This window comes from Dipodomys merriami, unplaced genomic scaffold, assembly GCF_024711535.1.
Source record: "Dipodomys merriami isolate MVZ:Mamm:240054 unplaced genomic scaffold, mDipMer1.0.p SCAF_438, whole genome shotgun sequence".
NCBI classification, from domain to species: domain Eukaryota; kingdom Metazoa; phylum Chordata; class Mammalia; order Rodentia; family Heteromyidae; genus Dipodomys; species Dipodomys merriami.
This window is the reverse complement of record NW_027206000.1, coordinates 163,379-235,467: the sequence shown is the minus strand read 5'-3', so window position 1 is coordinate 235,467 and position 72,089 is coordinate 163,379. Positions and strand designations below refer to the sequence as shown.

At 37.0% G+C, this 72,089-nt stretch overlaps 2 pseudogenes; one reads left to right on the top strand and one right to left on the bottom strand.

Annotated features, from left to right (window-relative positions):
* The first annotated feature begins 14,775 nt into the window (after positions 1-14,775).
* On the top strand, positions 14,776-15,461 carry LOC138807860 (elongation factor 1-beta pseudogene; annotated as a pseudogene).
* Positions 15,462-50,475: 35,014 nt separating this feature from the next.
* Positions 50,476-53,546, bottom strand: LOC138807859 (alpha-tocopherol transfer protein-like; annotated as a pseudogene).
* Between the last annotated feature and the right edge of the window lie 18,543 nt (positions 53,547-72,089).

Here is a 72,089-nt window from a genome sequence, read left to right as displayed (position 1 = left end):
ATGTTTTTAAGACACAAAAACAGAGTTGCCGACATCTTTTTGAAGAATAGTTTGCTCTATTCAGAATAGAGTTATTAAAGGAGGATCACATTGAGAGGAAAGAAGAACTACTCTATATCTTTCAGCTAGCTGCCAAAATGCAGTGTAGACTAAGATTATACAGAACAATACACACACATGGGGGGAGGGGGGAGGCGGGGAAGGGAAGTGAAGGGTAAACAAAGGAGGAGGCTGCAATGCTTGGTAAGAAATGTATGCATTATCCTGCCCATGTAATTGTAGCCCCTCTGTACAGTATGTTCTCAAATAAAATAAAATACAATTAAAAAAAAAGTCTGAACTCAGAACAATACACACATTCTACTGCATTCATCCTCCAAAAATTTCTGTCATCCACTCAAACCTCCTCATGCCATTTGAAGGTTTAATAGAGTAGAATAGCTATCTGTGTCTGCCTTATAGGTTCTTAATCTGCAGCAATCATTTGCTAACAAGTCTAAATTCCCACAAGCCTACTTTTCTATTCCTTTAACATACAGCTAATGTCATACATTTGAAAAGCAATAAACCAACTGTCTTTTTGAGAACTACAACACCTTACTTTTTTTCTCCCTGTATCTCACATACATGACATTTTAGAAGTACAACACTCTCAATTGGAGAAAGTGAGGTTCACAAAGTTCATGATTACAAATCAAACACACTAGTCCACAGTAGAATCAGAACTTAAATTTCTGCTGACTTAAACAGAAATGTGGTTTCTGCCACCCTGTTTCTTCAGATTAAATGAGACTTCCATGAGGAGTGCTATTTATTTATTTATTTATTTATTTATTTATTTATTTATGTTTGGTAGTACTAGGGCTTGAACTCAAGGCTTCTACTTGCTAGGTAGGGACTATACCATATAAGCCACATTGTCAACACCTCTTACTTTAGCTATTTTTCAGACTGAGTCTCACGCTTTTGGCCAAGGTCAACCAGAACTATGATCTTTTTTTTTTATGGTTTTTTTTTTATTGTGAAAATACTGTACAGAGGGGTTACAATTACATGGGCAAGATAATGAGTACATTTCCTTTTTATATATTTTATTATGAAAATACTGTACAGAGGAGTTACAATTAAATAGGCAAGATAATGAATACATTTCTTATCAAGCATTGTAGCCTCCTCCTTTGTTTCCCCTTCCCATCCCTTCCCATCCTCCCCTCGACCCCCACCCAATCTTCCCCGCTCCCCCCCTACCACCCACCTACCCTCACACCAAAGTTGTAAAGTTTGTTTTCAACATAATGACTTGTATATCTCATTGTTGGAATGGGTCCACCAGTATCCCTATTTAAACGATTTGTTTTTCCCCTTCCCCTCCACAAATTATACCGACATTAAATACAGGGAAAGAAGGGGTTATACTGTGGGAGAGGGACATACAAAGCAAAAAAGAAATAATCTTATAAATGTGTTAGAAACAATCGCAAGGAAGAAAAAAAAACATTTGAATATATGTTAGGGTTCATTTCCCTAACATCAATTTATCTGAGCTTTTCTGCTTGTCTCAGACATATACTAGGTATTGCAAATAAGGGAAACCATGGGACCTATGTTTCTTTGGGCCTGGCTTACTTCACTTAAGATAATTTTTTCCAAGTCTTTCCATTTTCTAACAAATAGGGCAGTGTCATTCTTTCTGATGGAGGCATAGAATTCCATTGTGTATATATTCCACATTTACTTGATCCATTCATCTACTGAGGGGCATCTGGGTTGGTTCCATATCTTAGTTATAGTAAATAGTGCTGCAATAAACATAGTCGTGCTGGTAGCTTTAGTGTGGTCTTGTTTGTAAACATTTGTGTAAATGCCCAAAAGTGGGATTGCTGGGTCATAGGGGAGTTCTATGTGAAGTCTTTTGAGGAACCTCCATACTACTTTCCAAAGTGGTTGAACAAGTTTACATTCCCACCAACAATGCAGTAAGGTTCCCTTCTTTCCACATCCCCTCCAGCATCTGTTGTTATTAGAGTTCGTGATTTTAGCCATTCTAACTGGAGTGAGGTGGTATCTCAATGTTGTTTTGATTTGCATTTCTTTTATGGCTAGGGAGGTTGAACATTTCTTCATGTGTCTATTGACCATCCTTCTTTCTTCTTCAGAGAAGTTTCTCTTTAAGTCTTTTGTCCACTTATTTATTGGGCAGTTGTTTCTGTGAGGATTTGTTGTTGGGGGATTTAATTTTTTGAGTTCCAAGTAAATTTTAGATATGAGACCCTTGTCCGTTGTATGGCTAGTGAAGATCTTCTCCCAATCCGTGGGTTTTCTATTGATCTTGCTAGCTATGTCCTTTGCCATGCAGAAGCTCTGCAACTTCATGCAATCCCATTTGTCCAACCTTTCTTTGATTTGTTGTGTTTCTGGGTCTCTATTAAGAAAATTTCGGCCTGTGCCAAGAAGACTTCGGGTTCTCCTATTCTATCCTGTAATGTTTTCAGAGTGTCTGCTTTGACTCCTAGGTCTTTGATCCATTTGGAGTTGATTCTGGTGCAGGGTGATGGATAAGGATCTCGCTTTAGTTTTCTACAAGTAGTTAACCAATTTTGCCAGCACCATTTACTAAAGAGGCTGTCTTTCTTCCATTCTATTTTTTTAGCTCCCTTATCAAAGATTAGATGGCTATAGGTCTGTAGGTTGATTTCTGGGTTTTCAATTCTATTCCATTGGTCCTGAGGTCTGTTCTTGTGCCAGTACCAAGCTGTTTTGATTACTATGGCTTTATAGTAGAGTTTGAAATTTGGTGTTGATATTCCTCCAGCACTGTTCTTTCTGTTGAGGATCATTTTTGCTATTTGGGGTCTTTTATTGTTCCATATGAATTTTTGGATTGCCTCTTCTATTTCCTTGAAGAATGAGGTTGGAATTTTGATGGGTATCGCATTGAATTTGTAGATAGGCTTCTGAAGTATTGCCATTTGCACGATGTTGATCTTTCCAATCCAGGAGCATGGGAGTTTTTGCCACTTTCTAAGTTCTGTTTTGATTTCCTTTTTCAAGTTTTTAAAGTTTTCATCATAGAGGTCCTTCACTTCTTTGGTTAAGTTAATTCCTAGGTATTTTATTTTTTGTGGGGCTATTACGAATCGAGTTGCTTTCCTAATTTCAGCCACACTTTTCTCATTGTTGGCATACAGAAAAGCCAGTGATTTTTGAGGGTTAATTTTATACCCTGCTAGTTTGCCAAAGTGATCTTCTTTTTATATAGGTGCAACATAGTTTCAATTATAGAATTAAACCAACACACATGCCTTATTTGTTGAGATGGAACATCATAACATTCTTTTCCATCATGGCCAGCCTACAAGTTGTGCTACTGATGGCTATATTAACACTTGTATAAGTTTAATTTTGGCATATTTGAGGTGTCTTGCTTAATCCCTTGCTTTTCATAAGCTTTTAATTCTTCTTTCTTATATCTAAATCAGCTATTAAGACCAAATGAGGAATAAAATAAAACATATGTACATTTTTATCTTGCCCAGTAATAGATAAACATTTAGAAAGCATAGCAAAACAGCAAACTATGAGGAGGTGCAGATAACTTTTGGAAAATACATTTTACTGTAAATCTGAACATGGTCAAGATGGTAGCAGCAGATCTGGAAGGGTTTCCTCTGCATGGATGGCTTGTGTGTATCAACATGTAGACAGACAGACAGACAGACAGACAGATAGAATGGAAAAAGCCAAAATAAAATGACAGTAATTTTCATTGAACTTACTAAAATTTAAAATAGTATATATTTTCTATAAATTAGGTGAAATAATGTTATATATTTCCTCACAAAAATCTTATAAATTTTCAAGAGGAAGGAACAGCTTATTTGTAAGGACTATTTACTGGGAGTCCAATTAACAATACAAAAATAATGTTATTTTTTCTGTTTTTGTTATTACTAAAAAGCATAAGAAACAATGCAGGAAGCAAAGAACCTAGCTGAGCATAGTGAATCATGCCTGTAATTCCAACTATACTATAGGGGAGGCAGAGATTTAGAGGATAACAGTTCAAGGCTGGGAGGACAATGAATGAGTTCGTGAGTTACCATCACAGTGAATATGTTGGTTCACATTTGCCATTTCAGCTGTGAGAAGATCCACATCAGCTCCTAGCAAAATCTTAAGTCCCTCTTGTAAAAGAAAGAGTTAAAGCAAAAAGGGCTACCGGTGTATCTCACATGGTTGATGGCCTATCTAGCAAGTGAGTTCAAGTGCTAATACTATCAAATAGAGAAAAGGAAGAAATGAAGATTGTCAAAATGTAATTCATGACAAAAGTAGCCTAGCCACATATGCCATATTCGGAAAAACAAAGTATCTGCCAGAACATCTTTTGGTAATTACTCTTGGCCCCTGAGAAAAAGTTGCTCAAATCTACAGTGCAAATTTTAACCACTCGAAGGAAAGGAATGGCAGTAAAAATTAAAGAAAATTTTTAAGTGCTGATTAGAAGCTTAGTGTTTTGAAATTTTTAGCACTTTCACCTGGGATAAAAGCAGCTCATTATGTATATATAGCAAGTAATTAAAACCAGGTAAACAACTATTTGTGAGGTTTTTGGTAGATGTTTCAAAATCACTTCTATGGAATTTCAACAGGGAATTTGTCTTGAAAGGGAAAAACAAATGCTAGGCACTAGTAACTCATACTTGTAATGCCAGGTACTCAGGATAATGAGCATTTGAAGCTAGTTTAAAGATAGCCTAGGCAGAAAAAGCCAAGAGATCACTCCAGTTAGAACAGCAAAAATCAAGGACTCTAACAACAACAGATGCTGGAGGGGATGTGGACAGAAAGGAACCTTACTTCATTGTTGGTGGGAATGTAAACTTGTTCAACCACTTTGGAAAGCAGTATGGAGGTTCCTCAAAAGACTTCACATAGAACTCCCCTATGACCCAGCAATCCCACTTTTGGGCATTTACCCAAATGTTTACAAACAAGACCACACTAAACCTACCAGCACAACTATGTTTATTGCAGCATTATTTACCATAGCTAAGATATGGAACCAACCCAGATGCCCCTCAGTAGATGAATGGATCAAGAAAATGTGGTGTATATACACAATGGAATTCTATGCCTCCATCAGAAAGAATGACATTGCCCCATTTGTTAGGAAATGGAAAGACTTGGAAAAAATTATATTAAGTGAAGTAAGCCAGGCCCAAAGAAACATAGGTCCCATGGTTTCCCTTATTTTTAATATCTAGTATATGTATGAGTCAAGCGGAAAAGGTCAGATAATGTGATGTCAGGAAAATGAACCCTTAGATATGTATTTTAATGTTTTTTCTTTCATGCATGTGTTTCTAATGCATTTATAAGATTATCTCTTTGTTGCTTTGTATGTCCCTCCCCCACAGTATAACCCCTGTTTTCACTATATTTGATGTCAGTATAACTTGTGGAGGAGATGGGGGAAAACCAGTTGTTTAAGGATACAGGTGGACCTGTTGCAACAATGAGAAGTACAAGTTGTCATGTCCAAAATGAGCTTTACAACGTCGGTGCGGGGGAGGGGGGGAAGGGGGGAAGGAGAAGGATTGGGATTAGGGGGGAGGGGGGAGGCTGGGAAGGGATGTGAAGGGTAAACAAAGGAGGAGGCTGCAATGCTTGGTAAGAAATGTACGCATTATCCTGCCCATGTAATTGTAACTCCTCTGTACAGTATGTTCACAAATAAAATTAAATTAAATTAAAAAAAAAAGAAAAAGCCAAGAGACTCCATCTGTAATTAGCTGGCAAAATTCTGGACTGAAGGCATGGATCAAGTGGTAGAGTACAGCTGTACATAAGGTTGCTGAACAAGAAGGTGAAGTTCAAGCTGAGGTACCATCACACACACACACACACACACACACACACACACACACACACACACACACACACACACACACACACACACATGCAAATAATTTATAAAAATGTCTAAAGCTGAGAGCAATGGCTTACTGGAGACTCCCTGATAAAAGTAACAAAGATTACAAAAGATAAAGGATACCTACCACTTCATATGTTCAGATAGATATTCAGTCATTTCTCTTACCATAGAAATATCCACTCATTTCTACATATCTATTACCTTCCCTTATAACTTAAATCTGGTTCTTCCTTTTTGATCTTTCTCCTTCTCTCTGTTACACACACACACACACACACACACACACACACACACACACACACACACACACACCTCTTCCCTCTGAACTTTTGTGTCCTTTTACAGTCTTTATATGTGCTCAGTGTTCCTTTGTACTGTCAATTGTGAAGTCATAATTCTGACCTGTGGCACACTGAAGCATCTTTAGTAGGTCTGGGCAGTAAGTTCTGCATCTTTATTCTTCTCCACTCCCTTTTAAAGCACATGCTTAATCTATAAGAGAAGGAAATAAAAAAGTTTAACCTGAAATCTGCATATGTAAATCTTGAAAGAGGCATTCAACCTCTTTGGTTCTCAAAACAATATTTAACATTGAATTTCACTTCCCAAGTTGGCACATAGTATGTGAAAATAAATTAGGTACTTTCCACAAAGTCACTTTTAAACTATAAAAATATCATCTCTACGTTAGAAGTACATTCTTAATATTAAATAATAACTAAATCCACAGAGAACACCAGATAGCTGGGTACTGCAGTTCTTCCCACTTCTAGTGACTGGCTAGGTCCCCTTACAAGCCCTTTACCATCAAACAAACCATGACATCACTAATACATGTCTATCCAGCCACTGTGAAGAGAACATCCCAAAGCATCACTAGAAATTCATCAATAAATGGCAATCAAACATTAGGCATTATTTTCAGTTATTTTAAACATGGTCCTCGATATTTTGTTTTATTAATTTTTTATTATCTTTAAGTAGCAGAGCAAAAGGGTTTCAACCTCACCTGTCAGTTTACAATACATCTTGATCAATGTCACCCCTTCTGTCATTCTCCCCAATATGTTCCAACTCTTTCTTTCCCCTCATGCTCTTTGACTCCTTTTATTTGAGATGAAAGTACTCTACAAAAAGGTACTGTTTAAAAACTGCTAATATAATCTAAAACAACTCTAGCAATTCGTTTATATGGAGCATTCTATGTTTATACCTATGATGTTGCAATATAAACAGATAGCTATATCAACTCAATGCTAAGATATTAGCCAGCAGTTGGTTTTTAAAAAGTCAGCTCTGGCCGGGTGCCAGTGGCTCACACCTCTAATCCTAGCTACTCAGGAGGCTGAGATCTGAGGATCCTGGTTCTAAGCCAGCCTGGGCAGGAAAGACTGTGAGATTCTTATCTCCAATAAAGCACACAGAAAACTGGAAGTAGTGCTGTGGCTCAAGTGGTAGAGCACTAGACTTGAGGGATGGCTCCCAGGCCCAGAATTCAAGCCCCATGACTGACCAAAAAAAAAAAAGTCAGCTCTGATTTTTGATCACTTTTTTTTAGTACTATTGGTACTCAGGGCCTTGTGATTGTTCTGCTGATTATGGAACACCTTAGTTACACCTCCAGCCCTATATTTTGTTGCTTGCTTTTGGGAGAGAATCTGGCTTCCAGCTTGAGCAGGAACTAGAGCTGTGATCCACCTATTATGCTTGTCATTGTTGTTGGATTCCCTGGCACTGAGCATAGCGTCTTTTTGTGGAGGAGGCTCCCAGACTTTTATTCCCCAGGCCAACCTGGAACTGTGATTCTCCCAGCCTTAGCCTGCCATGTAACTTAAGATGACAGGGACATACCTTTGTACCCAGCTAAGGTTGAGAGGGATCTTCTAAACTTTTCTGTCCATGATGGCCTTGAACCAAGATCCTCTTAATCTCAGCCTTCCATTTAATTAGGAGTACAGTCATGAGCCACAAAGTACCCAGGTGTTTCTGATTATTTTTAATCTACCTGAGTGTACTCAACTCCCTATATGAAATGTCTGAAAATAAAGATATGGTAGTAGTAAAATGCTCCCAAAATAGGAAGAATAGCTGTAGAATTTTACAAAATGCTCAATCCTAAAATCCCTATCATATATATTGTATCAATTATCACACACAATCCTAATGAACTCAGGAAGGTCTTGCTATTTCTGAGGCTAATGATATTTGAGTAGGTCATCCTTAAAGGCTTAATTATTCAATATTTGATTAAAAGATTCCTATTTCACAGTGAAGATCATATAATAAAATATGTAATAGTATTTTGAACATTTTGGAGATTAGAGAGTTAGAACAAAGACTGGTTAAATCTTCACTATCAGTATTATTACTATTTATTATTATTATATTACTATCATCTTTATTATAAGATATATGTTATTGTGAGAGCTTTTCAAAGCATTAGGAATAAATTCTTTCTTCCAGTTTGCTACATTACAGAGACTCTTCCTAGCTTCACTCTAAGCTGGATTCCAAGTAAGAGTTTGGTACCCAAAGAAATTATTTATGAGAATTCCAAAAACATTTATCAAAGCTGTTCAATCTCAAAGAAAGAGAAAGTGTACCACCTGTTTTTTTTCTAAAATAATTGTAGCACCACCTGGAGCATTGATTTGGGAGCATTATTCCTGAAGCTTTCAAGAAAGGTACCTAGCAGATGTATAAGGGGAGACAAGAAGTTGATTCTAAAGGGATTACATGGTTGATCATCTTAAAGGAATTAAGACATTCATATTTACTTTGCCTAAAAATAAATTCTACCCATATCTACACACAGAACACTCAGGATACTTATAATCTTTACTAAAATAAAAATTTAACTAATACAAAAAAAGGAAAAAGGAAATAGTTGCATGGTGAGTAAATATTAGCTCATTTGTTTTTATTTCACTGTATGTAATTAATATGGAATTTGAAGTACTGTTCAAGAATCTAAAAATAGCTACTCAAAGAATTTTTATTATTTTTAAGGCACTGACATTCAAATTGCCTTATTCTCTCTTTCGGGCAGATCCTGCTTACAGAGACAATAAAATATGTTTATGTTAAATTAATCTTACATACTCTAAAATATCCAACATAAGAAATTGATTGCCTATCTATCTTCTATGTTGAAGTCTTGTTTACGAACCTGTTATTGACAGAAAAATGATTATTCCTACAGGAAGAGACAGAATGCATTCATTCACAGTGGGTCCAAACACAAAAATTGTGTACTATATAATTTACCATCCAAGAGAGCATTTTAAACTATACCTAATGAATAACTACAAAAAGTTTTTAACATGTGCTTAACGTAAGAATTCTTGATAAAGAACAATAAAAGAACACTGAAATTTCTTCCCATTTAAAATGATATTATTCATACATTATCCACAATACAGATACTCTAAATATTTCTTTTAATAAATACAATGGGTACTTTCAAAGTCATTTTTTAATATGTAAGTAAGTTAAGCTTTTTATAACCTTTTCCATTTTAAAACCATGTGAGATTTCAGGATTTTAATCTCAAAGACAGAAAGAACGGAAAGCCACTAATGTATTACTCCCTATTGTATAATATTTCCCAATTGTATCTTCTTATGACTATAATTATTCCTTAACTAAAGGAGCTTAATGCTTGGGCCATCTTTGACCTTCCAAAATTCAATTGGCAGAAGCAGCTGTTATCTCCATGTAACATATAAAGAGGAATTTACAGTTTCTTACTCCATTCTGTCTCTATGTAACACTTTCAGAATTTCCTACATTTCACCCTGGCTAAAGCTCAGGATTTCAATGCAGATACTTGGCTTGAATTAATGCTAAAAATATCTGAAATATCTTCAGTTAATACCCAAAATGTCCCCAAAATGCTTCTGTTTTAGATATTTTAGCTACAGACTACAGAGTAGAAACAACCCTGAAAAATAAAACAAAACAACCTTTTTGTATATATATTTTATTGTAAAGATATTGTACCGAGGGGTTACAGTTACATGAGTAAGGTAATGAGTACATTTCCTATCGAGCATTGTTACTTCCTCCTTTGTTTTTCCCCTACCAACCTTTTTGAGTCATGCTTTGTTCCTATGGCTCATGAACAATTAGCTTTGAAATTTTGTCATTCCTGCACATGAAATTGCCCTCTATCTCTTCCCCTTTATTTACTTTCCAATTATGTCTGACCTAAATTATTGCAAAAGTCATCTAAGAATCTGAAATTTCCTTTCTCTTTCAAGTATCCTACCCCCTAGGTCAGTCAGTACATAGCAGGGAAGAAATAAGTGATGAATGAACCAAAATTCTATCCCAGGTGAACAGTCAAGTTTAGGCAGTCAACCTTTAAAACAGACATGAAGGATCTCAAGAGAACGACCATTAAACGTTTGCATATTAAACCCCATTCCCTCCCAGTTATCCACCAAAAACTCAAGATATAGTTTCAGATGGAAATAACTGAAATGGAGTGACTTAAAGGAAGCCATATAGAAAAGTACAAATTCATCTGAAGCCATATTTGTACGCGTAGCTCAGAGCTCTTCAGTCAGTTCCAGACCTGGCCTGTCCATCATCTACTGAGTGGATGACAATCCTTGAACATCTTACTAGCAGCCCAAATTAAACAGGGAAAAATATAAACCTTACAAAATTTCCCTTCAATCATTCTCCAAAGATTGGATTATTTATCTCTTAGAACACAACCTGTAAGTGTTTCTACCTAAAATATATTTGCTTAACTTCATCACTCATGATGGCTCTTATACAAGTCCTCTTGGATTCCCACAAAATATCTAGATTCAAGACATTTTCTCCATCTCTGTCTATGGTCAAAACCCCAGGACTAGCAGGCACCTTTTCTAACCTGAACTTCTTCAACAACCTCATTACTGCTGATTCTACTTTTGTTCCTTTAATCCACTTTGCTCAGTATAGCACCATAAGGGCTTTAAATAATACATTCAATCATATCTCTTGTAGGCTCAAACTCAATCTCCTTGAGATGAGAATGAAATCAAAAGCTCTTAAAACTGTCTCTGAACTCTGTGTCATCTGGCTCCTTGGTGTCATCTCATATTATTTGCTTCAGCTCAACGGGACAGCAAACACTCACAACTAAAACCTGACCCACTGTTCACCTGTAATTCAAATAGAAATGGGTAGCCCATAGTTTTGTTTGGTTGTTTGTGTTTTGTTTGCTTGTTTGTTTTGCCAGTCCTGGATCTTGAACTCTGAGCTTGGGTTCTGTACCTGAGCTTTTGTGCTCAAGGCTAGTGCTCTACCACTTGAACCACAGCTCCAGTTCTGGCTTTTTGTGGTTAATTGGAGATAAGAGTCTCATGGACTTTTCTTACAAACTGTGATCCTCAGGTCTCAAGTCCCTGAGTAGCTAGGATTACAGGTGTGAATTCTCAGTGCCCCTCCCCATTTTTATCTAACAGTTCTAGTCATGGGACCTTCTGAATTGTTGCTGACATGACAACCACAGTAGCCTTTTTAAGGTTGAACTGCTTTTTAATGCTTGTTATTCCTGCTAGCAGCAATTCTTCTCCAGCAAGATTTGAGCTAACAAGCTACTCTTTCTAGATTTATTTTTAAGAAGCTGAATTGTAAGAGTCATCTAATATGCCCAATTAAGTGAGGTTACATCAGTAAATTTTCATAATACTTTTCTCCATCTCCCCCTCCTCCTAATCTTCCTCTTTCTCTTCCTCCTCCTCTTTCCTCTTCCTTCCTCCATCTCCTTCTGCTCCTTCTTTTCCTCTTTCTCTCATCTTTTTTTCCTTCTCCCTCTCCTCCTTTTTTTCTTCCTCTCCTCCTCCTACTTTGTTTTCCCTTTCCATATATATATAGAGAGAGAATATAGAATATATATAATTATTTTTATATTATATATGCCTCTGTAATTTGGCTTAACCACTATTAACAGCACTAGCAGCAAGTTAAGCATATGGTAGAGTATATATATATATTTTATATATACTCATATATATATATACACACATAATTAGGAAGGAAAAGAGGCAGAGAGAGAAGGGAGAGAGAGTGAGACAGAGAGAGAGAGAGAGAGAGAGAGAGAGAAGAGAGAGAGAGAGAGAGAGAGAGAGAGAGAGAGCCCATTTAAGGCAATCTTATTCTATGTGCCTATGAGGCCTGACATTCTATAGTCTCAGTGCATTTGCCCTCTTTGAACCAACACAACTACCTGCACACCACAGTATTATGCTGTTCAGTCATCCAGATCTACTCATTATGGGACATTAATTAATCACCTACTCATTTATATACAAACAAATTAGCAAAAGAATGGAATGTTCAGGGGAGGGTTACAATGGTGTAACTCTTCTGACAAACCAACAACAGTTTAACAAAATGAGTATCAGGATGCTGCACTTGTTTTTGTCTTCCTGCTGGAGCGCTTGATGATGTATTACAAGATCCCCACCTACTTCTTGGGGAGACAGGGGTGTGGGTTCTAATGTTGGCAGTCTTAAACAACAAACCCATTTCCAGAAGCATTGTGAAAAATAAATTCGAATTCTGGGGAAACTTTGTTGCTATTATTTCTTTGTGTTTTGTTCATTTTATTTCCAGATTCAGCATTAGACTGATCTTCCAAATTTCATGGCTTCTGTTAGAAAAAATTATTAAAGCTGCAAAAAAAAATATTTTGCTGACTCCACTAGCTCTAGAACAGATATTGTTGCAGCACAAGAAAAATCTGTTCAAATTTACAGGCTTTGGTTAATTCCCTACAAATGGTTTTGTAGTCGTTTCTGTTCCTGTAGGCTTTCCAGGGACATTTTTTTTTACCTTATATTTGTATCTTTTAAAGCAAATGAAACAGCCAGTATATTGGTATGAGTTGGTTTAAAAGAAAAGAAAAAGTGAAAATAGTAAATCATTCATGGGGAAATAGGGAGGAAATGCAAAGTTTCATTTGGCTACAAGGGGTGACTCTCAAGCCCAGTAAGTCAGAGCATCTTCAATTCTTCAGCAGCACAAGGGACATTTAGTCAATAATTTGACAGACTGCAAACAGAGCTCAGGCTTCAGCCCAGTATGTAAATAAAAGTTCAGTAAATTGACTTTTTCCCATCCCTAGAACCAAAGTTAATAGAGGGGAAATGACAAAATGTGCAGCAAGCTTTGACAAGGTAAGCTTGTTTCTTATGTTAGTTTTTTTTCACTAAACGGTGAATAACTAGAGAATCTTAGTTTTTCAATATACACTGAGCTGCAAACATCTTTTTAAAGTATTTACATATGAGAATGACTGACCGGCTGTGATTTAAACACTTTACATCACACAGAAATTTTTCAGAAACTGTGTAAAACAAGGATACTAGAACTCTAGCTATAATAAGTTACTATGCAGACTAACCATTTTGTTTACAAATTAAAAAGGTTTATGATATTGTTGTACCATAAGTCAGATATATATCCTGTCAAGAGAAAACAGAGAAGCCACATTTTGGGAGATCGAATCTTAGCGTCTTTATTAAAAGGCCGGCAACTGTATGGTGGACTTCTGTCTCAAATACCAGCAGCCAGCAAATACACTTAACACTGTTTGGAAACTGAGCCATGAAGGCTCCAGAGGAAAGAAAGAACAAAAACAATATCAACAGACCAATAGTGGGAAGCCATCGTGACTAGAGAAGCCACAAGATACAGGACAGGAGCAAACAGGAGTTACCCATCATTTAATGGCACCTGAGCTGGTCTCAGCTTAAGTACTGGGAGGGGCAGTTCACAAGTCACAAGATACTTCAGCCCCAGGCATTAGGCTGACAGGTTTAGTAACATATCATCCAAGTCCCCTCGGCTTCCTCCAGGGATTCAGGCATGCCTATCATTTGAGAGGTGGGGGTTTCACCTGCCCCCCTACCAAGAAGATAGATGTCAGATCCTACCATCCACCATGTGGCCAAGATGGCACCAGGCAGACCTGATTTCACGACTTCACTATAGCATAGGAAATACCTGTTTATCAAACAAAGCTGAGTTCCATAGATTTATTGCAGAAACTATCACTGGGCAGCCTCAGTATTAAGTCTCAAAATTCAGGGATTAGCAGGAAAGCCAATGGACCTGGTACTCTGGACCTTGTGCAGAGCGAGCACACAGTTGGAAGTGGGAAAAAATGATGATTAAGGAACTTTGATTGGAAGGTATACCAAAGTTAAGTAGGGTCTTGAAACAAGTCTTACTGGTCAAAAGACATACTTATGTTTGCTTTACTGTTTTATCTTCCAGGGAAAATTCTTTCTGGGAGCAAATAACTAGGTTTTTTTTTCCCTAGTCCTAGTACTATTTTGCACAGAAACTAGAAAGTGTAGGTTTGCTCACAGAAATTTTTGCACCTCAAATTATGTTCACTGCAGGGTTTCTCCTGAAATTTTCTATATTTCATTTCTGTTTAATTCCTCTGGTAGAAATCTGAACTGTTCTCAAATATCCCTGACTCTTCATCTTCTTGTGTAAAATGTTTCTGATAGCCATGAAAAGCAGCCTCTGTCCTTATTCAATACCCTCGGTTTTGCTCCCCTGAAGATGGCAAACAGATTTTGGTGTGAAGTCAGTGGAAATTAAACACAATACAGGATGCTTAGCATGGAACTCCTTAATAAACCATCCAACTGGTTACATGTTTGCCTACCATACTCAGACAAAAGAAGAACCCTAATTTACTGAAATTAAATTTTTTCTGGTTATATTTGAAGCCTTTTTCCCCCGTGTTAACTCAGGGCATGGACTTTTGCTCTTTCCTTTTGCTGCTGCCCAGCTCCAGGATATGCCCAGCTCCCATGGCCATGTGTTTTGGAGACCTCAAGAGCCACTTGGGCCTCCAGGTGCTCAATGATTTCCTGGCGGACAAGAGTTACATGGAGGGGTATATGCCATCGCAAGCAGATATTGCAGTATTTGAAGCAGTCTCGGGCCCACCCCTTACTGATTTGTGTCATGCCCTATGTTGGTATAATTATATCAAATCCTATGAGAAAGAAAAAGGGCAGCCTGCTAGGAGTGTAAAAACCTTTGGACAAGTATGGCCCTGCCAATGTGGAAGATCCCACTGAAAAGTAAGGATGATGACGACATTGACCTCTTTGGGTCTGAGGAGGAAGAGGAAAGTGAGGAAGCAAAGAAGCTAAGGGAAGAATGTCTTGCACAGTATGAGTCAAAGAAAGCCAAAAAAACCTACGCTGGTTGCCAAGTCTTCCATTTTACTAGATGTGAAGCCCTGGGATGATGAGACAGATACGGCAAAATTAGAGGAGTGTGTCCAAAGCCTTCAAACAGATGACTTGGTCTGGAGGTCCTCTAAACTGGTGTCAGTGAGATACAGAATTAAGAAGCTTCAAATGCAATGTGTAGTGGAAGATCATAAAGTAGGAACAGACATGCTGGAAGAACAGATCATTGCCTTTGAGGACTACGAGCAGTCCATGACTTGGCTGCTTTTAACAAGATCGTCCAGATCATTGCATTGAAATAAAAGTTTCAAAGATTTAAAAAATAAAGATATTTGAAAAATGTGTCCATTTTTACCCATTTTATCATATTAATTTTGGTTCTTCCCTAGGAATTGATATTGGTAAGTGAATGGGAACTTGGGAAATTCTTAATTCAAACTTTTTATTATTTTAAATATATTATAGTCAAGAAATATCAGGAAAACTGTCACCTGCCCAAAGTTGCAATGGTAACCAGCTTCTTTAGATGACACATAATAGATTTTATATGTACCAGTCCAATTTCCTTTCTTCATATTACCACTCTGCCTCATTTTCTTCCCATAGACCTTGGAGAGAAGAATGTATCTGCTTGCTAGTGCTGTATCTCATCAGAGTTTCATATTTCCCCAGGCCGCATCCTCTGAACTCTCATGGACCAGACTCTCTCCCTGTATCCATCCTAGGTTAGCACACTCCATTCTCAATTGTGTGATTAAGTCCTTCTTGAGCCATTCATTATTCCTTGGTTGTTAGAACATGATTGAGGCTATGGATTAGAAGGAAAGTTGCCATGTGTCTCTCTGTTTGGAAAAGCTGAAGAAAATACTGGGGAAAAAACATTAAGAATAAAAGAAGCAATAAGATATTGCTGAGTAGGCTATAAACACCAATAAAAAGAGAAAAACTTTATTATATCTGTATTTTTCTTATATTATATCTATATTTGCCAAGACAGGATATCAGAGATACAGTTGAAATCAACAGAGAAGAAAAGTTGGAAAAACTTTTTAACTAGTAAATAATGAACAGATAGCATGAGACTAAGACAAATATCAACCAGACCTTGGCAAAAATCAGTACCTTAATCTACAGTGCAGACTGTAAATTGCCCATTCTGAAGACTGGTGGGGGGTGGGGTGGGCAGGATTCCAGAGCACAGCATTGGTGTGAGTGCTCACACTGGATAATCAACAGAGCAGGCAACGGGAAGCTCATTCACAGGCATCACCAACAAAATCTATAAGAGCAGAGGATTATGCTGCATAATAACCAAGAAAAAAGGCTTACAGACCATGTATAAAGCTTACTCTGTGAGATGTTAGGAGCCCTGTAGCTTTCAGAAGAACAGGGGTAGACAAACACTGATACTGATATGCTCTCCCTGAAGCACTAGGCCTGAGGAAATATAAGCTACTTTCTCATCTCTTAATTATTGTTAAAGGTAGAATCCTAACCAATGTATTAAACTTCTATAACTCTGTCATTCAAGCAATTTCTTGTTTCTTATTTCCATTCCACTAATGGCTGATCAATCACAAAGTTAACATTTATGGAACTGATAACTAGTAAATATATTTGATACCACTTTACTGATGCTTAGAAATTAAAGCTAATAGATGATGATAAATAATTACAATAAACATTAATTATTAAGGATAATCATTCATTAAACTATATACATATATAGAGAGAATATATATGTATAAATATATGTATATATATATATATATATATATATATATTCTTTTGTCTGTGTGTATGCTAGTCCTAGGGCACAAACTCAGGAGCTGTCACTTAACTTTTGTGCTCAAGGCTAGCACTCTACTACTTGAGCCAAAGCTCCATTCCTTTTTGGTGGTTAATTTGAACTAAGGGTCTCATGGATGTTCCTGCATGGACTGCCTTTGAACTGTGATCTTCAGATCTCAACCTCATGAGTAAATAGGATTCAGGCATGAGCCACCAGTGCTCCACTATGTGTATGTGTATATATATGCATATATATATATACATTATATATGTATAGATACATATATATGCATGTGTATATATGCATATAAATTTGTATATATATATAATTTTTATATAGAGATATATGTACATATAACTTTTTAATAACATATTTATTATTAATTGTTTATTTCTCAAATGTGTATGATTGTATATGATTACTTTATATGGAAGATCCTATTTGGAAAGATAAATTGAGAAATGAGAAATATGTTTATTTATTGCTTCAAGAAATTTCTGAAAACTCATTTGTCTTGGCAAAACTTTGCTCATCTGGGCAAAATTCTTTTTCATAATGATAAGAATTGTTCACTAGAGCAAAGATCTTACTGCACAAATTTATCAATAAGCCATGACTCAAGTTCCTTATCTCATCCTTCTACCAATACTAAATTTATCTATCTACCTGAAGCAAAATTCAATCCCAATCAGATCTCTACCAAGGAAAATGCCACCAAAAATTCTCTGAGCATACAACTCTGAAAAATCATAATAAATGTTATCTCCTGAAAGCACCTTTCTGAGAAACGAAGACTCCTTTACTGATATACAAAATGACTAACAGACCTAGTGTTGCTTGGTTGGAATGGTTGACTAGGCACTGGGAAGTCAGCAACTTAGAACCATGCACGTGTCATTGACCTGGCAGGTGAGACCCACCAGCATCTCTCCAAAATAACTTGACTCAGATACAGCACACTCTTCTCCAACCTCTGAGTTCCCTGCTCAGTGTGTTAGGTCTGTGATTCTCTTTTCCTTTCTGTCTTTTTTTTAAATTTTCTTCTCTCTTTTCTTTACTTCCCTTTTCGTGTTTTCTTTGGTTGGGGGGCATAGAATGGGGCTTGAACTCAGGTCCTGGCCATTTTTCCTGGAGTTACAGCTCCACTTCTAGCTTTTTGGTGCTTAGTTGGAGTTAAGAATCTTAAAGATTTTGAACCATGATCCTCAGATCTCAGCTTCCTAACTAGCTAAGAGTCAGCCATGAACCTCTAGCACCAGCTCCCCTTTGTCTCTTCTTTTCCTTTCTTTTTTCCCCCTTATTTCCTTCCTTTTTTAGCATCCTAATTCAGAGTTTATCTCTTAGAAATATTGAAAAACTTTCTCAACTTTTAAAATATTTTCTTGGATAAAGTATAAGTTGATGATGACACTGTAGTATCTTTATCAGCTTCTATGACTTCTTGCGGTATATGAGAAGGCCTGTATGGGAGAGCACAGATCTAAGTCCATCTTTCAAACAGACTCAAAAGGTTCACAAAGTCAGAGGGGTCATCACATTTATAGGATGAACATTGCCCGGAATAATTTAGTAATGTCTTGTTGGAATTTTCTTAAACCACGTGTTGTCTTCTTTATAAGGATATAGTTCTGAAAGAGAGTTCTTCTCAAAACAGATCCGCTGCACATTTGTCAGTCTCCAGTTGGTCCCTTTCAGCAGATCCCTTACTGAACCTTGTTCCACCAGCCTCTCAGCTCACCATGAACGCAGAACTCATGTGTCAGTTCAGTGTGTCACAGACACAGGTGAGGGCTACTGAAGTTTCTCTTTAAAAACAGACTCTTCACTTAGGTTCTTGACTCTGATTGCAGAATAACAGTTTCTGGACAAGTCATAATGCCAAGAAAACTTGGTGGAGCCTTATTGAGTAAGTAAGCAAGCAGGCAAGCAGACATAAAAGCAGAAAAACCTGTTCCCAGATGCAGGTGAAGTTTAATGAAGTTTCCCTTTAAATGTAGGAACTCTTTACTTAGGTCCTTGACTTCAACTACAGAATAAGAATTTCTGGCTGGGTGCTGGTGGCTCATGCCTGTAATCCTATCTACTCAGGAGCCTGAGATCTGAGGATCATGGTTCAAACCCAGCCCAGCCCAGGCAGGAAAGTCCCTGAGAAAACCAGAAGTGGTGCTATGCCTCAAGTGGTAGAGTGCTCACCTTGAGCTGAAAAGCTAAGGCACAGCACCTTGGCCAAGAGTCCAAGCCTCATCAAATACAGTGAAAGCAGGGGTTATACCATGGGGGAGGGACATACAAAGCAACAAAGAAATAATCTTATAAATATGTTAGAAACAATTGCATGAAAGAAAAAACCATTTGACTATATATCTTAGGGTTCATTTCCCTAACATCAACTTAACTGACCTTTTCTGCTTGACTCAGACATATACTAGTTATTGCAAATAAGGGAAACCATGGGACCTGTGTTTCTTTGGGCCTGGCTTACTTCACTTAATATAATTTTTTTCCAAGTCTTTCCATTTCCTCACAAATGGGGCAATATAATTTGTAGAGGGGAAGGGAAAGGAAAAACAAATCGTTTAAATAGGGATACAGGTGGACCCATTGCAACAATGAGATGTACAAGTCATTATGTTGAAAACAAACTTTACAACTTTGGTAGCTGGGCGGGTGGGAGGGGAGGGGGGGGAGGGTTGATGGGGGATTGGAGAGGATGGGATGGGAAGGGGAAACAAAGGAGGAGGCTACAATGCTTGATAAGAAATGTATTCATTATCTTGCCCATGTAATTGTAACTCCTCTGTACAGTATTTTCACAATTAAAAAAAAAATCTAAACATGAAAAAAAAAAAAGAGTTCAAGCCTCAAGACCAACCAAAAAAAAAAAAAAAGAAGAAGAAGAAAAAAAAGAATTATTTCTGGACAAGTCATGAGTAAGAAAACTTGGCAGAGCTTTACTGAGTAAGTAAGCAAGCAGGTAAATAGACAAACGGAAGAGTAGGAGCACACTCTAGCAGAGTGTAAATGCACACACTATAAGGGAGAGACACCCATCTCTTTGGGCTGTTAGGGTGTTCGTAGGGTAAAGGCAGGGGTCTGGTTTCAAAGTTATATAAAGATAGGTGCTTTGTCTTTGCTCTAATCATTTGTGATGCTACTTTCTGAGTTTCTAGGTAAGAATGAATCCTGCCATAAAACAGACCCTCATCCTTCAGATAAAGGGGTGTCCTGCAATCTGCATTTTGGGGAAGGAAGTGGCTTAATCTCGAGGAAGTATTTTTCTTAGGAAGGCAAACATCCTGTCAGACAAGTGTTAATTCTTAGGGTGAAGAATGCATCCTGTTTTTTCTCTTTGAAGCAAAGCTGGCACTTCTATGGTTCTAAATGCCATATTTCTGAATAACCTTCACCAGGCTTCAGTTTCCTCAAGTTATCCTGTCTCATTTCCCCTTAAATGACTTTGCTTCCTTAATCTTAAGGGAAGTACATGAAGGAATAACTCCTGTATTTGTGATAAGCTGACCATACCTCATTTTCCCCTAGTCTATCTGGCTTCATTTCCCCTAAAATGTCTTTGTTCCCTTAATCTTAAGGGAAGTACATGGACAAGCTTTAGTTTGAGTTTTTTGAATCCGTAGAAGCCCTTTACCAGGACTCATTCCCTAGGCTATCCTGCCTCAAGTGTAAATTCATACCTTGTCTCAGCGCGTTGTTTTACATTGTGTTTTATTTTGTACTGCATCCTTCAAATTAAGAAGGCAAACTTTATGCTATAGTTCAAAGTATAGAGGCAACAATATTCAAGCATCCATACATTTTTTTAATTATTCATTTTATAAATTTGAGCATGATAAATAAAGATCATCCAAGAGAAATTACATGTAAAGTAGGGATATATTATTCTCTCTCAAAGGATACTATTGTGAACATTTTTGCAAACTTGCATATATTAACTATTATTTTAAAAAATGTGGTAATGAACTTAGATACCTTCATCTATACTTCCTGTGATGGACAATTTGAAGTGGCAGTTTCCCTAAGCTAAAGGACATGCAGCTATTTAGCAATTGATATTCTGAGTACTTCTGTACTCAGATTAGATTAACATTTAAATCTGGAAAACTTGGTAAAGCAGACTGTACTTCCAAATATGGATATGTCTTATCCAACCAGTTGAAGGTATGACTAGAACAAAACATCAGACTTTTCTCCATGTAAGAGAGAATTCGTCTTTCCTTGGTACATTTGAGCACTGGCTCTTTCTGAATCTTGAGCTTCCTGGCTTTTGAAGTGGAATTGTGCATGAAGTGTCCTGGCTTCCAGGCCTTCAGATTCAGAGAGTAACCACCCCACCAGCTCTCCGGGTCTCCTCCTTGCTGATTCAACCCCTTTTCTGTCAACTGCTTATGTTATTTTTTTTAGGTTTTAAAAAATTACCTTTAACATGAAGGAGAGTTTAGTTGGTACATTATTCTGGTTGATAGTTGTTTCTCTTTAAGGTGTGGCATACATCCTTTCTTCTTGCTTTCATGGTCTCTGCTGAGAAATCTGTAGTTATTCAGTTTGGTTTTCCTTTATGGGAAAACCCTGACAGCTTTAAGGATCTTTTCCTTGGTCTCTGTTGATCCTGTGTGGAATACAATGTGACTGTGGGATGTCCTGTTCTGGTCTGTTCTGAAGAGGTAACAAGTTAGACAAGAAATGTAATCACTACCTTACTTAGGTAGCTATAACTCCACTGTATATCACCTTGACAATAAAATTTTTAAATTAAAAAAGTACCTCTAAGTAGTAAAAATGAGTTTCCATTAACAAAGCAGTTTATGAATACATTTTGATCAACATCACCTTTTTCAACCTTCTCATCTATTCTTCCCCTCCCCATCCTCTCCTCATCATCTTTATTTTATAAGATATACATTGGATTCAGTAGTTCGCTTTGTTTCTCTCCAGAGACCTGACAGAGCCAAGTAACTATTTCTGTATATGAGCTCTTCCAAACATCGATGGAGTTTGGTCTCGTGACTTAATTTGTTCTTGTTCTTGGCTTACGGATTAGAAACAGACACAGAATATATACTCTGGTGGTAAACATTGCTAGTATCTGTTTGCATGTAGTCTTCTAGAGTGTTCTCTAGAGTTCTAAATGCTATCTATCCACAGCTAACTCATCAAGTAACTCAAAAGTAACCACCCAATGCAATAAACAGAGAAATGTCATCCTTATTCTAGAGATGGTAGCTAACACTGGGATCACACTATCTTAGGTAGTAGAATACGTCTGTTTTATTTCCTCAGCTCAAACTGAATGGTGATACATGGATGGGGGAATTGAGACAGTCCACATCTACGCAGACTAACAATTAGGGGAGAACAGAGGCCTCCCAGTCCACCTAGGACTGAACAGTATTTTCTAGAAAATTGTTGCCAGGAATGCAAGTACACTGACCAATAAATAATGTAACTACTTCAAAAAATTCCTACAACCAATTTGTCAGGGAAAAGTAGTTTGCTCAGCCCTCCTTTCAAGACAAAATATTGTTTACCTGGCCAACAGCTAGCAGATTAAACAATGGTTTATTTGTCAAAACTCATTTTAACACTCTCACCTTCCTATGTCCACCAACTCAAAATTGCTAGGCTATAAATTATGCTCAGTTTTAACAAGTTTTCTGCCTGGAGCCAACTAGGTTGGTTCCAGCATTTGGAGCAGGTGCTATAATTTTGTATCTGTTCTCATATTCATCTTTGAAACACTACTGTTAGGGAGGTATGCATTCTTATTACAGTAAAATTAACTATTTTAGCTTTGTTTAAGAAGCTAATTTATTGGTGATATTTTGGCAAGTTGGCTCCAACAATATTAACAGGTACATTCATTTCTAACAACCTGGCTAAATTGACCAATGTAGAGAGATAAGTAAAAACACAGACAAAAGCAATAACATACCATTAAAATTTCTCTACAAAATGATAGAATAGAAGACTGTGGCATCATTCTAGATTTACTTACTTATTTATTTATTTAGCATTTTCTCATTATTCAAGTTACCATTTAGTCATATTGGCCCACAATTTTATTTCTCAATTCTTCAGATATTTTAGTACTCAATATATTCCTGAGATAGAGTGGGAAAAAAGCGCAATAATAATCAGATAGGAAATATTTCCCAATCACTTGGTTGTCTGTAAAATGGAAATTATGACTTTTATTCTGTTTCCTGTCAGAAAACCTAGAATTTACATCTATTTCTACTGCTTGTCAGTGTAATTTGAAAGAATTGCTGATTAACTCTTTGTTTAATTAGTCACTCCCAAAATAATAGTGAAATATCCACCACTAGTCAGTTGTGATTTTGGTTATCTGTTTCATATCTGGCAGTGTACCAGGTAAAGAAAATATATTTCAAAGGCCCAGAAAAAATCATCATATAAAAATGTGAAGATATTTATAAGTATTTTAAAGTGATATAGATATGTAAAGCTTTATTGTCTAATATGCAAAGACAAAAAAGTTAAACAAAATTATTAAAATATCTCATCTAGAGAGTCTCTGAAGCAAGAGTCTATCAATACCAACTTTTAGTGAACATGTTTATTAAATTTATTTTCATTTGAATAGCATAAAATTCTGTGACTTATAGTCATAAAATCATGATAAAGTATATTAATAACCTTTCCAAGTCCTTTATTTATGAAAATGTATATAAAATACTTAAATTGTTCATAAATCCTTTATAGTTGAGTTGAAAATATGTTTTTGAAATTGTCAGAAAATAACCAGATTTGCCATTTGGATTAGAATTGTACAATTCTAAAGAATGAGGTACAAAAATGGCTCCCATCCTTCTCCAGAACTTTTTCATCTTTCTCATCTGAAAAGTCTATATTCACTCAATTCAAACTCTCCATTTCCTCTTTCTCTAGTCTATAGCAATCCCCTTCTTACTTTTCATTTTATTTAAGTTAGACTAGCTACATTATGTAGTCATACAATATTTGCCCTTTTATAACTAGATTATTTACCTAGCATAATATTATCAAAATTTACCCTTGTTCTTTCAGATTTCTATCATTTATGAAGCTAAATAATACTCTACTATATATGCATAGCATATTTTGTCTCACATCATTTATTGGACTCTCGGACTGCTTTACATTAGATGATTGTCAATAATACTACTATAACTGTTGAGTGTATGAGTAATTATTCAAACTCTTACTTCCCATTCTTTTCTTCTTTTTCTTTTTTTTTCTTTTTCTTTTTTTTTTTTTTTTTAGGTTGTTGGGCTGGAACTCTGTGCATGGGCGCTGTCCCTCAGCATTTCAGCTCAAGGTGAGTGCTCTACCACTTGAGCCACTGTGCCACGTCTCGCTTTTTCTGCTTATGTGGTATTGAGGAATCGAACCCAGGGCCTCATGCATGCAAGGCAAGCACTCTTCCCTGAGCCACCTTCCCAGCCCATTGCTTCCCATTCTTTGGAGAATATACTTGAAAGTAAAATTGCTGGTTCGTATTTTAATTTAGTTTAATTATAACATAATTTAATTTTTTGTTTTCTTGTTTTTTTTCTTATGTGTATCATTTTATTACTGGCTTTCAACTATTTAATCATAAAATATTTTGTGAAATCTCTATGACTAATAGCCTTAAATTTTATTTTTACATTAATTCACAAAACTTGGCATTCATAGATTTCTACATTCTAACCCTAAAATAATTTTCTCTCTGGTTTTCAATGTAAACCCTCTGTTCAGGGCACATAAGTCTTCTTGTGAACCTCAAAATGTATCATGAACAATTGCAACTTTTTTTTTGGTCTTTCTGGTTCCCTTGCTGCTTATCTTTTTTTAAATTTTTATATGTTTTTTATTGTAAAAATAGTGTACAGAGGGGTTACAGTTACATGAGTAAGATAATGAGTACACTTCCTATCAAGCATTGCTACCTCCTCCTTTGTTTTTCCTCTACCATTCCTTCTCTCCACACCTCCCCAACTCCTCCCTCTCACCCCCCAAATTGTAAAGTTCGTTTTCAACATAGTGTCTTGTACATCTCATTGTTACAATGGGTCAACCTGTATTCTCATTTAAGCATTTTGATTTTTTCCTTCCCCTCCCCAAACTATAAAAATGTATATACAAGATGCAGGGCACCGACATCAAATACATTGAAAATAGGGTTTATACCATGGAGGAAGAACATACAGAAGAAAAAAAAATCACATAGTATATTTTAAATACATTTAAAACTAATAGCAAGAAAGAAAAAAAAAACGTTGTGTCCCTGTCTTGGGGTTCATTTCACTTAACATCATCTTTCTTTTTTTTTTTTTGGATAAGTAAGTATTTATTAAGATCTCAGATTTTTCTGTTTTAACATCATCTTATATGTTCATATGTACATAGCTTTTGAACTTTTCTGCTTATCCTAGACATATGATATTGCAAATAAGGGAAACCATGGGATATATTTTTGGGGGGCCTTGCTTACAACATAATTTAATTTTTAAGGAAATTGCCATCCCATTTTCCGTAGAACTATACCATTTTATATTCCCACCTGCAAACACAAGATATCCAACTTTTCCCATCCTCAACAACATCTGCTCTTTTCTATTGCTTTCCTTGTTCTCTCTTTTTAAAAGAGCCAGTGTAATGTAAAGTGACTCACAGGGTTTTGATTTGCATTGTCTTATAAATACGGTGTTGAATATTGTTTCATTTGCTGTTGACCATCGTATATGTTTTATTTAGAGACATGTAGATTCAAGCCCTTCAAGCACTTTGTCATCTGATATATTTTTAATATTGTGCTGGAGAGGTTCTTTATATATTGCTTTCAATGCCTTATCAGATTAGGATTTATAAATATCAATACGTTTTCAGGTGTCTTTTCACATCTTTTCAATTGATCTTTTATGCAGAAAGTTTTAACTTTTATGAAATCCAAATTATGTTTTTATTGAAATTTTATTTCTTAACTTTTCTCATAAAACCCTGAAGAGTAGATAGAGAGAGGCACCAGTGGCTCATGCTTGCATTCAGGAGACTAAGATCTGAAAATCGTGGTTCCAAGCCAGCCTGAGCAGGGAAGTCTGTAAGACTCTTATATCTAATAAACTGCAACCCTAAAAAATTATCCAAAAGTGGAGCTGTGGCTTAAGTGGCAGAGCACTAATCTTGAGCAAAAGAAGCTCAGGGACAGCACCCAGGCCCTGAGTTCAAGCCCCCAGACTGGCACACACACACAAAGACAGAAATAAAACTTAAAAACTACCAAAGAGTGATTTGAATTTCCCAACAATTTATTGTTAAAGATTATGTTAGATTTACATTTTTAGAATAGCAACATTTATTTCAACAAATAAATGTTCAGGTACCACTGTGTGAGGAAAGTCAATCTGGATAATTCTGTTGATGTAAGTACAGGGAAATAAAATGATTGACCACATTCTTCATTTGAGAATAAGAGGGAAAAAACAAGTACAGTATACTGTATTTAGTGGGAAGTAGTACTAAAAATAAAAGGTAGATAAATCTTTCCAAGTTGCAGCTGTGACAATCACAGGTGGAAACCAAGAAGCAGTACAGACTCAATGCTTGTTTTGCCCACAGCTGGAGGGACCACCTGCTGTACCCTGCCAACAGCCATTTTTTTCTATGCAAACAAACATTTTCACAGTAAGATGAATAGCCCTATTATTGCCTGTGGGTGGAGGATAAAGATAAATAAGATATTTGGTGTGTAATCCATGGAGTACTATACAATATCTAGAATCCATAACCTAGATCTACACTCATTAGCCCACAGAGCTATTAAAATAGGGTAAAGTGATAATAACACACAAAACACATATAGATAAATTGAAAATAAACATTACATTTACAGAGACAGAAATTCAAAAATATTAAACCTAGTTGATGGTTTTGCTTTTCAAAGAGAGAAAAATAAGAATAAGTAATAGGGATGAAGCCAAATAAATGCTTGGTTAAATGAGACAAGCTTTGCAGGGGCCAAAGTCAGCTATAAATCTAGGATTAGAATTAAGTGCATTTGCCATATCAAAACAGTCCCATTAAAAGCACCAGATGTAATGAAGGATAGTAGTGACCTAAAATCTCTATTATTGTTCAATTCTCTATTTCTCCTTTCATTCTTGTGGTTTTTGTTTTAAGTGTGTACAAGACTAGTGTTGTGTGTATGTGTATCATTTTGTAATTGTCACATCTTCCTTAAAGTTAACCCTTTTATTAATATGAAATACTCTTTTTTCCAGTAATATGTGATATTCTTGTATAATTTTGTCTGACATGTATGTGTCAGGCAAATTAAATTTTGTCTGACATTTTGATCCCTTCAGATCAGCAATGGTTACTATGTGCATGGTTGATTGTTTCTCCATTCCTTATTTTTGGCCTAGTGAGATCTTTGAGTCTCCAGCAGGTCTCTTGTGACAGGCTATAGTTGGATCTGACATTTTCTGTTTTGAGTCTGACAATGTTTGGATGGATGCATAGCCCTCTCACATTTTATTTAAGTATTGATAGAGTTAGATTTATGTGGGCCATTTTTCATATATGACTATAGCTCTAGGTAAGATGACTTTGATTTCCACTCTCATTAGCTAAAGGTTAGGAGTTTTTCACTAATAAGTGCTTCTCAATTTGTCTTAAATTATTGAAAAATTCCTAGGGCCCTTCAATGCTTGTTTGGGATAATTTTCTACAGTTCCATTACTGCCTCCTAGGGACAGATCATTATGACCTTCCCACTCTACCATGCTACAAATCCCCCTCCTCAAAAAAAAGTTCTAGGAATAATTGAGGAATAAAACAAAAACAGTCTGAACCAGGACAAATGGAGACAATAACTACACTTGATTTGAATTAAAAGATAAAGTCAAGAAAATACAAAGAATAACTACATTTGGAAAGTAATGGAAAGGGAGGCATCAGATTGAATTTCAGGTCAATAGAACATAATGATTAAAGTACAATATTTAAATCCTAATTCTGACACTTTAGGCTGGGGAAAGGGCATCTCTAAGCCTCAGGTTACTTGTTATTAAAAAAAGGATAACAGTCAGAAGGATTTAATGCATATAAATTGTTTGCATGGGACCTAACATGGTATCAATTCTTTAAAATGGTTTCTATGACTCTAATCCTTATTAAGTTGTCCTCCATCAGTGTTGACTAAGTCATTAGCAATGTTATTAAAATTTGGTTACAACCACCTTGGGCATGCTGTATGTACAAGAAACTAAGGAACTTCTCTATCTTACTAAATTCTAATAAGTATAACCTAAGTAAAATTCTTAATACAATTATGATGCCTACCATTTTTATATTAAAAGCTCTAAATATACTCTATTATAATTGTCATCAGTAATAAGGAAAGTGATATTTGTAAGTTAAGCTGTCAATTGTCTTTAAAATAGCTGTCAAATTGTCCTCCCCATATAATCTAGTCCAAAGGGATTTAAAAAATAATGTTTATTTCCTCTCCAATTTTCTTCATTCCTTCAGCAAACACTGATTATTTTCCCCAGTGTCCTGAATAGAGATTGAAATCAGTGTGGATTTGAGGTTCATTATTTGATTAGTGCACCTGAATCATTAATGATATGAGCTCAACTCTTAAAATAGTTTGAATAAAGAGCTGCTGTCACAGATCACGCAAAGGGAGACCAACAATGCAAACCTTCATTTCTATGCATTAATATTAACTACAACTCCTGACTTAAACCTTATTTCATGAGAAAAAGCAGATAAATTCTAAAATATGCCATGATAGTTGTTTGTATTTATTTTACTCATTTATAATTTATACGTCCCATCTTTTCCAAATATATTTGAGACCGCTTCTACAGAAAATAGTATTTCTACTATTTCACAGAAAATAGTAGAAGATAAAGGCCAAAACCACATCAGGAAAGCAATAGCAAAAGGGGGAGAGATAATTCTACCTAGAATCTGGGATCAGAGACTGGTTGAACTTCCCTGTAGCTTTTGACTTTCCTGGCAGCTTAAAGAAAAAGTGAAACAAAGAACAACATTCTTCCCAAGAGCTGTACAGATGAAGAAACTTTCTTTGCACTAAATTCTTGGAGGGATTTTGTGACTTTATGTAAAGCACAGTAAACAAAGTATTCCTTAGCAATTTGTAACATGGAAATACATTCTTCACATAACTACTTCCCCACAATTGCTCTGTATTACCCTCAAAGAATGCTCTAATATGACATATCCCAGTGTGAGTGTGTGTGTGAGTGTATGTGTGTGAGTGTGTGTGTGTGTGCGTGTGTGTGTGTGTGTGTGTGTGTGTGTGTGTGTGTGTGTGTTCCAGTCCTGGGGCATAAACTGATGGCCTAGGAGCTGTCCCTAAGCATTTTTTGTTCAAGTCTGGTGCTATCACTTGTGACACATCTCTACGTCTGGATTTTGGGTGCCAATAACATTCTAATGATTCACCCTCTATTCTACAACCCTATTTTCCCCCCAGTTCCTTCACATCAATTTCTGCCTGTCTAAACACATCTCATTTCATTTTGTATTTCCTCTCCAAAAATTTTACACCATTGCCCAAACTTTATAAACCCTCAGTGACTTTTCAATTCTGCCTCCTGACTAGTTTTTTAAATCATTGTCTTTGTAATCACTATCAATGCTTTATTTCAAGCCCTTGATTTCATGTTTTTATTTATGTGTAAATACTTCTTGCTCACTTGTAACTTTTTTTTGAAGAGCTAAGCTTCTTGCTTTATATACCAAGACCAGATACTGACAGATGTTGTCATGCTGACAGTTAATTAAATTCATATTTAATGAATGTACTAAGAGATAGTCATGTGAGAAAGTAGGGAAAAATAGCAAGTCCACATTCCATTTCCTGCAATGTAAGAGGCTCCATTGAAAGGGGCATTGTTATTTTATGAGTCATTAAGCAAGAGAAAAGTTACACTGTTCATTGTAAGATGCCACTGATGTGAGGTAGCCTAGTGACAGAGATAAAAAGATGTGAGCAAAAATTAATGGGTTTAACAATTCATGAAAGCTGACACATATTATCTAAGTTAATTTATACCACGTTATAGTAACATCAAAATACATGAATGAATTTGAAAAGCTCAGAAGAGCTGAGGGATAAAACCAACCCTTGAGAAACTTTTTCCTCTTGCCACTCGTTATAATCATGGTTAGCTCAATTAGGGTCACAGCAATGACTCAACCTCTCTTAGGTGTCATGAAAGATTTACACACAGCAGGGCTGTCAATTCTTTCACTTTCTAAGATTCTATTCTGACCAGCACCACACCTGAAGAGAACACAAAGCATGTGCTTCAGTTTCTGCTTCTTCTTGGACAATGTGACATATTTAATAAAAACTTAATTGCTAATTGTTTCAGCTTTTTTATGTACTTGTAGATACTCAGTTGTCCTCATATTATCTGGGAAAAAACTCATTTTCTTGTGTGTGTGCTGTTTGATTTGTTTGTTTGCTAAGACTGGATTTGAACTCAGTGCCTCTTAGCTTCTTAGGTGGTATTCTACCACTTGCGCCACTCCTCCTACCCTGCTTTATACTGGTTATTTTTACTTTCGAGTCTCCTGAACATTTCTGCTAAGGCTGGCTTCTCAGGACCTCAATCTCTTGAGTAGCTCTGATCTCAGATGTGAGCCACTAGAGCCTGGTTTTACCCGTGTCTTTTAAACATCCTTTAAAATGCATTTTACCTCAGGGCCCAGTGGCTCACACCTGTAATCCTAGCTATTCTAGGATTCTCAGGAGGCTAAGATCTGAGGAGCATGGTTTGAAGCCAGCTCTGGTAGGAAAGTCCATGAGACTCTGATTGCTAATTAACCATGAAAAGCAGAAAACGGAGCTTGCGGCTCAAGTGGTAGAGTGCTAGCCTTCAGCACCAAAGCTCCTGGACTCTGACCATGAGTTCAAACCCCAAGAAGTGAAATGTATATAGTTCAAATAATCTACATATTGTAATTGTGCCTCTTTTCTTATCAGAGGTGTATATACGTTTATTACCAAAAGACAATAAATTCTAATTTGCAAAAAATAGGAGGTTCTAGTCAATACAAAAGCAACTAGTGATTTTTTTCTTCATCTGTGATACTTGGAGTCTGTTTTAAATTGCTGCCAAAAATTGAATGAAAAATTGAATATGATCAACAGGACAAGTCCATGCCTCTAGGTCTTTAAGAAAATTGCCTGAGATAATTGCTTGTCAACCACTTTCTTTTTTTTAATTTTAATTTTTATTTTTTTATTGTGAAAATACTGTACAGAGGGGTTAACATTACATGGGCAAGATAGTGAGTACATTTCTTATCAAGCATTGTAGCCTCCTCCTTTGTTTACCCTTCCCATCCCTTCCCATCCTCCTTCCTCCCCCACCTAATCCTCCCCCCCCCAAGTTGTAAAGTTCATTTTTGACATGACAACTTGTACTCCTCATTGTTGCAACAGGTCCACCTGTATCCTTATTTAAATGACTTGTTTTTCCCCTTCCCCTCCACAAATTATACCGACATCAAATACAGTGAAAGCAGGGGTTATACTGTGGGGGAGGGACATACAAAGCAACAAAGAAACAATCTTATAATTGTGTTAGAAACAAATGCATGAAAGAAAAAAAACATTTAAAATACATATCTTAGGATTCATTTTCCTAACATCACCTTATCTGACCTTTTCTGCTTGACTCAGACATATACTAGATATTGCAAATAAGGGAAATCATGGGACCTATGTTTCTTTGGGCTTGGCTTACTTCACTTAATATAATTTTTTCCAAGTCTTTCCATTTCCTAACAAATGGGGCAATGTCATTCTTTCTGATGGAGGCATAGAACTCCATTGTGTATATATACCACATTTTCTTGATTCATTCATCTACTGAGGGGCATCTGGGTTGCTTCAATATCTTAGCTATGGTAAATAATGCTGCAATAAACATAGTTGTGCTGGTAGCTTTAGTGTGGTCTTGTTTGTGAACATTTGGGTAAATGCCCAAAAGTGGGACTGCTTGGTCATAGGAGAGCTCTAGGTGGAGTCTTTTGAGGAACCTTCATACTGCTTCCCAAAGTGGTTGAACAAGTTTACACTCCCACCAACAATGAAGTAGGGTTCCCTTCTGACCACATCTCCTCCAGCATCTGTTGTTATTAGAGTTCTTGATTATAGCCATTCTAAGTGGGGTGAGGTGGAATCTCAATGTTGTTTTGATTTTCATTTCTTTTATGGCTAGAGAAGTTGAGCATTTCTTCATGTGTCAATTGGCCATTCTTGTTTCTTCTTCAGAGAAGTCTCTCTTTAAGTCTTTAGCCCACTTATTTATCAGGAAATTGTTTCTTTGAGGATTTGTTGTTGGGGAATTTATTTTTTTGAGTTCTAAGTATATTTTAGATATGAGACCCTTGTCCTGGGCTCTTCTCAGTTGATATGGCGCCCCGGCAGCAGCCCCCATCACTGCTGCCACCACCAAGGACACCGGCAAGTGCTCAAATCTGTCTCCTTAATGAAGCTGCCTGGGTTTTTCCTCTCTGGCCAAACTCTCTGTACTATGATGGTACAATGGGTGTGATTGTCTAGCCTAGGAATTTTCACGGGAACACCAAAACTGCTTCCTATGAGAGAGCTTGTTTAGCCCCCAACTTCTTTGTCCTCCACCATCTTCCTCCAACTCCTTGAAAAACTGATTTGTGTTTCAAATAATAAGAGAAGTGGCCTTAGCAATTGAAAGGTGGTGGAGATGTCGGAACATCTAGATTCCCTTCACCTTCCAACCCTCCATTTATGATGTGTGGCCACATATGGCTACCGAAGGTCTCATCCTGGCAGCTGTGTGGCAAGTAGAAAAGCAAATGTGACAGGTTTATCAAGATAAGAAAACTCTTCCCAGAAATTCAACTGTACCCTCAATTGCATCTCATTAGCTAGAATTATGTCATGTACTCATCTCTTGCCATAAGACACAGAGGGATTAATTGTTGTATTTCCAGCTATGTGGATTGCTGTCCATTATGCTTTTTCTTTTTTCTTTCTTTTTTGGATGGAGAGGCAGCCCTGGGGTTCAGAGCTTGGATGGTATCCACAAGCATTTTTGCTCAAGATTACCATTTTACCATTTGAACCACAGTTCCACTCCTTCGAACCACAGAGTAGCAGATTACAGGCATGAGCCACCTGCACCAGCTGTGCCTTTTTAAATAATAAACTCAGAAACATGTCACTAGCTTGGCTGATGTTAAGTTTCTCTGATGGAAATTATTTGTGCGCAACAACTTTGAGGTTTGGTGAGGCAGAACTTGAGCAGCCAAACTCCAAACAGTTATTGAAACTACAATTCCATTTTTACAATAATTCTTATGGTATAATGCTTAAAGATCCATTATTGATTTAATAATGAAAGGTGACTATATTTGATTTCCCCTAAGTTTAATGGGCTTTGTTTTGATCAGATTACATGATAAGATGTTTTCTAAAAATGGTTTTATTTCTTTCATCATTCTCCTAAGTTAGGCCTAGATTTTTATTATATTTTTAACTAGTTTCTACCCTTACGATTTTAACTCATTGCAAATTTATCCAACAAGTAAGCCAATTGAGTTTAGAAACACAAATGTAACTATGCCAAACTCAGGCAACTAACTTTCTTATTTCCACCTACAGAAAAAAAGCCTAATATTTTCATTACATGAAGATACATACTTTCTTCCCTCTACTCCAACTTGGGTTCTCACTAACCTTCTAATAGCTGACATTTACTTAATAATTTAATTGTAGTTCTCCTTCATAAGATTTTGTTCCTGGGATTACATCAAGTGCTCAGTTCAATGTCTCACAGTCGTTCCAACATATTTCTCTACTTCTTCTCACTGGACATTTCTGTGGCTAGATTTCCCTCTTGAAGATACTTCCCTTCATCCTGCCAATTCCATTTATCAATTGAAACAAAAACAATTAAAAAGAAGAGTTGTTTCACTTCATACATCCCTTCCTCAACGACATCTTTCCTGGCATTTTTCCATAAGGTTATGCAGCTAAATATATCGTAGCATCCAATTCCTTACCACCAAATTATGTGTGTGCTTCTGCATTGGGTAGACTATGACTGAATTTCTCTAAGCAACTGTGTTTTCAGTGTTATTCAGTGTTAGCAGAGTGACTGGAACAATCTAGGTACCTCATACGTGCTTGATAAAATATTGGTTTTATTTATTTATTTATTTACATTCTCTTTAATTACAAAAAAAACTGTTTCTTTTCAGTATTGTCAAAACAATGTCCTCTGTTAATCATTTAAATTAACACAAAATTAACTTCACCAATGAGGCAATTTTATCTCTTATAACACACTGAAGAAATTGGAAAGCAAGAAAAACCAATCATTTAAGACTACTTAAAAATACTTCTTATCATTTGAGAGAAAATGACATATGAGATAGTTTGAAAACAGATTTAAAAGATAAAAATTAGAAAACTAACAACTCTAGGGAATAAGATAGATTATTTTTTCCTATTTTAATCTTGCCCCCACAATATGGTCAGGTCAGTGTTCTCAGTTCTTATTTTAATCCTGAGTGGAAATATTAGCTTTATTTCTCCTAAGACACATATCTGATTTCTCTCATACTCCTATATAACTTTTATTATACCTTTCAATTTTTATTTAATGTATTTTAAAACACTTATCAGCCCCAGGTGATAAGTGCCAGAATGCCTAGAAGCAGATGGGGTTGAGACTTAAAGAATAGGTCGCCCCCCCCCCACCTGCCAGACCTTCACCATAAACTCAAAAAACTCTTTGAACCCTGGAGCTCTCCCTGTGACCCTGCCTCCTAAGCATTACCGTATTTAAGTCCCTCCATCCCTACCTCCACTACAAATGCCTCCTGTCTCCTGATTCTCCTCACGTCACCATGGCATCTCTCTGCAACTCTCCATTAAAGTTGATATAGTCTGTTGAGGTCATTTTTTGCTCTTTTTTCTAATACCTTTATGACTCAGTTTCCTGAAACTTTTCTCATGTCTCCATAGTCTCCTTTCCTTCTTTTTAAAATTTTTTATTTGTTTATTTTTTGTACATTTTTATTGTAAAAGTCCTGTACAGAGAGGTTACAGTTACATGAGCAAGGTAATAAGTACATTTCCTATTGAGTATTGTTGCTCCTCCTTTGTTTTTCCCCTACCATCCCTTCCCTCCCACCTCCACAACTACCACCCCCCCACCAAAATTGTAAAGTTCATTTTCAACATAGTGTTTTGAACATCTCATTGTTGAAATACGTCAACCTGTATCCTTATTTAAGGATTAGAGAAGTATATATACAAGATGCAGGGCACTGACATCAAATATAGTAAAAAACAGGGGTTATACCATGGGGGAAAAACATACAAAGAGACAAAAAAAATCACATGGTACATAATAAACATGTTAGAAACAATAGCAAGAAAGGAAACAGATATTTGTGTCCCTATCTTGGAGATCATTTTGCTTAACATCATCTTATATGGTCATATGTACATAGCTTTTGGCCTTTTCTGCTTGTCCTACACATGTAATAGTTATTGCAAATGAGGGAAACCATGGGATCTATGTTTCTTTGGGCCTGGCTTACTTCACTTAATATAATTTTTTTCCAAATCTTTCCATTTCCTAACAAATGGGGTTATGTCACTCTTTCTGATTGAGGCATAGAATTCCTCTCTCTCTCTCTCTCTCTCTCTCTCTCTCTCTCTCTCTCTCTCTCTCTCTCTATATATATATATATATATATATATATATATATATATATACCACATTTTCTTGATGCATTCATCTATGGGGGGCATCGGGGTTGATTTCATATTTTAGCTATGGTAAATAATGCTGCCACAAACATAGTTGTGCTGGTAGCTTTTGTATGGCCTTGTTTGTGATCATTTGTGTAAATGCCCAAAAGTGGGATTGTTTGGTCATAGGGGAGCTCTATGTGGAGGCTTTTGAGGAACCTCCATACTACTTTCCAAAGTGGTTGAACAAGTTTACACTCCCACCAACAATGCAGTAGGGTTCCCTTTTTGCCACATCCCCTCCAGCATCTGCTGTTATTAGAGTTCTTGATTATAGCCATTCTAACTGGGGTGAGGTGGAATCTCAATGTTGTTGGAATCTCAATGTTCTTTTATGGCTAGAGAGATTGAGCATTTCTTCATGTGTCTATTGGCCATTCTTATTTCCTCTTCAGAGAAGTTTCTCTAAGTCTTTAGCCTACTTACATATCAGGCAGTTGTTTCTTTGAGGATTTATTGTTGGAAGATTTAATTTTTTTAGTTCTAAGTATATTTTAGATATGAGACCTTTTTCCATTGTATGGCTAGTGAAGATCTTCTCCCAATCTGTGGGTTTTCTATTGAACTTGCTAGCTATGTCTTTTGCCATGCAGAAGCCCTGCAGCTTCATGCAATCCCATTCTATCTTCTCATCTTAACAATCATCAAAGGCCCCAACTCAGACCATTGTCTCCCTGAGCAGAAGCCAGCACTTTCTTTCATGCTTTCTCAAGGAACCAGCAGACCCAAGTTAGAATTCCTTTAGCAACAGTCCTCCAATTCTCAAACTCTTCCTTTAAAACTCATTCCTCCATGTCCCCTGCAACTGTGCACACTGGCATTTCTACAAGGAATCCTTTATTTTATTCTAGTTCTGCTTCCCTGAGCTCTCACTAATATACCCAATTAGCACTTTAATTACCATATCTTACACTTCATTTTTTAATTGGGAAAAATTTGCTAAGCTGATATTTAGAAGATATTAATTATAATGTAAAAAGCTGTTACTGCATAAATTGTCATAGAATTTATATACACAGTTCTAATCTTTATCTTTAAAATAGAAGTTTATGTTCTGGTCATCAATAGTTCATGCTGCTTGGGAAGCTGAGATCTGAGGATTAACAGTGTCAAGGAAATCCAGTCAGACAATTTCAAAGAGAGACTCTTATCTCCAATTAATCAGCAAAAAGCCAGAAGTGGAGGTGTGGCTCAAGTGTCAGAGCACCAGGCTTGAGTAAAAAGTACAAATGAGAACTAGAGACCCTGAGTTTGAGTCTCAGTACTGGCACACACACACACACACACACACACACACACACACACACACACACACACACACACACACACACACACACAATCCCAATCCCTTAACCATGTAATATACATTTGTTTCCAACATTATTGCTAAGTAAAGCTCATAAACATTAAACTTCGATTACATAAAATTACCAGTGTATTAAAAACTGTAAAAATTTCTACTATAAAAAAACTTGGTATAGTCTAACTTTAATTGTATACACAGAAAAAGTTTTCTTATCTCTTCATCTTCAAATGTGGAAATTAATATATAACTGTTAATATTGGACAAATTGGTGGGCAAAATTAATCAGTTTAGACAAAACAGCATTTCTTAATATGCTTGTAACTCTAAAGATGAAACTAGTGCTGTTCTTTGCAATGACTACTACTAAGCATGATCATTTGAAGGTTCCCAACCAAGAGAAATGCCTCCCATCATTTCACAGTCTATACCCATATAGATATATCATGTGGTTGTTTTTTTTGTGTGTGGTTGTTGTTGGACTTGTTAGTGGGCAGAATAAGTGAAATAATGAAGCACATCTCTCTCATGCAATTGGTATGGCATGGATTATTGTGACTGAAAATGAGTCTAGTTCTCCTGTTCTTGTCTAGTATGCATTGCCAACCCACACTCTTCAAGGATGCTTCTTAAAAGTATCTGTGTGAGTACATCCTTCAATATTTCTCCCACACTGACTGTAAATATAATCTAGGTATAAATCATCTAAAGTAAATACTGTGAGCACTTTAATCCTTTATAATAAATCAGGGAAGTGGGGTGTCTGGGCTGGATGATGAAGTTCCAGTGTAGGTGACAGCAGCAGTTTGCTGAGAACAGAAGGCATTAAAAAAATGGGGGGCATTTGGCTTAAGACTCAGAGTTCCACTCCAGAGTGGAATCTTTTTGCATATACTTCTGTCTTCTCTAATGATCAAGTGAGGCTCCTGTTTTCCTTCAGCAAGTCAAAGCAAATAGGAACAAGTTTCTTTCTGAATACCTGGTGTCCCAAGGGGCTGAGTTAGATAGTGAACAGGATACGAAACAGAATCATAAAGTCCTTCAGCCTTGGAATAACTTCTATTTAATAGGGTAGGTGATGCATATATATATATATATATATATGTATATGTATATCATTCTAATGCAAGGTTGAACCTTCCAATCTCTCATCTCCGGTGACATAGAGATGAAATTAGGCAGTAGGAGAAATTGTATGCAGAAGGAGAGACCAGAAAAACACTAGGAGAGGTAGTATGTGAGTCTACCCTTAGGCAAAAAGGGAGCACTGAAACACAGTTCAACCAAACAAGGAAGGTTAAAACCTGGAAGAAAGGATACAAGATAAAAAAATCTTAGAGAAATTTCAATTTTTAACAAGCAAAAAAAAACAAACACACAAAATTTTATTAAGAATGCACCATGAGTTATTTAGGATGTACCTATAGTAAAAATGATTTGTTCTTTATTTATAATTCACTTTTAAGTGATGCACCTATGTTTCCACTTGTCAAATGAGGTGACTCCAACAGAACTGAAAATCCAACAGAATGAACTGGAGACAGAGGTATAGATCTATTGTGTTACAGCATGAAATATGTACCCAAACCACAGATTGGGATCCAGTGCCTTGATCTTCACAGAAGCTTATTTAGGTCCTTAAAATGAGCCCCAACACAACATGATTGATGTCTTTATGAAGAAGAGGAATTCAGACATAGAGATAGATACGCCTAGAGGGATGATGACATGAAGTAGTGAAATATTGCTGAAATGGAAATTAAACTACCACAAGTGAAAGCCTGAGACTACCAAAATCTGGAAGGTAAGGCAGATGAGGCAGCTGAAGAGCCTTCTCCTATGGGTTTTGCAGGAAGAATGACCCTGACTGACATGATTTTGATTTCCAGGCTGCAGAAGTGTGAGACAATACATTTCTGTTGTCCTTTAGCATAGCAACCTGAGGACATTAATGTAATTGGTATATCCAACAAGGAAAAGGTTGAATTTTGTGAGCTATGGAAAGACTACAACAGTCTCCTTAGTAAGAACCTAAGGGCCTATCCCCTGCTCTTTCCCGCCTGTCCTAAACACACATACACACACACACACACACACACACACACACACACACACACACACACACACACACACACACACACACACACACTACATAATCTTATTTCTACTTACTTAGCTATAGCCATGAGGAAAGCTATGAGTTAACTATATTAGATTTTCCTAAAATATGGGTTTTATTTTAGCTTGAAAACACATGACAGGAAAGACTAATTTAAAAATGTGATGCGAATTTTTAGGACAGAATAAGACTGCAAAACCCTTGAAACAAATTTCATGTTCTTGTACTGCTCCAATTTTAATTCTCAAATCCTTAGAAATAATCCTTCATATTTCTGTGAGTGCTTCAAAACAAGAAAAAGAGTGTGTTTAATGGTTTGTTTATGTGCTTTTGATAATTGTGACAATGGATTCCATGGCTCTCCGGCCTTTGTATTCAAAATATGCTTTAAAATAGTTTCTATAGAGTGACTATGGCAGGTTGCTAAGTTGGTATCTTTGTTAAGAATACCACTATCTTGGGGTTCTTTGTATGTCTCTCCCCTACAGTATAACCCCTGTTTTCACTGTATTTGATGTTGGTATAATTTGGGGAGGGGAAGGGAAAAAACAAAATTTTTAAATAGGGATACAGGTGGACCCATTGCAACAATGAGATCTATAAGACATTATGTTGAAAAACAAACTTTACAACTTTAGGGTGGGAGGGGGGCCTGGGAGGACAGAGATGGTAAGGGGAAACAAAGGAGGAGGCAACAATGCTTGATAAGAAATGTACTCATTACCTTGCTCATATAATTGTAACCCTCTGTATGGTATTTTCACAATTTAAAAAAACTTATTAATAAAAGAGAATGCCACTAGTGTTTTCTTTGGGGTGTAAAAATCATTCATTTTGAAAGTCAATGGAAAGGTAACACTTGAATGGATCTCTCTTTCTCTCGCCTTAAAAATGGAAAAAGTTGAGTAAAATTCAGAAAAAAGTGATCATGCTTGTACAATAACAAGATAATGTTTAATCATGAGAAATGATTATTTTAAAGAATTTACAGTATATCTTGTACAGAAAGTATCAGGCAGTTAAAAGTATATGGAGTTACAAGAGATAAAATTACGAAAAGTTGAAAAAGGATATAAGCAGGAACATAACTATAAAACCAGTCAAAAAACTAAATGTTCTAACTTCCAGAATGAGTTTTGAGAAATAGCTACATGTTTCTCTTACCTCCTTACATGATAATTTGAGAAGAAAACATGATTTGTTGTAACTTTCTGGGTGCATAAGAATCAACAAAGGTCTTAAGATTCTAATTTAGGAGGCTTGGGAAATGCCTATACTTCCAAATTTCTTACCATTGTCTATGTTCATGCCAACAATTTACATACCAAGGAGTTGTTTTCCAGTCAACAGTCTATTACTATTGACCCAGACGTAAACGATCAGACCTTTCTTTTTATCAAATACATTTCTTTAAACAAAGGATGGCATTGTTTTTACGATGGAACAACCTACAAGTTTTGATGAATATTGTAGGATAATGAGAACACCAGTGAAGGAATAGGACCACTGTGGAATATATTGAATTACCAAGAAAGGACAATGTGTTAATCATTAAAATATAAAAGCTTGGTCCATATATTTTATAAAGGATAAGGCTTAGACTAAAATACAAGTTCTGAACCTGACTTAATTTTGTTGTTGTTGTTCCAGTTCTGGGGTTAGAACTCAGAGCCTGAGCACTATCCTTGAGCTTTTTTGCTTGAGGCTAGCACTCTACCACTTGAACCATAGTTCAACTCTTGTTCTTTTGGTAGTTAATTGGACATAAGAGTCTCACAGACTTTGCTGCACAGTCTGGCTTCAACTTGGGATCCTCAGATTTCAGCATCTTGAGTAGTTATGATTACAGGTGGGAGTCACCAGCACCCAGCTCTTAATATTTTTTATCCATATTTATCATCTAAGTAATAAGGAATAAAAAAAGCACTGATGTTTTCTTTCTACCATTAGTCCTGCCAGCTGGAATATGTCATTCTAAGTTTTGAATATATATGTATAAGAATGTCGAGTGACCATAGAGGGGCTCAGAAGGTGGCTCAGTGGTAGAGTGCTTGCCTTGCATGCCTGAGGCCCTGGGTTCAATTCCTCAGCACCACATAAGCAAAAAGAAAAAAAGCCGGAAGTGGCACTGTGGCTCAAGTGGTAGAGCGCTAGCCTTAAGCTGAAGAGCTAAGGGACAGCGCTCAGGCCCAGAGTTCAGGCCCCACAACCGGACCCCCCCCCAAAAAAAAGAGGGACCATAGAAGAGTAGAATTAGGACATTTAATTTCAAATCCATTCTAAGGCAAGGAGGAAACAAAAAAGAAAAAGCTTGATGATCCATCTAAAGATACAGAAAAGACATAATAGGATTACCAATAAAGCACAGTAAAGAGAATAAGCCTGAGCACAATGATAGTAAATGAGTTGATAAGACCCCTCTGGTCTAGGAAGTGCTACATTAGAAGCAGTGTGGATCACATCCACACGAGGCTCAGAAAACTGCACACATCATTGTCCCATTCCCCGCCCCGCTGTCACACAGACAACATATCCACCATCACTGTCTCTACCTTCCAAACCACAAATGGGAAATGGCAGGGCCAGAGCTGCCTTGGACGATGAAATCACTGCCTGAAGCCGTGCTGCCACTGCACCCACGGGCACCGCCTGCGTGTTACCTGGGAGAAGAAGCACGGCCTCTTCGTTGAACTCAGGTTTTTAAAAATCTAGTTACCTCCACAGTTTCGTTCGCACACAACACAATCTGCTCCACACTACATAAGTAAAGAATTGGCCTGGGTCATAGGCAAGACCACACTAAAGCTACCAGCACAACTATGTTTATTGCAGCACTATTTACTATAGCTAAGATATGGAACCAACCCAGATGCCCCTCAGTAGATGAATGGATCAAGAAAATGTGGTATATATACACAGTGGAATTCTATGCCTCCATCAGAAAGAATGACATTGCCCCATTTGTTAGGAAATGGAAAGACTTGGAAAAAAATTTTATTAAGTGAAGTAAGCCAGGCCCAAAGAAATATAGGTCCCATGGTTTCCCTTATTTGCAATAACTAGTATATGTCTGAGACAAGTAGAAAAGTTCAGATAAGTTGGTGTTAGGTGAAATGAACCCCAAGATAAGTATTCAAATGTTTTTTTTCTTTCTTGCTATTGTTTCTAACATATTTATAAGATGATTTTTTTTGTTGCTTTGCAAAAATGCTTGTGGATACCATCCAAGCTCTGAACCCCAGGGCTGCCTCTCCATCCAAAAAAGAAAGAAAAAAGAAAAAGCATAATGGACAGCAATCCACATAGCTGGAAATACAACAATTAATCCCTCTGTGTCTTATGGCAAGAGATGAGTACATGACATAATTCTAGCTAATGAGATGCAATTGAGGGTACAGTTGAATTTCTGGGAAGAGTTTTCTTATCTTGATAAACCTGTCACATTTGCTTTTCTACTTGCCACACAGCTGCCAGGATGAGACCTTCGGTAGCCATATGTGGCCACACATCATAAATGGAGGGTTGGAAGGTGAAGGGAATCTAGATGTTCCGACATCTCCACCACCTTTCAATTGCTAAGGCCACTTCTCTTATTATTTGAAACACAAATCAGTTTTTCAAGGAGTTGGAGGAAGATGGTGGAGGACAAAGAAGTTGGGGGCTAAACAAGCTCTCTCATAGGAAGCAGTTTTGGTGTTCCCGTGAAAATTCCTAGGCTAGACAATCACACCCATTGTACCATCATAGTACAGAGAGTTTGGCCAGAGAGGAAAAACCCAGGCAGCTTCATTAAGGAGACAGATTTGAGCACTTGCCGGTGTCCTTGGTGGTGGCAGCAGTGATGGGGGCTGCTGCCGGGGCGCCATATCAACTGAGAAGAGCCCAGGACAAGGGTCTCATATCTAAAATATACTTAGAACTCAAAAAAATAAATTCCCCAACAACAAATCCTCAAAGAAACAATTTCCTGATAAATAAGTGGGCTAAAGACTTAAAGAGAGACTTCTCTGAAGAAGAAACAAGAATGGCCAATTGACACATGAAGAAATGCTCAACTTCTCTAGCCATAAAAGAAATGAAAATCAAAACAACATTGAGATTCCACCTCACCCCAGTTAGAATGGCTGTAATCAAGAACTCTAATAACAACAGATGCTGGAGGGCATGTGGCAAAAAGGGAACCCTACTGCATTGTTGGTGGGAGTGTAAACTTGTTCTACCACTTTGGGAAGCAGTATGAAGGTTCCTCAAAAGACTCCACCTAGAGCTCTCCTATGACCCAGCAATCCCACTTTGGGGCATGATAATTATTTTATATTTTTAAAATTAAAATCCTCCTTTAGCAAGATATAATTTACAAAGTTAAAAGGCTGGTGAAGCTAAGTTGAAGAGAAGAAAGAATCTTATTTAAAAGGTTAAGTCCTATAAAAGTGAATCTCGTAGATCAATTTAAAAAGAAGTCGTGTATGCAAAGAAATACAAACAGGACATTCACAGAAGCAACTTTTCATATATTAAACAATTAGACATACAATTGAAAATAAATATTGCAATTTCTTATCTGATTATCAAAACCAGAACAAAATTTTAAGAGTACCAACTAATTTGAAGTCTGTAGAATATACGGGGGGAAGAGTAACTGCGACCCTGTCTCTCAGTTACAAAGCTTTAGCCCTGGGTTGTAGCTGAGACAGCAAATCAGCTTTAATTAGGCCCACAAATGCACATTTATTTAAGTACCAATTCTTCTAGCTTTCTCTCTCTCTGTCTCTCTCTCTTTCCTCCATGCATATATATATATATATATATATATATATATATATAAACTTAATCTACTTCTACATTTGTGAAAAGATAAAATGACAAGATGACAAGATGTTTTCTGAAACATTATCACATTATCTGTAATACCAATACCCCCAGATGTGTTTTGTTTAATAGAGAAAACATGAAATAAGTTGGGTATATCCACTTGATGGCACACTGTGAATTCAGATATACCAAGATGCAGGAACATGATAAGGTTTCTGAAATATACATAAGCAACAACTACCAAAGGCAATGTAATATTTATCAATTATATCAACTAAGCAGTTGGTTTTTCTTTTTTTAAACAAATACTATGGGTTGAACTCAGAGGTGGCTGGTGCTCTACCACTTGAGGCATGACTCCAACAGAGAATTTTGCTAGTTGATTGAAAATGGAATCTCACAAACTTTTCTGTCTAAGTTTATGATCCTCCAGATCACAGCCTCCTGAATAGCTAGAAATATAGGCTCCAGGAACTAGCACTTGACTACATTTGAATTTTTACACAGTTATCTGCTTGTCTGTTTACCATACATCAACTCTATACTCATATATATATATACACTTATCTGAAAATGCATGAAAAGGGAGCCCTGCAGATCCCCTACACACAGAGTCAGGGGGCTATGTGAGAAAATAAGTAGAATAACTGCAGTAAGGGAATTTCTGATTTGTCCTGTGCACAATGACATCAATTATATAATATGCTAAAATAATTTATCCCAGTGTTATTAATAAAAACCATTTTATTAAAATTAATTTTAAAAAAGAATTTGCCTGTTTAGTGTTTCTTCCAATGTTCTTCATAAAACACTGGTCCTTGGAGATGCTTTATGAAAAATGAGACCAAATATGTTTTCTCATTCTCATTTTCAAAATTTTTCTAAAGAGCATGCATCAATATCAAAAGGAAATTTAGAGCCATACAGACAGAGAAGTAGGTTGTAAAGCAGAAATCATTGAATATTTGGGCAAACAGGACTGAACACTTCTGAACTGATGGTAAGTATTTCAAAGCTAGGAAGAATTGGTATGATTGATTAATGCGTTGTGAAGGGTATCTGTAAGGTTAGATATCAAAAGTTTCTAGCTGCCTTTGAAGAGAATGCTATTTAACTTCCAGCAATATGTAATTAAATTAAGGAGGAAAATGAAACGAAAGGCACACCAAATTTTTTTAATGCAGAACAAAATCCAAGAATTCTCCACTGTGAATCCAAATTAAATTGTGGGTTCAATGAAGGACACAAACAGAACAGAAATAATGGAAAGCAATGTGTCACTAGGATGTTATGCATTTACAACAACTTGCCCTAGGTGATTCAAAAGAACTTTAAACACAGAAGAAAAAAAATAACCCTAGCCTCCATCTAACAAAAAAATGTGTCATGTGGTGATAAATGGACATTATTGTTATTTTTAAAACATGTATACACTGAAGAGAAGAGACGAATTTTGCTTTTTTTTCTTTACATCTTTACTCCCTAGTCTTTTCAGAGAGATTTCTGGTACTGGCCTTTCTCTCTGTCATTTCTTCAAAGGGTAAGCACATGCAGTATTCTTCATGTGGAAATCAAGTCTTCCTGAGCCCTTGGCCTGCTCCTTTTGTTCAGTGGAGACCTTGTCTTCCTCAGAGTTTGGGTTGAGACTCTACCTTGATCCCACTCTTATTGCCCTTCCCATTTTTATTATTTTTCTAGCACTCATTGCCATCCAACTTAAGGTTTCACTTTTGTTTGTTGTTATACCTGCCCAGTACAAATTAGCTAGACTTTTACTTCACATTATTCTCTCCAACATACTATAACTTCATTCCCTATAACAATTTTTTAGATATACTAGGTAGTCAGCAGATACCTGTTGAATGAATGAAGTGAGTGAACCTTAAAATCAATAATCTCTAGAAATTAAGAAAATAAAAAGATTGGTTTTCTCTGTTTTCAGAACACATCAATAATTTCTCTAAGATCTCATATCTAGAAAGCAATATAATTTTTGCAAATGTTTGTTTCTCTACACTTAGTTTTTTGGCACATTTTCCCCATGTAACATTAATACAAATACATTGGAAGTAGATATAGACATGGCGTTGCACACTTATAATCCTAGCACTGGAGAGGTTGAGACAGGAGGACCAATATTTCAAGTCTAGCATAGAGATGCTGTCTCAAAAAGAAAAAATAATGTCAGGCCTAGTGATTTGAGCCTATAATTCTAGCTACTTGGGATGCAGAGATCAGTCTGTGGCCAGTAAATGTTCACAAGACTTGGGTATAAATGTTGACAAGACTCCATCTCGACTAATAGCTTGGCATGGCAGTGTGTGACTGACATCCCACAGGGAATTACAACTAAGAGGATCCCAACCTAGGCTGGCCTGAGCATAAAGCAAAATCCTACTTTGAAAATATGCATTGTAACAAAGAGGCTATATGTGTGGCTCAAGTGGTACAGTGACTCCTTAGCTAAGTATAGGCCCTGAGTTCAGTCCCCAGGGCTGCAAAAAAGAAAAAGAAAGACAGAAGGAAAGACAGAAAGACAGAAAGAAAGAAAGGAAGGAAGGAAGGAAGGAAGGAAGGAAGGAAGGAAGGAACGAAGGAAGGAAGGAACGAAGGAACGAAGGAGGGAAGGAAGGAGGGAGGGAGGGAAGGAGGGAGGGAAGAAGGAAGGAAGGAAGGAAGGAAGGAAAAGATACAACTGATATTTTATCCCACACATTTCAGGAAATCATTTCAAATTCTATTATTTAATACAGGAAAATATTGAACCCTTTGCGAATTTTAATCCTGCTTTCTCCTCCCTCTTGTTATGTTCTACTTTACCCACATCTTTGTAGTTCCAGTACATCATATACTAGAAAGTCTCCATCATTCCAGAAGTCCTATTGGATGATCTGGACTGGGTGTTTTATAAAGTATCTGCTAAAGAACACCAACTTCATACTACAATCATGAGACCACAATCCCAGCAATGGTCATCTGAAAATGTCTGCATCCTGAGAAGACTTCCTTACAGATTAACACTGAAAATCTCTACACAGACTCTAGCATTAGATAGACTCGCATTTTTTGTTGTTTCTGGTGTATTGAAACAGACTTATTGTACAGGCCAGATTGCTCACAACTTCCTACCTCTGCTTCTAAACAGCTGAGATTATAGGTTTACATCACTGTGCACAACTAGATAGATCTAACTTTTGAATTCCAGCTCTATTACATTTTAGCAATGTGATCTTTAGTGAGTTTCTTACAACTTTGTTGTAAGAATGAAATAAGATAATGTAAAGTTTAAGTCAGCATTTCAAAAATAAAGTTTCAATGAATGTTTAGCTGTAGTAACTATTCTTTACAAAGTTTAGTGATGTACTATTTAAATTTGTTTAGGCCAGGCCAGACACAGTGGCTCACAACTACAGTCCCAGCTACTCAAGAGACAGAGATTGGGAAGATCAAAGTGTAAGGCAGGGCTCAAGCAAAGGGTGTTGAGACCCTATCCTACATGAAGGATAACATAAAGCCAAAGGGGCTTGCTAGAGCACTTCAGGTTTTCATAACAGATGCAGATGATATTAGTGATGGAGAACAGCCAAACAAGGGAGTAAGACAACCCAGTTCTGAACCACAGGAAGAAGCCCTGAGACACTGGAGGGTTGGAGGATTTGAGCGAAGTAAAGTCCAGGGCCCCAGCAGCCAGGTACACCTGGTATAAGGGAACCAGCTTAGAGGAGAGCCAGCCTGCAATTGAGAAGAGGTCATATCCTAACTTCTTCCTTACTCCCATTCTTTTTTTTTTTGTCGGTCTTGGGGCTTGAACTCTGGGCTTGGGTTCTGTCCCTGCATTCTTCAGCTCAAGGCAAGCACTCTACCACTTGAGCCACAGCACCATTTCTGATTTTCTGGTGGTTTATTGGAGATAAGAGTCTCACGGACTTTCCTGCCTGGGCTGGCTTTGAACCGTGATTCTCGGATCTCAGCCTCCTGAGGAGCTAGGATTACAGGCGTGAGCTACCAGTGCCTGGCCCTCCCATTCTTTGAACACATATACATACCTCTCATTCCCTGGATTGGTTGATGTGGATGCCTGGAAATTACAGCCTGCAAAAGCTGATGCTCCTATGATGCTGAATATGCCTGGAAGAGTAAAAAGAATCAGTGGTTCAGCCGCATGTTTTCTTTAACAGAAGCAGCATATGAACACTTGCCTTGGTTTTCAGTTAAGGGGGCAAGCATGACCAAAGGCTAAAAACAAAAATGAAAGCATGTTACTTGCAACTCATCCCAAATGTCATATTTGTAATTTTAATATTCAAGTTTTGGTCTGTCAGCATATCTTTATAATCAAATAGATATAAACTACCAATTTCCTTAAGTATATATGGAGCAATTATTGAAAAATCAATATTTTAATCACACATGATAGTAAAACTAATACCATACCATAAAATTTTATTTATTGTGCTTGGTGGCGCATACATGTAATTTCAGCACTAGGGAGACTGAGGCATCAGAGCATAAGGCTAGTTTATGTCAGCACAAGTTACATTGTGAAACCTTTTCTCAAAAAAATTAATTTCAACTTTGGCTGGTGGGGGTTGGGGGGGATGGGAATGGATGGGAAGGGGAAACAAAGGAGGAGGCAACAATGCTTGATAAGAAATGTACTCATTACCTTGCCCATGTCATTGTAACCCTTCTGTATAGTATTTTCACAATAAAAAAGAAAGAAAGTAAGAACAATAAACAAATATCCAAAAATTAATTTCAATAGCCCACACTTGGTTCAGTTAAACAACCAGGATTTAATACTAATATAGTATATAGCATTATTATATCATAGAAGATAGCATTTTAAAGTTTATTATTTTTATAACATTTGGCAAGATTACTTTTAGTCAGTGTGAATCTTGATTGATTGATTGTGCAAGTACTGTAGCTTGAACTCAGGGCCTAGGCACCATCCCTTTGCTTTTTTTGAGCACTGATGGCCCTCCAGCTTTTTGCTGGTTAATTGCAGACAGTCTCAAGGACAGTTCTTCCGGAGCTTACTTTGAACCTCAACCCTCAAATCTCAGCTTTCTGAGTAGCTAGGATTACAGGTGGGAGACATGGATACCCCAGCCCATAATTTATTAAATAATGTTACTCTTTATTCATTTTTGCTCATTTGCTTCACACGGGAACCTGAAGAACCACAGGGAACCCATCTGTAGTGACAGGCAGTAACAAAAACCATGATTTAGATCAAAATGACTCAAATGTGGCATATGAAAAACATACTGTTCAGGGTAACAAACTGAAAATTCTTTATTTAAAAAATAGACTTGGATATGGATTTTTTTTGTTTAAAAACATCCTAGCTGAGAACAGCAGTCACTTGTTAAGTAGCATTTAAAAAGATGGTGCTCATGTCACATTCTTTGTTTTTGAAACAACTTTTTTTTCTTCCTGAGGGGGGGGGAATATATATATATATATATATATATATATATATATATCAGTTTCTTTAAGAGCCAGACCAAATCATGACACTTCTTCATGGATAGGCCTATGTATATATCACAAAATATCAGGACTTAGTCTGTTTATCTAGACAGTCATCTCTCTAGGCAGAAACCTAATGGTAAATGAACACCAATATCAGAATCTCAGCAGCCAAAAGAAGCTCATGTGTTGTCCACAGTCTCACACCTGATGCTCAGGTCACTAACCCCTAGGTCAGCATTCTATTGGCCTAAAATCAGTCCATTACATGGAGCAAAATCATACACTTCTAGGATCCTATATGATTCCATTGAAAACCAGGGCTAAGGCTTTATGGAGTTGTCGGGGGAGGAGGGGGTTCCTATTGTAAGATTCAAATAAAGAAATGCCGAAGGTGATTTGAAATGTCTGCCTTTCCGAATCTGTTCAGGATTCGGTGCTTGGGTTCTGGTGTTCCCACTCAGTTAAGGTGCTTTCTAGGCCCAGTGTTGGCATCCGGGGCCTGGAGGCTTTCTGATGAGCAACAGAGGTCTGCAGTTAAGGTTCACAGGAAAGACAGAATCCTATTTGGCCACCTTGTGGATTTAACCAAATGGTTGTAGAAGAATAATCCTAACTGACCAATCTGGTGGGTTTTCTCCTGAGAAGATCAGTGATTATGGTCCCCCACTTTCCTTGTTTCTGATATACATACAAACCAGAGAGCGTCCAGATCAATAGTTGCAATCTGAGGGTTTGGGAATCGCTGGGGACACCTTCCATGTCTCCCACTGGAATAATCACCTGACCAAAGACTTAACCGCCAGGATGGGCTCACCTGGTTGTTTCATGCTGCCATTTAATTACAGAGAGCAAGTCTGAGGCCTTGGCATTGTAAGTTCTTCTGAGTATCTGAAGAAGAAAGGAAAGGAGCTGGGTGGGGCAACACTGGAGGGGGGCGGGGGGGGGGGAGAGACTGGCTAATAGCAGGAGTACAGCTGTGACTTGACAAGGCACATGGAGTCATGGCATTGTGCAGGTGAGGTCAGCCCCTCCTGCGGCAGCGCCTGGTCAGGGACGAGGCCAGCAGCACCGCGTTCCAGGTGGCAGAGTCCAGCTCTGCAGCTGTGCCTTCCTATTCCTTGTGGAGAATGTTTCTTGGAAGGTTTGTATGGAGAGAGTGCAGCTCAGACCCGTCTTGGAAGAATGCGTTTGCTATTTTCTACTTTAGGAATGGCTTAATGATGGCAAAAATGCCTTTAAATATTCGAGGTTCATTTACTACATGGACTGCTTTGATAGGAATGGGGAAACCATCCTAGAGGAGGCCAATCACCTTTTTTGGCTATAAAAGGGCCAAAATGAGGTGCTTTTGATAAGCTCACTCCTTTGTAGTCTGCAAGAATGACAATCCCATCCACCTGACTTTCTTCACACTAAATTGGTTTTGCATACGACCAGATGTTTTCGGTAAATGGGCAGTGGCTTGGTATCCATCTGTCTGGGCAGATACAGAGGATGTGGCAGCTCCTGGGGTGTGTGTGGTGGGGTGGGGGGCGCAACACGGTAACAAACCGGAGCCAAGGACGTCTTTGGGGGCTGAGGGCCTCAGGTTACTAAAGGCGTCGGGCCAGCTTGGCCTGCAGCTGTGCTAGATGACCAGCAGCTACAGAGCATGGTCGTAGTCAAATTTGCAGGGTCGGAGTAAGCACAATAGAAAGACGTTGTCCAGGGACGTGCTCAGGTTGGGGTGCACCTTGCACACCATCTCACGAAGGGCTTAGACATCCCAGAGTCTCCACACGGGCTTCTCTTGCCCCTCCTCTCGGACTTTGATGACCAGCGCTCTTCCGTGAGCAAGCACACGCAGCAAGAACCGGCTGGTTCTCAGAGACTCACTTTGTCCTGTTGTTAGCCACTAGGGTCCGGGCCTTGGGTCAGGGCTCCGGAGCCTGTCTCTGAAACAATGGGGTTGGATATTGTCACTGGGTTTTTTTCCCCCGCTCGAGGCTAGCACTTTGATCCACAGCACCACTTTGTCTTTCCCCCATAAATTGGAGATAAGAAACTCTTGGACTTTCCTGCCTGGGCTGTCTTCAAACCATGACCTTCAGATCTCAGCCTCTTGAGTAGCTTGGATTACAGGTGTGACCTACTAGAGCCTGGCTTTTAAAACAATTCTTATGCCATGCAAGGTTAAAGTCCTAAACCACCACAGGCAAGAAATGGCTTTAATTATATTCTCCAAACTCAACATCCATTGGCTTTAATTACATATATACTCCATGTGAATATTCAATATAATAAAAGTAAACATTTACTTCAGAATTAAAAAAATGTATTAACAAATAAAAGAAACTTGGAGCTGATGGTGCATGCCTGTAATCCTAGCTACTCAGGAGGCTGAGATCTGAGGATTGCAGTTCAAAGACAACCCAGGTTGGAAAGTCTGTGAGACTCCAATTAAACACCAAAAAAAGCCAGAAGCGAAGCTGTGGCTCAAGTGATAGAGTGCAAGTTTTGAGCAGAAAGAGCTCAGGGATAGGGCCCAGGCCCTGAGTTCAAGCTCCAAGACCAAAACAAAATTTAAATAACTAAATAACTTCAAGTCTGACCTTTCTTGCAGCTGAACAAAAAGAAAAAAAAAAGAGGAGAAATGTTAATTCTGTAGCTCTCAGTGACACACAGAAAGATATGTATAGATTCTTGATAGTAGGGCTGGGTAGTTTCAGTCACATTGTCAGCCTTCTTTGAGACTGAACAATGACAGCATCACATTGAACTCTGAAAGCAAAACATTGGCTTCTTCTCAATGTGTTAAAAGGCTTATGCAATAAATTCAAGGGACATTCATCTATTTCCTCAATAGTAATCTTTGTGTGAGGTGTCACTGTCATCCTTTTACAAAACTCTCATATTATTTCATTACTTATGGCTTTTGTAAAATTTTTGATTGTAAGTAAAGAATTAATTTTTTCCAAAATTATGTTATTGATTCTTAGGAGAGAAAAATGATTATTTTTGGCTCTTGAGGAAACTGTCATGACAACGTTTTTAGTAAAAATCAGACTGTGAATGATTAGAAACAACTTAATAATTCAAGAATTTAAAATGGGTAATTTTGCATTGGAAAACAGAACTGGAAATCACAATCATCCTGGCTCCCAGTTTAATTTTGGTGCAATGAGTCCTTTAGAAGGTCTTAACATGGAAGTAGATCACCATTGCCATCTCCTGGCAAGCAAACCACATGACTATCATGTAAGTCATTTAAAAAGCCATATATTGTAAGAAGCAAGATTACCTGATAAATTGGCAGTAAAGTATTGAGTATTTATTGCAAAACCATCATTGGATTTTTATTCCATTCCTGTAAGACTTTTATTCAGATCCATTAGAGTTGATAAATAGCAGCATTTGTTTTATGAGTGATTTATGTTAAACAAAAACTTCAGTTTGTTATGACATTTTAAATTAAATACGTTTGATGGATCTACCTGTGACTGAAACAAACATTAGAGATGCTCAAAAGAAAACTTTGAAAATGTTTTCGGTGCATTGAAAGGAAAGAATTAGGACTCTACCATTGCTCGCAGCCAGAAAGTGACAGGTGGCTTTCTACCGTATAATAAAGCTGATGGGCAGGATAACAGCTTTGACAGTGTCAATCCATCTTTCTGCTATGGGGCTTTCAAAGGAGATGAATGATATATCCTTCCAGCCTGCCTTGCCATGGTGCTGAATGCTCTCTGTAGTTTTCTCCTTTTCTATTGTTTTCCTCTACAATCTGCATCTGCTGAAGCTTTTGACCACCCTTCCATCTTTTTCACATCTGGACATCAGAACATCAGCTGCGTCTGAGAGCCTGTTTCAGATTTCCCTGACTAAGATGTCAGCTGAGCCACTGACAAACGACAGGTTATTCTAGTCTGTAGGCTCTATATCAGGGTGTCATTCTGTCCTGGAGACTCAAAACTTGCTTCAAATAAGTGAAGAAGAGGAGCTATGGATTCAGATCTTACCCTCCAGATTGGAATGCCACCGTTGACATGCTTCTAAGTCTTCATATGTCACCTTTTGAAGCTAATCCTTTTATCCAAGATAAGCATGATAACTAACTTTTCCAAGATTGAAAGGGTTAAAAGCACCAAGACAGTGATATTTCATACACACACACACACACACACACACACACACACACACACATACACACACACACACACACACACACACACATTTTTTATAACATTCCTTGGAGGAAGATAGGAAATGTATTCTGTTTGTTTTATTTTTATTCCATTTTATCATAAACTTTGTCTCATCTAAATCCCATTCCCTGCCAGCTAGCTCAAGGTCACATTTAGTTTACATTGAAGTACACAGTGAGGTTCAGTTGAGAAGAATGAACATTTGAGAAACCAGCATGGACTTGAGCCATGAAGCATGAAATTAGTCCAATTTAGTATCTTGGAAATATTCACCTGAAGTTTCACATTGCCAGCTTGTTACATCCCTAGTTAAGGCAATTTCCTGAAAAACCAAGCCTAGGAAAATATCAAGAGGGAATGATTGTCTACACCTAGTAATACAACACTCGATGAAGCACAGAAGAACAGACCAGAGGGAGTGACATTGGAAAACATCTACTATCTATATTGCAAGTGACCACTAGCTCCAGGAACTTGATTGATTAGAAAGAATGGCAGAAAAGTAATCTATGACAAGAAAACTATCACAGAAATCAGCAATATGTTTTGCAAGGGAGCTCAAAAACCATAAAGTTAAAATGCAAACAAGTCAAAACAAACATGAGAAGATGCAGATCATAAGTCTGAATAAGCATATACAAATGAATAATAGCATTAAATATTCACCTATGTAGCACTTCCTGTGTGCCCAGAACTCTTGCATATCTAATAAATAATCCCCAGAAAATTCTATTTGCATTTCAAAACAGATACAGAAATAGAACAGAGGGAAGCTTGTAAATACTGAGATGGTTGTAGGCTAACAATCACGGTCTGATTCTTGACTCTTGTTTCCTATGTCTCCTAAATGTATTAGTAACTATGGATGTAATCTAGAAACATCTTTTTCTCTCATTTTCTCCCTGTCTCTGTCTCTCTTTGTCTGTCTGTCTGCCTGTCTCCTCTCCTACAATAAATAAGAGTCACATTATTTTTTCATTTTATAGAGGATTAACAAATTTTTTTCAAGTTCAGACAACATCTAAATAGCAACTAGGATTGTACTTCAAAATTTTTTTCCCTTCATCCTCACTGTTTTCTAGAACATGGCAGCCTTTAAAATGCACTGTTTCTGCTGAATAGACATATTCTGAGTGTCCAGGAGCTCTCTCTCCTATGTATGAGAGTGAGACTTCTCCTGAGTTGCTCTGAACCAGAGTTTGAGAACGTCTGGTTCATGTAAGTCTCTCACAGAGAAGATGCTAGTTAGTGAGCTTCTCATGTTCCTGCTTGAAACTTCCTTAGAAAAGCCTTATGACTATCCTACCTGCCTTTCTTTTTCTTCCTGTCCTTCCACAATGTGAGATCTGCATCAGGTATATGGTTCTCCCTTCTATTTCCTAGTCTATCCTTCCATTTTTTATCTTTTCAACTTAAATTAACATCAACTGCCATCCTGGACACACTGGATTCCATCAATTTAAAATAGCACATTTTAAACTTTTAATACTTGGCACATGATTCTCTTTTACAACAAAAAATGTAGAGATTCAAACAGGCATCAGTGGCTCATGCCTGTAATCCTAGCTACTTAGAAACTGAGACCTCAGAATGTCAGTTCAAAGTCAGCCCAGGCAAAAAAGTCAATGAGACTCTTATCTCCAATAAACAACTCAGAAAAAGCCAGAAGTGACACTGTGGCTCAAGTGATAGAGCGCTAGAGTTGAGCACAAAGAAGCTCAGAGACAGTGCCTAGGTTCAAGCCCTGGAACTGGCCAAAAAAAAAAAAGGTACAGATTTGTCATGTCATGCACATAACAACATAATGTCTTGAAATACATGCACATCATGAAAGGGCCAAGTATCAAGTTGTGCTAGATAACATGTGTTATTGCACATACTATACCACCTTTGCAGTGAGAACTCTAGAAATTTAGTCTTTGGGCGATTGTGCTGTACAGCAAAATTGCACAGTTGTTCCTTCTATCTTGCTTACAATTTGGAAGCATTTTTTTCTTATAAATCCCTTCCATATCTCATACCATCTCTATCTCTGTTTCCCAGAATAACCAAATTAACATCTAGGCCAAGATAAGATCTTCAGAAACCCATTCCACTAAATTTACAGAAAATATAGATATTTATGGTTTTAGACATTTTATTCATATTTAATTAAACTAAGTAGTAGTTATGTTGGATTCAATAAATCATATATAGAAATGATAAAGAGGAGCAAACACAATATTAGAACAACTGAATTAATTACATTCTGATCTCTTGTAGATTGTTAGAACTAAAATACACATGTTAGAGTTTCTCTGGAATAAAAACTAATGAGAGTTTATAACACTAGGCTTACACCCAATAGCAATCCGGCTGCCTCAAAATCGCAATCATCAGGAGTCTCCAGGAGACCTGTGCACATCTCTTTCAATCTATAAGTGATAATAAGATATCAAAAAATCCCACTAAATTCCTTTTGCAGAGGATAAAAGGTAGAATTCCCTGGCTTTGCACATTTTCTGGGTTAGATAATGGCTAGCAACATACTTATCCTCTGAGAGCCCATAATTTATGATGATCCTGAAATATTTAGATTTTCCTACTTAGATTGTTTCTTCTTGTTTGCAGAAGTTATCTGGAATTTTTTATCACCATGTGATCTGTGAACCTAGTGGTAGTATTAACTCACAGAATCCATCTAAATAGTGTACAGGGGAGAATCTCCCTTCTGAAGCTCTAACACTAGGCTGATGAGTCACTTTTGGCACATGGTGTGTAAGAGGCATTTGAGAGCCTTCAATACTGGTCACTGCCACTGGGTATTCAGATTATTCAAAATCATTATGACAGGTTTATTAATCACCACAATTGTATTTGAAGAGGATTCAACATTGGCTAAATTGCCAGAAATATTAGTTACAACATTATAACACTGGAACAGATGAGTACTAGTTGAATGTTGGGCCCTATGGCAATGGAATATAATACTCTCATGTATTATATTTGTACTTTATAGTACAATAACCTGGGCAGCAATGAATCTTTGGCTAAGCCATTGCAAGTCCAAACAACAAGGTAGCTGAAGGAAAAGACAAAAAGACTTTCAATATACTTATTTTATTAGAATCAATAATCCATTTAGTTCAAGTTGCTGAAGAACACATCTGATTCTTTTATAGTGATATTACAGATCAGAGCACTATAACATAAACAATAGGTCTGGTTGTAGTAGACTAAGCACAGTTAAATAATGACACTGAGGTGGGTGTGGTATAGTACAGTGTTATTTAGAGATTGTTATTTATCACAGAAATGTATCTATAGCACCTCCCAATGAGCTTTGCTATTTGTCAAGCCAAGGGAATGCAAGTTTTTCAGAATTAGAAAAGACTAAGTGATTTCCCAAAAAATCAGAGTGCAATCAGGGTACTACCGGCCACTCTTTGAGTATGGAATTTGTGTTCCAATACAAAGTCAGGCAGGTGGTGTGGCCCAAGTAACAGTATACTAGGTAGCCATGAGTAAGCAAAATGAGTATGAAAATCTTGAGTTCAAAATACCAGTAAAAGAGAGAAGAAAAATATATAAGGCAAATGCTATATTAATTAGCTAGATGTAGTCATTCAACTGTATGTGTATATCTTTTAAGTAAAGGGCTTTCTGATGTGTGCATGAGAACAGATGAATCATAGATCCAGGATCCAACTGTCCATCTAGTCATATATTGAATAGAGATAAATACAGATCCATACTCATTCTCTCACTCCAACTCAGCTAAATCAAAAGTTTTAAAATTCAACAACCCAAAAGGATTTTGGAAAGTATATAATTAATTAAAAAATAGATAATATACAAAACAACTAAAATATTACAAAGAAAAAGGAAGCTATCTATTTTGTTCATTATTTGCCAACTGGACAAATTATAAAGTAGAATCACTAAAACTTTTTAATTTTCTGTATTAATTTTATTCTTACTATTTTCCTTGTATTGGGAACAACTGTTTTCACCTTGAAACTGAACTAATTGAAAACAATTAAGGAACTCTAGACAATTATCGCTGCTTGTGACTGAAAAAAAAAAGAAAACTACACTGATTTTTTTATCATTTCAAATCCTAACAAAGGCTAGTCATATTTTTTTAATTTTAAATGTAAACAATACTGATTTTGTTGACTAATTGCTGTGGTTTACTTCACATGCTCAATTTCACAGTTGTTTATGTATTTCTTTGTTGTTGCGTAGGCTATGCTTTGTGACAGTCAAGATAACCATGGAAATGCCATTGAGGATAATGCTGTGCCTTCACACCATGCTCTTACAGAAATAATTATAGCTATTTCTTTTTTATTAAATATATTTTTATTGTAAAGATACCGTACAGAGGGGTTACAGTTACATGAGTAAGGTAATGAGTACATTTCCTATCGAGCATTGTTACCTCCTCCTTTGTTTTTCCTCTATCATCCCTTCATTCCCCACTTCCCCAACTCCTCCTTCCCACCCCCAAAGATCAGCTTGACTTATTTGGTTGTGGACCCTGGGGTTCTTTAAATACAAGATCATGTCATCTGCAAAGAGGGAGAATTTTACTTCATCTTTCCCTATTTGGATCCCCTTTATATTTGCATCTTGTCTAATTGCTCTAATGATTCTAATACAGAATTGAAGAGAAATGGAGAGTGGACAACCTTGTCATGTTCCTGAGTTTAGAGGAAATAGCTTTAGCTTTTCACCATTAAGTATAATACTGGCTATAGGTTTGTCATACACAGCCTTTCTTGTACTGAGAAATGCTTCCTTCATTCCTAGTTTTCATCATAAAAGGGTGTTAGATCTTGTCAAATGCTTTTTCTCCATCTATTGAGATATCATTTGATTCTTATCCTTGATCTTGTTGATGTGATGAATTATATTTATTGATTTGCATATATTGAACCAGTTTTGCATCCCTGAAATGAATCCTGTTGATCATGGCGTATGACTTTTTTGATGACTTGTTGAAGTAGATTGGCCAAAATTTTGTTAAGAAGTTTGCATTGATATTTATCAAAGAAATGGGTTTATAGTTCTCTTTGATGAGTCTCTGCCTGGTTTTGGGATGAGGGTTATGATGGCTTCATAGAAAGAGATTGGTAGTGAATTTTCACTTTCAATTTTATTGAAGAGTTGGAATATTGGTGTGATTTCTGCTTTGAAGACCTGGTAGAATTCAGCTTAAATCCATCCTGTTCTGTGTTTTTCTTGAATGGGAGGTCTCTCATTGCTGTTTCTATTTCAGTGCTTGATATAGGTGTAATAAGTTGGTTTAACTCATCTTGGTTTAATTTGAACATGTCAATATTTGCTAAAAATTAATCCATTTCTTCCAGAATCTCAAACTTATTAGCATATAGGTTTAAAAAGTATCCCCTTATAATTTCTCAATCTTGTTTTGTTCCCTGTGGTTATGGTTCCATTTATTTGGGTGTGTTCTCTTCTTTTTCTGATAAGATTTGCTAATGGCCTGTCAATTTTGTTAATTTTTTAGAAGAACCAACTCTTTGTTGAGTTGATTCTCTCTGTTTTTGTGGGGGGAGGGGATTCTAATTCATTTAATTCTGATTTAATTTTAATTATTTGTTACCATCTACTGAATTGGGGTTTAGCTTGTTGCTCTTTTTCAAGAAGCTTCAGCTGCTATATTAGATTGTTGGTTTCACATCTCTCCAATCTGTTGATGTAGGAAATAAGAGCTATAAACTTGCCTCTGCATCCTGCCTTTGCTGTGTCCTAGAGAAATTGGTAATTTGTGCGTTGTTTTGTTAATTTGAATTTCCTTTCTAACCTCTTCTGTGACCCACTGGTAGTTCAACAGTGTGTTGTTCAGCCTCCAGGATTTTCTTTGGTGGCTTCTGGTGTAGAATTCTAATTTTATTCCCTTGTGGTGTGAGAGAATGCCGAGCCTAATTTCAATGTTTCTGAATTTGGACAAATTTGCTTTGTGACCTAAAATGTGGTCTATTTTGGAGAATGTTCCATGTGCTGCTGAGAAGAACGTGTGTTCTGATGCTGCTGGGTGAAATATTCAGTAGATGTCTGTTAAGACTAGTTGATCTATGCAGTTGTTTAGGTCTGAGTTTTCTCTGTTGAGATTTTGCCAGGTTGATCTATCCAGTGGGGATAGTGGTGTGTTAAACTCCCCAATAATTCATACCTTTGTATCTTTGTGGGATTTTAGGGAAAGTAGTATTTCTTGGTTAAATTTGGGTGCTCTGTTATTTGGTGAATATTTAGAATTATAATATCCTCCTGAAGAAGAAATCCCTTAATTAGTATGTAATGACCTTCTTTATCTCTTCTCACTAATTTTAATTTGAAATCTATTTTATCTGATATTAGGATTACAGCCCCCACCTGTTTATGGGGATCGTTTGCTTGGTAGATTTTATTCCAGTCTTTCACTTTTAGACTGTTTGATTTTGTGGGTAAAGTGTGTCTCTTGATGGCAGCAGATAGATGAATCTTGCTTTTTGATCCAACAAGACAATTTGTCACTTAATTTGGGAGCTAAGTCCATTAATATTGAGACTTAGGACTTAGTTCCTGCCATGTTATACACTTTAATGGGGGCTGTGCCAACTGGGTTCTTCCTATGATTCTTGGATTCTCTGTTTGGGGGCTTTCTTGGCTGTTATCATGCACATGATAGTTTTCTATCTGTAGGAAAACTTACCTTTTGTAGGGCTGGTTTGGTGGAGATCATTCTTTAAGTTTTTCTTTGCTGTGGAAGGTTTTTATTTGTTCTTCTCTAATGAAGGATATTTTATCTGGGTACAGTATTCTTGGTTGATAGTTGTCTTTAGGGCATGGCATACATCATTCCAGGCTCTCAGGCTTTCATTTTCTCTGCTGAGAAATCTGAAGTTATCCTGATTGGTTTCCCTTTATAGATGATTGATCTTTTTTCTCTGACAGTTTTAAGGATCATTTCATTGGTCTCAATTGATCATGTGAGGATTACAATGTGGCTGTGGATGTCCTCTTCTGGTCTGGTCTATTTGGGGTTCTAAAGGCTTCTTGTATCTGAATTGGCCTATCTTTTTGCATGTTTCAGAAGTTCTCTGCTACAATCCTGTTAAATAAATTTCCTAGACATTTAACTTCTGTCTCTAGGCCCTCTTCTACACCCATTAGCCTTAAATTAGGCCTTCTGATGGTGTCTTCTAAATGTTGAACAGATCTATAGTAGTTCTTGGATTTGTCTTTCTTGAATACTTGTCTGTTCTTGCTCTATAATGTCTAGGCTTTCTTTAGTCCCAGAGATTTGATCTTCTGCATGGTCTAATCTACTGTCAAGCCTTTCTACTTTGTTTTATATTTCCTTTCCTTCTAATTGGTCAGATTTGATGGCTTCAAATTCTGTGTTGGAGCTTTGTTTTAGATCTTGGATGGACTTCTTTACCCCCTTAATTTTGTTTTCAGTGTTCATTCTCCAATCCCTTAGTTGATTGGTTATAGTTTTATTAGACTCCCTTTCCTTTTGTTGGGCTTCATTCAGCATTCCCTGAATGGCCTCCATGGATTCCTCAAGCTTTCTGTTTGTGGATTCCATGAATGCCTCTATTAATCTTTGTTCATTCTCATCCCGCTCACGCTATTCCTCAGTTACTCTTTGATTAGCCTCCTCACACAAAATTCCTGTATGAATCTTTGGTTAGCCTCATCATGCTCATGCAGTTCCTTATTATGCTCACTTAGAATCTACTGCAGTCTTTCAATCTTTTCATTCAGCATGTTTAACAGTAGTTTTTATATAGCATTTTGGGAACTCTCCTCTGGATTATTCATTAACTGCTCTGTTGCTTGATTATAATGAATTGGAGTTGAGATACCTGTACTTGCCATTTTTCTCATTTTTCTCCAGCTTGTTCTGCCCATTTGGGTTTGAAAACAAAAACAAATCCTCACTAGAACACTATTTTAAGACAATCATCAACAAGAGCCCTGTAGTTGCACAGGTTGTTTGACATTGTCAAAATGAGTACAGATACAATCTAGTTCAACAATAAACAACTAGGGATCAATGGACTAAGAAAATCAAAGGATTCAGAAGACCAGATATTAATAGGTTTAGGGAGAATTGTGGGGAGAACATAAGATTAGAGAAATGTGGGGAGGGAAAGAGAGAGAGGGAATATAACCAAGACCTAAATTCAGAGAGAGGAAAAGGACAGATGAGAAGGCAAAGAGAGATACAGAAAAATGCAAAATGAAACAAAAATTTTTTAATGAAACACTAAAAAATTATTTAAGTATGAAGAAATAATACTACAATTAAAGGAGTTAAAGCTGAGAGTTTGTGCATTGAGTAATCGGTATCTGAATAATATATGCACACAATGAAAGGTAAGTCTAATAGTCGAAGACAGGTATATATCTGTGGATGAACAGAACAGTAATTAAGTAAAACAAAAAATAACACAAAAAGGACCAAAAGAGAAAAGAGTAAAAGGAGAATATTCAAAAAGTAACCTAAAAAATGATGAAAAAATAGAAAACAACATAAAAACATTTTTTAAACTTAGGTAGAAAAAGGAGTTCTTCAATTTTTTTCTTGGGGGGGCGGGATCTTGTCTCTCCCTTGTGTAACCAGTCTATTGGTGGAGTCTCTGGTTTGCTTGTGGTGTTTGTTTTTCCTGTGGCTAGATGGGTTTCTTAAATCAGTTTGTTTGAGCAAGCAGAACAAAGCTCTGCCTTACCAGGGACATTATGACCCTCCTCTCAGGTTAGTTCAGTAGGAGGGAGACCTACTTTGAGATGGGTGTTTCCTCTAGCTTGGAGGTGCTGTGATGGGGCTAGGTTGTGTGTAGAGTTGGGGCTTATCAGCAATCAGTATCTTTTTACTGAAGAGCTAACTCCTGAGATACTCACACAGCCCAGCCTGGAGCCATTCTCAGGACTTATGTGTATTGAGTTTCCAATTGTTTTTCTTTTACCCTCCTGCAGCTAGGTCTGATGCCTATGCTTCAGTGGAGTGGGGGAGCCTCTGGCTCTGTTTACTCAGTCAAGAAAGTCACTCCTCTATGGGCGGAGCTTCTCTGCCTGGGAAGGACAACTTTCCTCTAGGTGGAGCTGAGCCCCCCAGGTCAGGTTCCTTTGTCCTGTTGAATGGCTAATATTGTCTTGTTCCAAGGCCTGAGCTATAGGCTAGCTGCTCTGACTGGGTCTTTGTCAGTATCAAAGATAGTGTTCTTCTCTGGTGGTTGGGGAGGAGCTACCTTCCCACTGCTGCTTGGTGAGAAGGAGTTAGGATATCGTAGTACTCACACCTTTCCCTAGGTTTCCGTGCCATCCATGGTCTGTGACTGTCTGTGGTCAGCAGGATGAAGATTACTGCTCCTTATCAGTTCTTGCTGGCAGTGAGTAGAATCCGCTCCCACATGGCCTCTGGTACCTTTGTTCTGGGCTCCCCTGTTGATATGGCCGCCAAGGCAGCAACTGCTGCAGCTGCCACCATGGACACCAGTGAGTGCTCAAATCTGTCTCCTTAACCAAGCTGCCTGTATTTTCCCTCTTTGCCCAAACTCTCTGTACTATGATGGCACATTTGGTGTGACTCTCTAGCCTTGGACTATTCACTGGAACACTAAAACTGGCTTCTACATGAGAACTTGATTAGCCCCCAGCTTCTCCTCTGCCATCTTCCAGAAGTCTTTTTCTAGTTATTTCTTTATTTAATACAATTCTTCTACTGTGATAAGTTTTGTTAGATGTTAAATTGAGCATTACTATAAAAGATGAATTTATTAAATACTTACCATAGCTCAGTTTTGTGCCAGAGTGTTTTTCTAAAGTTGATTCGTTTTTTGTTTTTTGTAGGTTTTAATAAAATTATCATCATCATCATCATCATCATCATCATCAATATCATCTCTTTTTTTTGCTTGGATTCTCAATTACCACAAATCTTTGATACAAATGCTATGGACCACCCCCCCCATTTTATATGGTAAATGTAAGTGAATCATAAAAAAAAAATAGCTCTCTCCAAGACTACTCAAGCATCACCCAGAGAACTGAGCTCTATTTCAGGTCTGTCTGATTCAAGGCTTCCACTTCTGAATCAGATGTTCTACTGCTGTCTGAAACTACAGAACACTCAAGTAAGTCTCAAAAAGGGTCCTACTCAAAGAGGCTCCTTCAATGGGAGCCTCATCACCTACTGAGAATGAACTTGAGTTGGAAGATCCACTCCTCTGAAAGAAAGTTGGTATTTCAATGTACTTCAGATACAATCTAGAGAGAATGTTCATAAAGCCACACTCATAACTCAATTGCTTAATGCTGAGGGATTCACTTCAGTCCTGAAGATTTGAAATAAGCGAATGAAAGCTAGTAAGCGTTGAGAGAAGATAAACAGCATGTATTATTATGGTAATATAATCATACTCTCCACCTCTGGTTCCCACTCTCCTTTTTATGTTCTTTCTGCACATGTATATCATGTATTTTGATCATATTGATTCCTTCTATTACTCTGTCTTATCCCTTCCCCCTTTTTCCTTCACAACTTTAATGCAGTTCATTATTCTGTTATGTTCACATTACAAGAAAAGTTTTCTGTGTGCTTTTTAGTAACATCTGCTTTCCTCTGCTTCTAAGTTTTCAAAAGTAATGGATACATATCTAAAGTATAACCTTTTCTAATTCCTTAAAAATTCCACAAATATTTCTGCAATCCATTTGAGCTGAACCAATGCAAAATCTAAAATGTATTTTTCTTGTTACATATTCATTATATTAATTTTTCTACTGTGCATTTTCAACTTCCCTTCATTATCTAACTCTGTGTGTGAATAAAATGTAACTTTTTCAAACAGACATATGATAACATAAAAAGCTACCATTGTCTTAAGACATTTTTTCCTTTAGGTCCCTTCTGCTGATAACATACACTTTGTTGTTGTACAAATGTATATATGTATAATGTATGCATGTGTTGTGTATACACATTTTTTCAATGTCTTCACCATGATGATTTTTCTATTATTTATTAAAATATTATAACTTTTATATTATCCATTTCGTCTAACCTTGAAATACATTATTTACAAAACTTCAAGTAGCAAAACACCTTTACTCTTAGTTTCTATGAATATCTAACAACATTTTCTATCATAGAAAGTATTGTCATTACCAGAAGGAATTTGGAAGCAAAGGAATTTCTATGCAGAAAGTTCTAGGAGACAGGTGGCCAAAATTGATAGCTACATCACATCTATTCATTTTTCTATTATTAACTTTAAGTAGTTATACAGAATGGTTTCAATTCAACATGTCAGTTTCTGGTACAATGCATCTTGTTCAATGTCATCCCTTCCATCCATCTTTCCTTTTTATCCCAATCCCAGTAATAGTTAAATTTAAGAACATGGAATATTACCTCAAATTTAAAAACATGTAATATTTCCTAACTGTGCTCTGTTTATTTGCTTGTTTGTTTGAGAGAGGGAGAGAGAACATGACTTCTTGCTATGTTGTGTAGGGAGCCGAGGCGAGACTCCGCCCACTTGGTGCTTGGCGGGACGCCTGGGCTGTGCGCGTGCACGAGCCAGGTAGAGTTCCCAGCCAATCCCATGACACCTGGTGACGGTGAAAGGCAGGCGACCAACAATAGAAAGACCCGCGTTCCGATTCTCCTATATAAGCGGCTGTGTTTCGGGTGCACGCTCTCTCGCGCCCAAGCTCTCCTACAACTAAAAGGCTCTCCAATAAAGCGTGATCTGAGAAGACTCCTGGTGTGGTGGTCGTTTTTCCTCGCTGGTCGAGTAGACGGTCACTACAATGTTGATCAGCTAACTTTGATCCACTAATGTTCAAGCAATCATTCCGGCCATTTGAGGATCTCCAAGGGCATTTCTGTCACTTTGCACAACCTACCCCCCCCAATACCTCTTCTTAACAATGTTTTCTGAGCTTGTTCCAGGGGAATTGTGTGTGATTCTTTCCTATACAAGTTGTTCTCAAAAAAATAATAATCATGAAGTGTGAAGTTGTGTAGACGTATCTTGTCTCTAATGATAATAATAATATCTAAGCAGCATCACTCTGCAAATTTGCATCAATCTTTTTCAGGCTGCATTTAAAATATTGAGATTGTAAGTAATCACTTCTGTCTCCGGTTAGGGTAGAGCAGGAGATATTCCTGTATCTATCCCCAACCGAATTCACTTATGTTTGTTTTTAACTGTCCCTTTTTGGCTTAAAACAGAATGTTCGCATCAAAATGCATGATTGTGCACTTCATAGCGGGAGGAAGTTTAGGCTTAGCATGAGAAAGAAACTTTTAATGGCTCCCTATGGACCAAAGCATTACATCCCAACTCTGCACCATGACATGGACTTCCTCTGAGGCTCCTGAAGGTTTTTATTGTTATAGTTTCACTCACTCTCAGATCACAGGGGAGCCCAGAACTACATAAGGACACCCCATTCACCGCAGTATGTCTAAGTTCCTTTGTTTCACCTCTGTGTTTGTCTGACCTGTCTACTTGGATTTTTCTGTTTGATTAATACCTGGCCCATTTTTTTTCTTACCAACTCCAATCATAAATTTCCTCCCCATAAGAGTTCCCCTGATACTTCCCCAAAGCACTGTTTACCCCTCTTTTGTAACACTGCACATTTTGAGTGGAACTTTATTATCAGTCTTAGCTTTCATCACATTTTATTGTAATTGCTTGTTTATTTCTATTTCTTCCTCTGGTGCACATGAGCTCTTATAAACACCCATATTTTATTCTATGCTGAACAAAGACAAATATTGTTTTGGGTTTGTTTTGTTTTTTGTTTTTTTTATTGCAGTTTTCTTTTTTCCTTTGTACAAAACCAAGAAATGGGGAAATACTGCTTTTGGATTAAATTACAGAGCAATTATTTTCAAGTTAGAACATCTTCTGCCCTTGACAGCTGTGTGCTATTAGTGAAATCAATTAACCTCTCTGAACTTCAATTTCTTCACCTGTAAAAAGAGAAAAAAAAGTTATTTCATATAATTGTTGCAAAAACAAAATCAACTATGTTGCATGGAACCCCTTTGGAGAGTTTCTTAAGCTTGTTTATATGAACATTCTATCTCATTAGCATATAGCTTCAGATGCTTATGTATATTATGGTTTCTTTGAAGTACTGAGGGAGAATAAAAGAATCACTTTAGTCTTAACAATTAAGTTATGTACAGCCATCAAATTTGCTCTCCATGAGCTTTTTTATTTTAGAAACAAAAAATGTTTGTGTGTGTGGTGTGTGTGTGTGTGTGTGTGTGTGTGTGTGTGTGTGTGTGTGTGTGTGTGTGTGCCAGTCATAGGGCTTGAACTTTCAGGGCCTAGAACTCTACAGCTTGAGCCACAGTTCCAGTTCTAGCTTCTGGGTGATTATTTGGAGACAAGAGACTCACAGACTTTCCTGCCTGGGATGGTTTCAAATCTGCAGTCCTCAGATCTTAGCCAGGCATGAGCCACTGACAACCCACTATCAATATTTTTAAGTAGATATATTTGAAGACATAATTATAATATTCCAAAATGTTGAAACAAGAAACACTACAGTTTCAATAATAGTGGATCTGGGGATTACTTTACTTTCAACTTTAAGATCAGACTGCACTAATTTCATTTGCAACTTACTTGTGTTTGGTTTATTTAATGTTATTCAAACACAGTGTCTGAAATCTCTTGAGACTTACCTTTCCCCTTGATGATAAGTGTACTTTAATGTAAAAGAGAGGCTAAAGCATTGAGATAGCAGAAACACAATGAGTGTGAAAAATTGCAATGCAGTATGAGGCCTTGGTGCTTGGCCCCATCCCAAATAGGTACCTTCACTCCATATCCAGGTGAATGAAAGGTCAAGGAGACTTTCACCAAGAACTTCCTTCCCTAGATTCATTGTCCCAGGCCAGGAACATAACAAATGGAGGAAGTGCACCCTAGTCAGAAAGCCAAACACCCACATGGCTGTTTATTGCCTATTACATCTAAAGAGACTAAGAGATTAATTTAGAAGCACACTTTGGCTTCACTATGGGCTTCCCTGGGCTGGGAAAAAGTGAAGAAACTTACATTCTTACCCACCATTCAGGGTGTCACTGGTACTGACCTAGTTAGCACAACTTTACACACACAGTGAAAAGAAATAGTCAATCTCCTCAAGTGAATAATAAATCTTGGCTCAAGATCACGAAAACTAGTGACTTTCCAGAGTAGTTAATGTTCTGAAGGGCTATAAGTTTCAGAAAAGAAACATTTGATAATTCCTTGAGAAAGTGGGAAAGCATCAGAACAGAACTGACTTCACTTTCTTACAAGATGACTACAGGAGGTAAAAGTCCATGGCTTACACAGTATTGATCTGCTTGGGCACTGGGGGATTCTGCAGTGATTTTCACATTTCTATCTTTGTTCCTTACACTACTGTACCCTGCACTCAGCCTCTCAGCACTTACACAATGTCACTCAGCACTGTCCTCTGAAAGCAAGGCAAGTAGATGGTTCACTATTTATTACAGTTGTATCTCTGGCCTCTTATAAAGATATGCATTAATCTACGTCTAAAGCTATACAAGTAGCCAAAAGCACTTAATGTGTTTCTTTTGTCTTGTGTCTTTACCTAAAATTGGAAAATATTTTTTCTTCATGTTTTCCTTCATGAGTTGTGTCCTTTTGTATTTGGAAAACAAAATAAACCATTGATTTTTCTTTTCTCTATGGTTTTAATATAACAAGTTGACATGGTTTTATTTATTCTGTGTCTTATCCCAAATGTCATCAAATATGTCAACTGCCTAAGGGAACATTAGACCTTAGGATGACTGTACTATATAAGTAGTCAGACAGTAGCAAACAATAAATACTGTGAATCCAACCCAGACATGAGTCAAATCCCTTTCCCCAATTCTATCTCCTCCGTTCAAATTACAGAAGGGAGTCAAATGTATGTGATCTGGATCCAGTCATGATTTATTTAGGAGCTCCCCGTTGGGCCGAAGCTTGCCTTTCCTGATCCTTGGTAACCACCAGCTCTTAATCAGAGAAGGCGGACTTCAAACAATCTGGCATCTTGGGAATGGAGCATGCATTGTGATTTGTAACTATGTTCCTTTGTCAAGTGCTAAAAACTATGATAAATGTAGGTTAAACAACTCAATCTAGCACTGAGAACTTGGATACTGGACAATAATTTCAAATAATTTATATAAAAGATATTTTTAAAGGAAAATAACATCTACACTAATAAAGACACATGAGATTGCTTTTGTAAACATTTAAGTATAAAAAAGAAAAAATATTGATAACGTTCAAATAATGGTATAGTTAAATATCCATTCAATACCCACCACTTGTATTTTTATTAACAGTATCAGTGAAACTGCTTGAAGTGATATATGAAGAAAACGTTGTTATTGATAGAACAGTTTTCTGTGTGTCGTGGAGATAATGGAGTAAACAAGCCTTCACCAATGTCTTGGTCTGTTGAATTCCACAGAAACCTAATTCAATTCATAAGAACAAATTTTATTTCAAGTACTATAACAAAGGAAAATGAAAAGATCTTCACTTAGAGGAAGTGAGTTTATAGCATAAATGAAATCAGCAATGTGTTGCTCTGATATATCCATAATGAACTGATATATCCACCAAATTATAATTCCGACACAAATGTTACTTTAAATTTGATCTTAGCAAGTAGGTTTTTCCTAGAAAAATATAAGATGTCTATGTTCAGTAGGAGAGTTTCAAAGAAAGAATGTATCTATGTTTTTCACTAAACATATGCTAGAATATTTACTTGTCATTTCAACTATTTAATTGCAATTTAAAGAAAACTTCCCAACATTAAAATTTTATAAATTATTTTCTTAGTTTTCTGTTTGTTTTAAAACTAGATCTAAAATATGGTAGAAAAATAAATTGGATCCATTGCAAAGCAGGTTATATTCTGTGTTCTTCAAATACTGTTTTTTAAAAATTGTTTCTTAGAAGAGTAAGTGAATGATTTTTTTTATCATATAATGTGAAGCTACTACTTAAAGTGAGTCATTGACAACCTGTTATATCTTTATTTGAGAATAATTTGTAAACAATCTGGCTAATGTTAGTCAAATATGATTTAATTTTTTTTTAAAGATACACACTGAGTACTGGTGACTCACGCCTGTAATCCTAGCTACTCAGGAGGCCGAGATCTGAGGATCACAGAAGCCAGCCCAGGCAGGAAAGTCTGTGAGACTCTTTTTTTTCCAATAAACCACACCTCCCCTCCCCAAAATGAAGTGGAGCTATGACTGAAGTATAGAAAACTAGCCTTGAGCAGAGAAAAACTCAAGGTCAGGCTGTAAGAGAGACAAATTGATTATTTTTCTTCAAATATTCTGAGAGTCAATAATTTTCCAAGTATAAATGTTAATATTTTCCTTATATGTACAACCTTTATTAATAGCTTTACTATTATATTAATAAGTAATATCTAAAATTATTTGGTAATATAGTACTAGTAGTGTTCAATGTCCTTTCAATGGATTAACTCATCTTTTATTTATAATATTTGCCATATGAATATACAATGTGCCATGATCAGATTTCCTAGCCATGGGCTAGGAAGAATTATCTCTAATTTCCAGATAAGAGAATAGAGATACAGAAAAGTAAACTATTCGTCAGCAATCACAATGTGACAGAATGATGCATGGGATCCTTGTAGAACTATTTCCAGATTCATTCTGTCACTAATTTTGCAAATCACACCCTCTTCATATGTGACAGTCTGTTACTTTTGGAGTTGATCCTTTGTAGTTCTGCTAAAGTCCAAATATGATCAAGACTGGAAGATGTCCATTTATTATGACAAATGCAGGCAGAGCAATACAAGGGTTCCACAGCTAAGGTGCCTAACAGAGCAACTATTTTGCCAAGAGGTAACAGTAATGTGCCATTCAATATGAATATATATGCATATATCTATATAGATATGTATATGAAAATCTGGATCATATCTCAAAAGCCATACTAGGTTTGCCTAGCTTTATATCATCTACCATTTTGCTATAACTGGAAAGCAGTGATGACTCAATTATTGTGAGTAGGACTCAAACTAAACTGAGCATGGAAGGAATAGGAGGCCTGCTCTTTCTAAGTAACCTTCAATACACTACACAGGCACATCCATCTTTGAAGTTGTACCAATTAAATTAGTATTAAACAGAGGTGAAAGTAAGCCTGTAACTGCTTGTAGTAGGGATTCTGATTAAAATTCTCATGAGTGTGTGAAATGTCACACACAATACCATATATGAAACCCCTCTGAACCATTAAAGTACACTACTCATAAAATAAATAAATACCAGGAATGTAAAATAGATCCTGTCTGGGAGGACAAACAGGGTGCCTAAAGGAGGATAAATATTGCCAAAATATGGAACAATAAAGCTTGCTGAGATTGGTTTAGAAAGGAAGAAGTGAGCCTGATCATGGTACGTTATGTATCCATAGAAACATGTTGGATCAATTAAAATGTGAGAAAAAATCATATAAAAATGCATGATTTTTTGGGCCTGGCTCACAAAGAAACATGGGTCCCATGGTTTTTCTTATTTGCAATAACTAGAATATGTCTGGGACAAGTAGAAAAGGTCAAAAACTATGTACATATGACCAGATAAGATGCAGTTAAGCGAAATGAACCCCAAGATAGGGACACAAGTGGGTTTTTCTTTCTTTCTATTGTTTCTAATGTATATAAGGTACCATGTGATTTTTTTTGTTGCTTTGTATGTTCCTCCCCCACAGTATAACTCCTGTGTTCACTGTATTTGATGTTGGTATAATTTGGGGAGAAGAAGGGAAAAAAACAAAATGCTTACATAGGGATACAGGTTGACCCATTGTAACAATGAGATGTAGAAGACACTATGTTGAAAAATGAACTTTACAATTTAGGTGGGGAGGGGGGAGTGTAGTTGTGGAGGTGAGAGGGAAGGGATGAGAGGGGAAAAACAAAGGAGGAGGCGACAATGCTCCATAGGAAATGTACTCATTCCCTTGCTCATGTAACTGTAACCCCTCTGCACAGTATTTTAACAATAAAATCTTATAAAAAATGGATGACAAGCCCAATGCCAGTCACCAGATAGTAAAGCCAGATAGTAATCCTTAGGAGGCTAAGATTTGAGATCAAGGTTTGAAGCCAGTAGGAAAGTGCATGAGAGTCTTATTTCCAATTAACAAGTAAAACCCTGGAATTGGAGCTATGCCTCATATAGTAGAGCACCAGTCTTGATGAGAAAATGCCAACCAAGAGTGCAAAGTCCTGAGTTCAAGCCTCAGTACTGGCACAAATAAAATTAAATTAAACTAAATTAAAAATCC